A 51,332-nucleotide genomic window follows, 5' to 3' on the forward strand; every position below is an offset into this window, starting at 1 on the left:
AGCTGCAACAACAGCCACATATTTACCATCCATCTCGCTGAGTAATTGATTTCATCTTTGCCATTTCATGATCCATTTGTTTGTATAGTAGTGATTCATACTAACAACTGAAATAAGTTATGATTATGGTTATCATGAGGGTAATGCACATCTGACTCAAGATGTTCTTAGGTACAGCTGTTGATGGCTCTTACTTAGGATTTATTTAGGGGGGAAATCCATTAAGTGTCATTGGGCTCATTGGTGTAAACAAGCAAGACTTTGGATCATCTTAAAGATATATCTCATTCAAATATAGCTAATCTCTCAAAGAACTGACATCTGGATGCCTCAACCTTCCTGTTTGGAAGCGGTTTTCTTCCAAGGATAATGTCACTTCCTTTGTTTGAATATGACTTGTCACTTTCCCAATTGTTCATAGATACAACAAACGAAAGAAAACATTTGATTTTAAATAAGTAGCCCTTTATTGAGTGTTTTTAGCAGCAACATATTGCTTTCACAAAATGAAACATTTACAAATCTCATGTAATCCTTGACTAGCGTTATCTGGGATATCAAATAAAAGATTTAAGGCTTTTAGATTATTTTGAGATTGTCAGTAATGCCCTTTAAAGTGCAAATGCCCATATTTTCCTAGTTATTTTGAACCAAGACAGTCTCTCGAAATCAGATATCAGTTTTCTGAAGAAAACTAGTAAGATTTTATAACTAAAAGTATAGTTCACCCAAAAAGAAAATTATTTCATCTTATTCACCACTTCTTTGGAAAAAGCTAGTAGTATATTATTAAAAGTTTTAAAGTTTACATTTAATCATGTAATGGACAGACTCTGGACATAGACAACCAGCTAAATAGCTTTTGTAGAAAACAAAACATAAATCAATCCAAATAAACATAGTTCAGACATCTAGGAAACACCAGCTTACTGGTGACGTACAGTGATAATAATGCATCTCTTTCATGTGATAAATATTATGCTATATGTCATGTAGTTTTTTTTTTATTACAAGAGCATGGTACAGCTCTGCAAGAAGCAACATTGCGCACCAGATGCGTCTCAAAACCTAAGGACCTTCCTTTGACATGCTACTGCCAAAATTGTGAGTGTTGTGTCAGTCTGATGTGTGGTGCACTATTTGCATGACATGTAACTGCTACTGATGTTGTTGCCTATAAACTCCATCTTAAATCAGTTACAAGGTTAGGCTTAAGATGCTGTTTATGTGTCCATTAATATCAAACCTTGCTCCTGTAGGGTTCCTGAAGTTTAGTTCCAACCTGCTCCAGCACACCTGTCCAGAGGGTCTTAGTAATCCTGAAGAACTTTATTAACTGGTTCAGGTGTGTTTAATTAGGTTTACAGCTAGACTCTGCAGGAAGATGGCCCTTCATTACCAGAATCTGACACCCCTGAGTTGCCCCAGAATTGCAGTATACAGCAAGTCGACTCTCTAGGACAGAGATGTGCAATCCTGCTCCTGGAGGGCCATCTTCCAGCAGAGTTTAGCTCCAACCCAAATTAAACAAATTAAAATTAAATCTGAAAAAGCTTATCAAGGTCTTTACAAACTTCTTAGCAAATGTTTTGGAGCTAAACTCTGCAGGACAGTGTCCCCCATAGGAGCAAAGTTTGAGGCCCCAGAGTAGGCAGGAGACCAGTGTTTCCCAAGCCTGTTAGTGGAGACACAGTACATCAGATCATTAATAGATACTCCAAGACTTGAAATTCATTGGTCAGATAAGGGAGACATCCAAATTGCACACTGTTGGTGTTCCTCTAGAAACAGGGTAGGGAAACACTGCGGTAGACAGCAAGTCAACTCATTAGGTCAGGTGTGTTCAGTCCTGCTCCCGGAGGGCCAACTTCCAGTAAAGTTTAGCTCCAACCTGAATTAAACACATCTGAACAAGCTTATCAAGGTATTTAGTATCACTAGAACATTCCTGGCAGGTGTGTTGGAGCTAAACTCTGCAGAATAGTGATCCTCCAGGAGCAGAAGTTGCTCCAGAATTTCAGTCAACAGGAGAACAGTGTTTCCTAAACAAGTTCATGGAGACACAGTACACAGAACCGAAATAGACAGGTCAGATAAGGAAGACATCCAAAATGTGTACTGTTGGTGTGCCTCCAGGAACAAGGTAGGGAAACACTTTAGGAGACAGCGAGTGAACTCACTAGGTCAGGGGTGTCCAATCTTGCTCCCGGAGGACCACCTTCCATTAAAGTTTAGCTACAACCCAAATTAAAATACATCTGAACAAGCTAATCAAGGTCTTTAGGATCACTAGAAACTTCTGGGCAGGAGTGTTGGAGCTAAACTCTGCAGGTCAATGGTCCTTCAAGAGCAGGTTTGTTACCAATGACTTGTCCCAGAGTTTCCCAATCCAGTTCATGGAGACATAGTACTCATTTTCGAACTCTTCCTAATCAAACATACTTGATTCAACTCATCAGCTCATTAGTAGAGACTCCAAGACTTGAAATGAATGGTCAGATAAAGGAGACATCCAAAATGTGCACTGTTGGTGTGCCTCCAGAAACAGGGTTGGGAAACACTGCAGTAGAATTGATTCATTAGGTCAGAGGTGACATGTCTGCACCTGAAGGGCCACTGTCCTGCAGAGTTTAGCCCCAACCCAAAATAAATATCTAAACACAAGCTATTCAAGGTATTTGGGCTTACTAGAAACTTATAGGCAGGTGTGTTGGAGCTAAACTCTGCAGGACAGTGGTCCTCTGGGAGCAGTGAGTTGCTCCAGTATTTCAGTGGGCCAATGTATCCCATGCTTGTTTGTGGAGACACAGTACACATTTTCAAACTCTTCCTAATCAAAGATATCTGAATAAACTCATCAGCTTGTTAGCAGTGACTCCTAGACTTGAAATGGATGAGTCAGATAAAGGAGACATCCAAAATGTGTATTGTTTGCGTGCCTCCAGAAACAGGGTTGGGAAACACTGCAGTAGATGACAAGTTGACTCACTAGGTCAGGTGTGATCTATTCTGCACCTGAAGGGCCACTGTCCTGCAGAGTTTAGCTTCAACTTGAATTAAACACAAGCTAATCAAGGTCTTTAGGATTACTAGAAACTCCTGGACAGGTGTGTTGGGGCTAAACTCTGCACAACACTGATCCTTCAGGAGCAGGGTTTGACACCCTTGAGTTACTCCAGAATTTCAGTCGGCAGGAGACCAGTGCTTCCCAAACCTGTTTGTGAAGACACAGTACACATTTTCAAACTCTTCATAATTACACATCTAATTCAAACTCATCTGCTTGTTAGTAGAGACTCCTAGACTTGAATTGGATGGAACAGATAAGGGAGGCATCCCAAATGTATACTGTTGGTCTGCCTCCAGGAACAGGGTTAGAAAACACTGCAGTAGACCAGCGGTTCTCAATTCCAGTCCTCGCGCCCCCCTGCTCTGCATATTTTGCATGTTTCTCTTTGTTAACACACCTGATCATCAGCTCGTTAGAAGTGAGCCCGTGCATGAACTGTGTTCCGATTGACATGCTCCCTACACAGTGTCCATTGCTCCCTACTCCCTGAGCACGGGAAATCCGTTGAAGTTTACTTCACTTCGGGACATTCATTCACGGATTTGCGCTGCGTCTTCACAGAGGAAACTTACTAGAGAAGCGTGAAGTGTGACATAATATACCTCTGTAAATAAATACAATTTAAATTCACTTCTCCCACACTTCAATGCCCTTTGAATGGAACATATACGTTCGCTTTGAACTGGAATCATGGCGGAATATCCTGTGATGTCCACTTCGCAAGGGCACTTACAGTCGAATAGAACAAACATCTGAAGCGATAAGAGAAACAGAACATGTGCAGAGCGGGGGTACACGAGGACTGGAATTGAGAACCACTGCGGTAGACAGCGAATTGATTAACTAGGTAAAGAATGTCCAGTCCTGCTCTTGGAAGGCCTCTGTCCTGTAGAGCAGTGTTTCCCAAACCTGTCCTGGAGTACGCCTAGCCCTGCACATTTTGTATGTCTCCCTTATCAGACACACCCAATTCAAGTCTTGCAGTCTCTACTAACGAGCTGATGAGTTGAATCAGGTGTGTTAGATAAGGGAGACATACAAAATGTGCAGGGCTAGGGGTCCTCCAGGACAGGTTTGGGAAACACTGCTGTAGAGTTTAGCTCCAAACCAGTTTAAACACATCTGAACCTACCAATTACAGTCAGGATTACTAGATTACATTCGTTCAGGTGTGTTGGAGCTAAAATCTGCATGAGTGCCCTTCCAGGAGAAGGACTAAGCCAGGGGTCACCAGACTCGGCCCTGGACGGCCGGGGTGCTTCTCAATTCTTATTTGTGCATCCAGGTTTCCTTGATTCTTTTCCTTTTCCCCTGTCTTAGCTCCACCTCTTCAGGATGTGAGGGAAGGACGCAAGGAAAAGGAATTGAATTGAATCAAGTGAAATGATATATCCTCGCTCCCTTTAAACTCACTTCAAAGCGTCGTCAATTAATGATGACTCTAAACCGCTGGATTTAGCTTGCACGTCGGGATTCTTGAACATTAGAGATAATTATTTATATTGTAATAGTTTCAACCTCCACAAAATACCACATTTGTCCGTATTCTTTTTTTACATTACCAGTTATTATTAACAATGAATTATTCCCAGTTATTAACAGCATTTTATTTGTTGTATAGTATTTGTTTATTTTTATTTATTTATTTCATTTTCTTGTGCTTTGATTTAATTCTGCAACTGTCCTACTACAGTTGTTGTAATTTGACATACATTTGTGGCTTGTATATGTAAACAATAATGGAAATTATAATAATAATTAATAAACTGTGGCAAGAACACCATTTTTACCCACATTTACAATAACTTGCTTAATACTCACACTTATATGTGTTTGTATTTTCTGCCATGGTTAGTACTTGGTGCAGATGTGAAGGGGGAGGAGAATGTATACGTGTGTCACGTTTAGTCAATAAACCAATTCTGCAAAGGATACACCTGTGTATCCTCGCTCATGACCTCTCAGGATGCCTCCTCACTCCTCGAACCTCAGGTGCAATTAAGAGAATTGAGATGTCCTACAATATGGTTGAGCTCAATTGGTTTCCAAGTCATAGGATGGAGGACAGAGGAGCGAGGAAAAGAGGAGGGATATTGAGAAGCACCCCCAGTGTCCTGCAGAGTTTAGCTCCAACCTTAATTAAACACACCTCAACCAGCTAATCAAGGTCTTACTAGGTATACTTGAAACTTCCAGGCAGGTGTGTTACGGCAAGTTTGGATCAAGTTTGGTGACTCCTGGACTAAGCACCCCTGCACTAGGTTTTGAGACGCATCCACCTTGTTACGTCTCATCAGGCAGTCGTAGGAATGCAAAAAGTATAAACATCTGTTTTTCAGAGGTCGACACCTCTGGCGTCCCCAACCTGTCCCCTCAGTAGAAAGCAGGAATGGTGTGTTCGATTACACAGCGTCTGCAGTGCTGTCGGACCAGTCGAAGTGCCTCAGGTGGCACCTCACACTCTTGTACGTTTAGTAACTGCAACTCGGGACATCCGGCTGCTACCGCCATGAGCCCTCTCCCTGTCAAACTCTCACAGCCCCTCAGACTCAGCCTTCGTAGCCCTTCACAACAACGTGCTAACGCCTCCAGCCCGGCGTCCGACACCAGCGGGCAGCGTCCAACATCTACAGACCGCAATCGGGGGCAGTTGCGAGCTAAGTGGCTCAAACCTTGGTCCGTTAGCCCCTCGCATCCCCGCGCATTCAGGTAGCGGAGCCGCGGACAGTAGCGTGCTACATAACGCAGTCCAACGTCTGTTATGCGCATACAATGCGCCACGCTCAGATAGCGTAAGCGGCCCTCCAGGCGAGCGACCTCACGTAAGCCAAAGTCTCCAATCAGATGGCAGTCGCTGAGGCTAAGCTCGCGTAAAGCGGTGCAGTGCAGTGCTAGGTGTCGCAGGGCCTCGTCTGTTAGCCGGCTGCAGCGCCGCAGGTAGAGGTGTGTGAGACGCGGACAATGAAATGCAATGGTCCTCAAGCCTTCGTCCTCCAGTGATACGCAGTCTGTCATGTCCAGGTACTGCAGGCCGATCTGGTGTCCATGTAGAGGTGTGAGCTGTAGAGACGCCTCCTCCGTCAGGCTGATACAGGTCACTTTAGGGCAGCCTTAAGAAAAAAGAGATATTATCATAATTACAGTTTATGACTAGAAAAGTTAAGTTCTTTAGGACAAACTTTGAATATCTGGTTTTTAAGTATGATCCCACACATTACCGTTACCAGGTCCGAACAGAAAGGGTGCTAATATAAAATCTTTTCAACTGAAATGTACTAAGGTCTTGGACCTGGAAAAGGTGTTCGATATGTCAAGGCTTAACAAATGGATTGGCTTGAGAAAGCCTGGCTTGACAACTAAAAAATATTTAAATAAAGTTCAGAGTAGCTACAGATCTTTTCTTCCATATTGTGACACACTGTATTTCAAGTGAAACGGAATAGCGAAAAGGAATAAATGTTCTGTCTATCGATTGTTAATTGGATGACAGCAGAACTGAATGGAATTTTACAGTTGACTGTAAGAAAGGGGCGGAGTTTAGAAGTGCTAAACCTGGCAGTGCATATACTTATTTGCAGGCAACCCGCCAAAATAAAAGCTTGCTGATTTTATGCTTGAAAATGGTGAAAATTCATTAAAAAAAAAAGTAAATATTAGCATTTTCTTTTTAAGTCTACTATAAAATAATTGTATTTTATTTAATACTCCCTTTTTATTTTAAAATATAATAGTATTATCACTTTATTATTTAAAAAATAAATAAATAAAGTGAAATAATATTATTATCAATATTATTAATTAACTTTTATAGTTATATTGAATGGGTCACACAATGGCAATGTAAGGACCAAATCAAATCTCCAGGTGCTCCAGGCTGAAAAACTTATGTGCACCCCTGGTTATTATGCTAAATGAATTCAAATTATAATTATAAGCAACTATAAGTTTTGTCCACTGTACAGTTTAATCTATGTTCTGTCCACATAACTGTTCTGACCTTTTAATACAGGGGAACATTATTTACTCTTCCTGTCTTATATAAAAGCCATCAGACCATTTCTTGTTTTTTAAGATGTCCTTAAACATACGTATGAGCATCAGTTCCTGTTGTTTTGATCCTTTATCAAGCAATAAATCAAGATCCTGCATTGGAACTGCAAAGACCGCTGAGAAAAAGGAAATGTCACATGGGAAACAGGAAAACAGTCTAATAAAATTATTTTAAAATTCTGAAATTTAGAGTCTACATCAGGTTTTCAAATCGAGGTAAATGAATGAAATACAGTGAATATAGGCCAACTAAAATAGGAAAAACAGAGAAAAATAATAAAGAAATAAAACCCAGAAACCTCATATGGAACAAAAACCAGGCAGTATCTGTTTTTGCTCCTATTAAAGTTATACCACCTGCTTTTAAAAGTAAATGTAACCGCAAGAAATTCAGGAAACGTTTGCAACAAAGGGCGTATTACTTGTGGAAAGCAGAACGCATGCTGTGCCCTCTGCATGATGAATAACTGTACAGTGTGTGACTCGTACAATGAACTCAGCAGACGGACTCTTGCTCTTTGGTTGAGGTTAGCAGTCCATCTTTCAAAACCGAGCAGACCTCACCTTCCCCCAGAGAAAGACTGAAAGACTGGCAGCCATTCCTAGATCCCATAATGTTTTTCCCAGCCTTCTCAGAAAAACTTCACCACTTTGAATTACTCCCTGAATAAATCCACAACCAAACATGGCTTTCTGATGCTTAATGGCAGCTAATTCATCACAAGAGCTTTTAAAAATAATCAAGACATAACATGTTTTACTCGTTGACCAGGTAATGGATGTGCCATGCAAATGCATATGATAAATAAACATATGATAAATGCACCTGTGGTGCAATACTTAGAATTCTGAAAATCTTAAAAATCTCATGCAAATCTACAACAATGCATGGTATAGTGGTATTATTTCACATATAATATCTCACCTCAAGTATGAGATTTACTAAACATAAATAAATATGAATTGCAACTGGGTGAATCTCATGAAGAAATGTTTAGAGGTCATATTTCACCCCAAAGTAAAAAAAAATAAAAATAAAATAAAATAAAAAATATATATATATATATATATATTCGGGTGAAATTTGAAATGAAAAAATGGCAGTGCAAACAAACAAAGAAACAAAAAAGAAACCCATGAAACTTAATGCAAATTATATATTTTTCATTTCAAATTTCACCCGAATTCCCATTACCATAAAAAAAAAAATAATAATAATAATAAATAAATAAATAGCTTTTTTTCACTTCATTTCAATTTTCATTTTTTCCCCAATTCTCATTACCATAATGTAAATGCCCTGCTGAAAAGCCAAAATATCAGCTTGTGGAAAATGGGCATCTGATGACCCCTTTAAAATCCTAAAATAGGTCCTAAAATAGGCTTTAATTTCTTCTAATTGCCTTTTTTCAACTGGAGTGAATTATTTCCTTTTATCACATGTTCTTGACAGGTTTCATGAGATTCACCCAACTGGCTTCACCAACTGCAAAGTCTGTCAATATTACCTGATACGTCTAGATGTTCCAGATTGGGACACTGTGATACCACATCAAACACTGCTTCGTTGGACACATTATAGCAGCCTGCGACCTCCAAACGCCGCAGTTCTGGACAGCACTGAGCGACCACACGCAGCCCTCGATCAGACAGCCTCCGGCAGCCGCTGGCCACCAGCGTCTCCAGGGTCAGACAGACGTTAGGAGTGTCCTGACACAAGCGATGGGTGAGCACTTTGAGGGCCCTGTCAGCGCTCAGCAGCTCTCCGGTCAGACGGATGGTGCTCCAGAGCCGCGGGTCCCAGGCCAGGTTATACCAGCGGCGGCTCACTCGAGCGCAGCGGCACAGCTGAGGGGTGCACAGGTAAGACAGCACCTGTAATAACACGGGATCGGGCAGGGTATCGATGAGGGCGGTGGGAGGGACTTTGGAAGGCCGTGAGCGAGAGCCTGGAGGCGGGTGAACCAGCGCCACTGTTTCGCCAGTGACGGTAAAAGACGTGGAAGACGTCTCATGGCCGTTTGGGACTGTTTGAGGAGGGCTGGACTTCAGAATGAGAGCGGGACTGGGGGTGCTAAGCGTCCTCATGCTCAGGTCCGAATCTGAAAGAAAAAGAACAACACATCTGTTTATCTCAGTTAAGTTTTTGAACAGTAAGATTTTTAATGTTTTTTTGTTTTTTTTAAAGTCTCTTCTTCTCACCAAGCCTGCATTTATTTGATCCAAAATACAGCAAAAGCAGTAATATTGTGAAATGTTTTTACTATTTAAAAGAACTGCTTTATATTTGAAAATATTTTAAACTGTAATTTATTTCTGTGATGCGCAGCTGTATTTTCAGCATCATTACTGCAGTCTTCAGCGTCACATGATCTTCAGAAATCATTCTAATATGCTGATTTGCTGCTCAACAAACATGTATTATTATTATTATTATTGATATTTAAAACATTTGAGTATTTTTATTTTTTTTCGGGATTCTTTGATGAACAGAAAGATCCAAAGATCAGCATTTATCTGAAATAAAATATATAATAAATAATATATAATAAAAAATATATAATATATAATAAAATATACACTATACCATTCAAAAGCTTGAAATCAATATATATATATTTTTAGAAATGAATACTTGTATTTAGCAAGGATGCTTTAAATTGTTCAAAAGTAATGATAAAGACATTTATAATGTTACAAAAGATTTCTATTTCAGATAAATGCTGTTCTTCTGAACTTTCTATTCATCAAAGAAACCTGAAAAAAAATCTACTCGGCTGTTTTCAACATAATAATAATAATAATAATGATGACGATGTTTTTGAGTGATTAATGATTAAATTATTAATGATTAAAGATCAGAATGATTTCTGAAGGATCATGTGAAGTAATGATTTAAAAAATTCAGTATTGAAATCACACAAATAAAAGACATTTTAAAATATATTCAAATAGAAAACAGTTATTTTAAATAGTAAAAATATTTCACAATATTACTGCTTTTGCTGTACTTTGGATCAAATAAATGCAGGCTTGAGCAGAAGAGACTCCTTTAAAAAACATTAAAATTCTTACTGTTTAAACACTTTTGACTGTGTATTTCAACTACACATCAATGAGATTAATATCTAAAGCAAATGCATGTCAGACTTGAGAACGACCAAAGTATTCTCACATAAGAATTTCTATTAAATGCTGTCTTATACTCAAAGTAAACATTGAAATGAATGTAACGTTTTGTATAAAGGTAAAAGAGAACCTGATTCTTGTTAGATGAGAATCTAATGCATTAAATGTCTAGAAGCTCAAAGGATCTCAAATATGGAAGCCATCAGCTGGTTTGAGAAACACGTTTAGCACAAATGGTGTTAACTCAAGCGGCTCTTTGTTCTCAAAACTGTTTCTGATATCTCGTTATTGGACGCTGATAAAAGTGTCAAGTTTATCTCAAAAGCACTTGAAGTGCTTGCCACGCTTGAGTCTGCATTAATGGTGAAGCTTTCATTCTTCACAGATGTTTCACTGATTTGGAAGAGATCAAGAGGGAGTCTGGGTGGCACGGTAGATAGCTTTAGAGCTGGATCTCATCATAACCGTGGATTGCCGCTGCGCTCCTTTGCCTGTATTTTTGTTTTCTATTTGACACAAACTAGCTTGTAACTGGCTAAAAAGGTTTAGCTCAAAATGTTGAGCTATAAAACAACACTGTAAAACAATTTTTAAGGCAACCAGCTTCAGCAGATTTTTGAGTTTGCTCAACTTATTTTTATGGGAGATTCTCAAATTTTTGTTGTATAAAAGTTGAGAAAACTCAAAAATCTGCTGAAGCTGGTTGCCTTAAAAAATTTAAGTTGGCTCAACTTTTATTTTTTATTTTATTTTTTTCAGTGAAGGCACTACCACCCAAGTCCTGGGTTTGATTGCTTTGACTCGATGTGCTGTAATTGTTTTGTATAAAACTTCTGCAGAGATTTAATATATCCCAAATGCACTGCATCAGTGTTAATTTCGTCGACGAAGACGTAAAAATATTCGTCAACAAACCTTTTTTTCTGTGACTAAGACGAGACGTTGACGAGCTAAAATTAATGTCTGATGATAAAAACTATGACGAAATTTATGCCGCGTCTTCATTAACAAGACGAGACGGGACTAAAATGTTATTTGAGGACTACCGGTGGATGAAAACTGAATGTGTGTCAGTATTACATGCATGCCTTCCGTCTTAAAGGGACAGTATTCCTAATTATCCGTGTCATAAATGTTAACCAACAAAAGATGTTAAATAAATGTATACTTAAGTAAAGCTACTGTATCTGAAAATACAGTATGAAAATACAGTTTTTCCAAATTCAATCCTTGATTCAAATTTCTCATAAGCTTAATTGATTTGGTCTAAAGAGAGAAGAATTGATGCCTATTTTTGTTTGAATACTACATATAAAATAGCTACCAAAATAAATGTTGTTAACTGCACTTTGACTAAAAGTAAAGACTAAAAGTTGACAAAAAATACAATAGACTAAAACTATGAAATACTCAAATGACTAAAATGTGACTAAGACTATTAAGCATTTTCGTCTCAAGACTAAGACTAAGACTAAATCAAAAATGCCTGCCAAAATTAACACTGCACTCAATTCTTTAAATTTTTGACTTGGATTGACAAGATTTTAGGATGTTTTTAGACCAAATGAAATATCACACATCGTTATGCAAAATGACTGTTTTTACTTACAGTTGCTAAGTAGACGCCACTGACTAATTTAAGTTTATGCATACTGAGATGATAAACGTAATGAGGTCATGTGACAACAGTGTAATGCACAACTCTTTAGAATGTTTGCTGCATCACATTTAAAGGGACAGTTCACCCAGAATTCTCTCTTTCTTTAAACACAAAAGAAGGTTTTGGAGAATGTTGGTAATTAAAGGGTTGACGGTAGCCATTGACATCCATAATATTTCTCCCCATACTATGGAAGTCAATGGCTACCGTCAACTGTTCTTTTATCAAAATATCTTCTTTTATGTTCAACAGAAGAAAGAAATCGGTCAAAAGATGACAGAATTTGCATTTTTGGTCAAAATTTTTTTCTAGTAATTTCAATAGGAATTCATGCAATTGGGAAAGTGATTAATGCGTTTCTCTAATGTGACTGTACCATAATGCATACTATTTGGTTTTAAATTAATTGTTTACTGAATATTACGCTTGATTCATTCCACATAGTTTCAAAGTGAACACATATTATACTTAAATAAATAGCAATATAATATGTTATATAAGTTATAAATCACAAAGTAACAGTTAAATGCAGTTACGCAACTGATGTCTCGCCATTGACGCGATTAATTACAATCTTTTCTCCTTAGGTCAGTGTGGGGCTGAACAGTTTTACTGTGTAGATTTCCGTTTAGGAAACTGGTTCATAGGCCAGTCGTAAACTGAAAGATAATGAGGAGAAATATTAAGGGGAAAAAACTGTTTATATTAAGCTCTTGTCTTCCCTTGCTCTCTATTTCACGTCCGTGTCAAGCCTCCTCCACAAGAATGAGCACAAACGATGAGAGAATGGGAGCAAAACATTTCCAAAGGTTGTCTTCAGGATTCATGGATTCCCGTCCCTAAAATCTCGATTAATAGCTCTGTGCTAAGCTTCAGGATGGTCCTTCTGAGGAAGTCAGGGTTTATGTGAAATGATGCTTTCTCTACAGGAAATTTTCTTTAGGAAGGAACTGTGGTGGCTCAGATCCCTCTGACATGATGGATTAGTCGAAGCAGAATTTTCCTCTGCAAGCCATTTTTTGCATGCAAGATTGCATTTATAAACGCTACATTAACAGGCTTCGGTGTATATTTTTTATTCCAGATGAAGCGCTGCAAGAAGAATTTAATACACATTATATGGCCAAAAGTATGTGGACGCCCATTTCTAATTTACGGATTTGGCTGCTTCAGCTACATGCACCAACAGGTGCATAAAATCCAACATACAGCCACACAGACTCCTTCCACAAACATTTACAGTACAAGGATCAGAACAAAAAGCTCAATGATTATGAATGTGGCACTATCACAGGAAGCCACCAGCAATGTATCGAAAGAAACCAGGCAAGAAATGTAAGTACCACCATGAAAAACCATGAAACCAGTGCACAAATCTATAAATATAAATAAATATAAGATTATATATTTCTGTATATGTTGTGTGACAACTTGAACTAAGTTAACTGATATAAAAAAAAAATAGGGGTCAATTACATAATTTCCTGTTTTTTTGTTTTTTCCTGCAAGTTGGTCACACTACAAAATTAATTAGGATTCAAGCAGTTTTATAAGCAAAATATATATTATATTATTATAATAGTAAACGACTATGCCAAACTATTTAATTCGATTTTTATTTCAAGAATTGCATGCTTTTAATGAAGCTTAGATCTCCATTATGGTATTATATTGCATCACCTTGACCAACGTGCTAATACTGAAGTCTTTATACATTATAAAAGTATTTTATTGCTTTAATAATGCCTTGTAACTCACCTTGCATTGCATTTCATAATACTTTGCATACATTTTAATATTTTGCATTCATTGTTACACCTTTAGAAAGTATATTTCAACACAACAAATTTTATGAATGCAAAAATTACAATTGTGGTTACAATTGTTTATGAAATGACTGCATTATACATTACGATAGTATTTATACATAAGGTATAAATGATGAGTGTCATGGCATTGACCCATGCAGTACATAGGTTATTTTAGGGCATCTTATTGACTTTGGTTCTGCGAATCAGATGCCATCGGTTATAATAAAAGTCGAGTTCAGTGTACCGAGGGCTGGTCTTCAGATGAATTACATTATGACTTTAATTTGTTTTGAATGCTTTTGCTCCAGACAGTGGTCATCCACATGACTGTCATCCCACAGTGATTTACAGCATGTCCAGGGACAGACAGACTCCTTCCCTTCTTCTTCATGTGAGAACGAATGACATGCAAAGCCCTCTGCTGTGCAGATTTGTGTGTTACTGTAGTTTTTTGCGTGTGTGTGTATTTGCAAGTGCAGTAAGTCGAGGAGATTTGTATTCCAGACTTGACCTGAGATCAGTTTGACTCACGGCCGGGTCATGATGACATACACAGACTCTCACTCTCGAGGGAGCTAAATGTCTTCGGCCTGACAGAAGACAGCTACACGAAACCCCTCCAGACCCTCGCAGAGACACACGCTCAGCCGGGGCCACGTTCCACACCATTACGAGACTGATCCAAGACAAATACAAACAAACTGGGTTCAAATCACAGACTCAATCCATTATGCCTCGTCCAGTTTAAAGTGTTCCTCTCTGCCAGTCCAGGCCAGAAACATGCTTTCTATTGCTATTTTCTATTTAATGCCACGTCAAAAGCAAAAAGTACTATGCTTGCTCACTTTATGTCATGTGACTTTTCCTGGCCAAATAGGAGTTTTGTGGTCAGAATTAGGGATGCGACAACATCGCCTTTTCACTACACGATTATCATGGCCAAAATAATTCACATCATTGGGATATCTACAAAATTCTGTCAATAAATTAATACATTTTGAAATTAATAAATAAATTTACTGATGCTCAAGAAGGCAAAACAATGCATTAAGAGTGAAAACTTTTGAACAGGATGATGATGTTTTTCTTATTTTGTTTAAAGGTCCTATTTTTTTCATTTGGTACTGCACTTAAGAAGCTACATAAATACTTAAATGTTTCCCAGAAGACAAAATAAGTACAATTTACCCCGATCATCCGATTCAAAAAGTTTACAACAGGAAACAACGCAGATTATTAAGAGGTATGTAAACTTTTGAACGGGGTCATTTTTTATGAATTCAGTTATTATTTTGTCTTGTGGAGAATATGTAGCATGTGTTATGTGAAATAGCTTATTCAGGACAGTATCAAATAAACAATAACATGCAGTTTTCACGATCCCTATTATTTTATTTAAACTATTAACATTTTGCATATTCTGCAAGGGGCATGTCAATTTATGAGCACAACTGTATTAACATATAAGTAAAAGGTTTTTTTCAATATATGAAAAGTAGCAATTCTTTATATACATTATATGTTATATACATTGTAATACAATATATTATTCTGTAACATTTCAATACACATTAAACATTGTAGGTTAATGTTTAATGAATATGTATTTTCTTTGCGTAAGGGAATATACTTCACGCAAAACCAAAGAATGAATAGGTGTGATATAATTTCCAACAAATTTAGGCCAAAACAAAGTTTGTTTGGATAGTTCAAAACAGCTTGTTAAGCAAACTTTATGTAAAAGTGCGCTCCGGCCAGTAAACCTGTCTGTGGTGATTATGTAATAGGTGGGTGTGGCTCCGTGGCTCCGCCTTCCTCAGATCCATTTCTTCTTTTCAGTCCATCAAAGACAAGCTGACTACAGCGCCTCCTGTAACATATACTGAGAATGCAGCACACACTCAACCTTAAAAGCCATAATATAGTGTCTGATTTAACATGATGACTATCATAATCTGTTATAGTTCATATCAACATGTTTATTTTGGAAAGTCTGAATAAATGGAGACTGTAACAGCTGGCACAATGATGCTGATGCATTCGTTTCTTATGATTATTATTCCAGTACTGCGTCTGTGACAACTGTGGTATTTATGGAATGGCTCCCACCCTTTGCTCTATAAATACACTCAGGCCGAGCTGTTTGCATAATATCAATATATTAAATCAGGGTCTGTTTTGCACTAAAAATCCACTGCAGGACGAGTTGACAGACCGAGTAAACAGACTTTACAGAAGGGGCTCTGAATTACTCCTCCTGTGACCTTCAGCGCAGGCTTTCTGAGCGGCCACAAGCGGCAGCGGCTCACAGAGTCAATCAGCTTCAGGCTTAAAGAGGAAAACACCGTGAAAGATTAAGGATTCGAGAACGGCACCGAGGGAATTCGCTGCTAGATCCCCTGCTTTGCTCTGCAACCGATCCGGCGGTTCTGGGTGGTCAATTCGTATTGCGGTTCCCTAGGGACGCGTAGCGTGCAATACAGCCAGCATCTATGGATTTGGTGCACACAGCTGGAACGAGTCCCGGGAGGTTTGGTTCTCGCTGTGGTGTAACGGGTCATTACCAAGCTGCCCATCAAATATCCCAACCACTCGAAGCCCTGGCTCTATTCAGCTCACTGCAGAGCACTGGCTTTCATACTTGGGATTCCTGTACAAAAAAACATGATGATGATGACCATCGGTCCCACAAGCCCATGTGTTTATTCAAGCACTCCATAAATAATGGAGCAGACTTTGGCTAGAATCCAGTGTTTATGGATGTGTCCTTTGTTTAGGCAATGTATTGACCCCAAGCTAATTCGGACTGACCGTGGAGCGCTGATGCTAAACGAACCGCTCTCTTGAAAACCAGCGCAAGACATAATGCACAGCGTTCCAGTGCTGTTACGCCGCGGGTCATTTAGGCAAATCAACACTCGTCTGTCACAGAAACATTTAAATCACAGTTCTTTATATATGTCTGAAAGTTTACTTGATCTGTTTGATCTTTAAAGTTGCCTGTATTTAGAGGGAACTCCTTATGAAATGCATTCTTATCAAATAAAGGTACAAAGGGTACACTTTTGTACCTTATTTACTCATAAAGGGTGTATATTTAGTACCTTTTGACCAGATTTTGTACCTTTTTTCTGAGAGTGTATTAACAGTCTGTTGCAGTATTATTTTGGTATTATACACTATTGTAGAATTTGAAATAGCTTGATTTTTATATTTTCAGTATTCATTATAATTTTCACATTTGAGTAATTTTGCTTTTATCATTTTATCTTTTTTTAATATTTATATTCATCTTTGACTTATCAGTTATATATCAGATATCAGTTATAGTTTTAGTAACACACTTCAACATAAACCTTTTTTATTTCAGTTAGATTCAGAGGCATTTAATTTAACATTTATATTTTACTTAACATCAGCTTTATTTCAGTTAATAAAAAAAGATTACGTTAACAATAACACTAACTGGTCTGCTTAACATGCAAAATTTGCAATATAGAATATTGCAGCATTACAATTATTGATCAAATAATTACTATTTATTTTAATTTTATTAATAACCTAATAAAACATGGTATATATATATATACACAACCAAATTAATAATTTGGTAAATACAACTAATGCAAACTATAATAATTTATATAACTAACCCTTATTGTATATATTACTCCAGTATACTGAACATATTTGAATGGAAAACAGTAATAAACAGACCGTTTAACTAAATATTGTGACATAAAATGCAGCCCAGAGACTTCAAGACAATTCAGTGCATCCAAACTAATTCTTTCACTAGAATGAATCATTAATTCTAATGCTTCAGATGAGAGAAAGGAGCATTAAAGAGACAGAACAGTAATGCACTAAGCATTTAACTGAATATTTTGCCATAAAAATAAGATACAAATCAGAACTAAAGTGCAGTGCAGTGACTTTTGCATATAGATTAATCGTTTTTGAGTCTGTTCATTTACACGAATCATCTAAAAGAACTGATTTGCTAGAATGAATCAACATTACATACAGTATGAAGAAGAGAGAACTGCTTAGGTTAATAACATATTAGTGCATTTAACTCTCAAAACTGGTGGGAAACTCAAGCGACACTTTAACTAAGAAATGAACAGTTTTGCAACCTTTCTTAATGAATACAAGCCTCTGAAAACAAGATCCACTGCTAGCTGTTGATAGCAAATAAGCAGTTAATAAGCTATAATTACACGCGTCACCGATCAAAGGAATGTTTCATATAAAGCCAAGCAGGCAGAGTTAATAACGTCTATTTTTCCAAATGAATTTCAATTGAATTGTGGCTGGCCTCACATTCTTTCTCCTGATTGGTCCAAAGCCTAGAGGCCAGAAACTAAGATCAACTTTACTCGCAGTGTTGGAGTTGGAATCGCAATCAAAGCCTGACTATCTGTTCAATTCCAATTGCCAACCGTAGACTAAACTTAGAACTAAAACAAACACACACACGCTAGACAAAACACAGAGGAACAGCCAAAACCATTCAGACAAAACATCTTTCAGGCCTGGAAAAAGTGTTATATATTTAGCACAGTAAAACATTATGGGAAGTAACCTGGTACAATGCTATCTGACTATAAACTGCTCATCTGTAGTTTTCGGGAGCACGTATGATGTTTCATACTTGGCCAATTTCTCCACTTTTTCCAAGCTGTTTTTGAATGTATAATTAGACTCGTATCTCTTCCAGCTGACTGGCCTTGATGTGAACTGCCAAAGTCTGCATATGGTGGAGGAATCCACAGGCATGAGATATCAGAGAAACAGGTTAACCATCTGGTCTTCAACTTGGACAAAGCAAAGCTCGCGCATTTCAAGCGGGAAACCACAGCGAGGCCTTTTGGCTGAACATATTCCCCAGTGATGGACAAAACAGGACCGATCAAAAAGTTCAAAAGCAGTGATCATTGACGCATGGACTTTTTTCAAAGGATCTTCTTTTCCCCCAAAATGCTATTTAGTGTTATCACATTGGACTAAAACTTACTAACTTTGTTCACACAGAGTGTTTTTTTAAGGATTTCCCCCACCTTATGACACTTGTGGTGTTCCCAGTCAAAAATGACTGTTCTACAAAGAAATGCTTGCAAACCTCTCATTACGCTATTTTACTACCAAATCTTGGATTCAATCTTTTTATCAATTTGTTTTCTTTCAATTTGTACAGGTTTTGTCTTTCTTTTTGAAGCGGATCAATCACAGGCCTCGGTTTTTGGGTGAATATTGCCAAAATCATCCACAAATAATGGTTTTTTTTACTTAAAAACTGAAGTGCGTAAACTCAGATCAATGAGGGCTGTGATCAATCTGCTCCAGAAAGAAACCCAAAACCTATGCTTATTGAAAGAACACAAGTTGATAAAAAAAAAGACTGAATACGATATATGGTAATAATAGCATAACAAGAGATTTACAAGCAATTTTAAAAGGCCAGTTATTTTTGAGAATTCTCAGCACAGCACAAGTGTTAAAAAAATAAAAGGCAGATTTATATATATATATAAAAAGGTTATTTAAAAATAACAATTTAAAACACCAAAGCCTCTCATTGAAACAAATAATAGCAATAATAAATGAATAAATAAAGATTTTCTTAAGATTTTTTAAGACCTTATTAATTTTTCAAGATTGCAAACTTCTTAGAATTTATCTTAAGAAACAAATTTGCTTCTTTCCTGAGAAGATTTTTGTAAATCCAGCTCCTGATCTCTTGACAAGTCATCTATTAATTTTTTTTTAAGCCTTTTTACTGGTCTGAGTGCTTAGAAAAGCAACCGAAGACTTCTCCTGTCAATCATGTCAGTATCACAAACAGTGTGGGCAGATTAAGTTGAGGTTTAATACCTAAGATTAGGGTTCATAACAAACCTCTAACCTTAAATGTGACCAATAATAATAGTGATTCTAGCCTTCGCAAACAGCACTAAATACACTCTCTGTGAAGCTTATCACCTGCACCCGCTGTGAGGAAATACAGGACGGCAGAACTGAATGATAGAGCAGGGAACAGAGCAAGTCAGTGGTAATTATTAAAAAATGCAGATGATGAAGGAGAGAGAGTGGGGGAGGCTAAATTTGGCTCTACAAAACTAATTTCCCAAGGTCCAGGCAGCAGTAAAATATCTGTTAAGTTATTCTTCAGGGAATCTGGTGATGAGTTAAAGCTCTGGAGCCAAGATGACTCAAGTGTGTGAAGGGCAGCCGGTGTTTCACTGCCAGTAGCTTAATGCACACGATCCACATCAGCAGCGCCGTTCAAGTGCTTTTTTGATGAGTTCCTTTCCATCAGATCTTTCCACATGTGCAGTGCTGCCAAATGAAAGCTGTTCGTAGAGTGTGAGAAACACTCTACTATTCTGTACTCAATTGGCATTGGCAAAGACACGCCGCTTATTCAAAATGAGGGAAGTACATTGTCTGGGACATAAATGGTAGGTGTAGCAGTGATTTAAAATTGATTCAACAGTAAATTAACTCATTAAAGGAATATTCCCGGGTTCAGTACAAGTTAAACTTAATCAATAGCACTTCTGGCAAAATGTTGATTACCAAAATAAAACTAAAAATCTAGGTTACAATGAGGCACTTACAAGTGAAGTGAATGGGGTCCGTTTTAATAGTATAGCCAAAATACCTAAACAATGTGTTAAGATGATTTTAGTGTGAAAACATCACTTACTCTGCTTAAAGTTATATCTAGTTTTACATCTTTGTCGCCTAAAACTCTACAACTCAAAATGACTGTAAAAATACTGATTTAATACTGATTTTACTGGACAAGTATGTTTAATGTAAGTGCTATTACAACATGTCCTCCAAGTCATTTGTCCCTTCCCTGAAATTCAACCTATAGGAGCGTTTACTAAATTAGTGCACCTACCGACAGCAGGACATGCCAAAGAAACTTTCTTATTAATGTGCACTTTTATCAGCATTATAGCTGGGGATTCGTGTAGCTTGGTTGGTAGAGCATTGCATTATAGCAGCACAACAATCATGGGTTCGATACTAGGGAACCCACTGTAAATTGGTTTCCAAAGCGTCTGCCTAATGCATAAATGTAAATGTTGCGAATTTTCCACACATTGCATGAGAGAGGTGAATGCGCAGATCTACGCAGAAACCAATCAATAAAGATGCTCTGAAGACAACAAGATGCTGTGCAGTGACAAGTTGTGGAAAAACAGTCTTTGCGTTGCGTTCCTTCAGATCCCAACGTTAGGAAAGAGTGGATTAACTTTATTTTTAATGAAGTTCCAGATAACGTCAGTAAGAACCTAGGCCCTTTGTTCACTTCATTTTACCGTGGATTCATTCAAGGCACAATTCGACGCCGAATTTTCAGAACGATTGAAACTAAAAGACAATGCTGTGAGACTATATTGGATCCAACAGTAATGTCGCAATACGTTTTGCTGTAACTGTGAGTGTGAGTAACTGTTTTCATTACGGGATCGCAGTTGCTTTGTCTGTTAAACAGATCGTTTGATAAGTATTGACTTATTTTTGGGATTTTGATCAAAATCACAGCAGCATCCATCTATGAAGAATGTACGCTGTCAATCATACACAACTGTTAGCCAATCATATCAGTGGCCGTTTACTTCTGAGTCTACAATCCTTCACGCCTATTCAAACAGTTTTATTACTTCTAAATTATGATGTTTTTTGATGTAAAAATCTTGATAACATTATAAGTGGACCATTATAAGAGAACAGTACAAAAAAACAAAAAAAAACAACGGCAGTTCATGACCCACTTTAAGAGGTGTTCTGTTTCAAAGGTGTGTTTTGGTCCTCACTCAAGTCTATAGGATATCCAGGTCTTCAATGCAAGTCTATGGGATTTTTCTACCAATTATATTCTATAATTCTGCCAATTGCATGATTTGAGGACTTCCATAAGTATGAGCTAATAATTGGACGTCGAGACAAGAACATGGAAAAGCAGTTGCCCACCGCCCAGGTCCTCACTGAAACACAGTCAACGTCTCCCTTCACATCCTCAATAGAGGAGACTCTAGGGGAAATGGGTCTTTACTGAGCATGTGCGAGCAGGGCTTGTCCTCCTTCTAGAGAGTTCACCAAGAAAAACAAAAATACCCGAAGGACCTCCTCCAAGGCCTACAAAATCTGCTGCAAGGACATTCGATCCGTCCCATTCTCCTCTCCACAGCTCATAGATCTTTACATGCAGCAGAAATATAAGGGCAAAAGCAACACTACAGCCAGACTATTGTGTTTTACATCCCTCCCAAGCAGTATTTCACCAGTCAAGACCCAGTCCAGCGGATCTGGTCCGTTTTACACCTAATCATTGGCTTAACACCTCAAACTCCATCCGATTTCCATCATGGCACTGCAGTATCATTTAGCACCTTGAAATATAGGCTATCAAAAGCTCTTGAGCAACTTGCCTGGAATATTAAAGATTGAAACTTAATGACATCTACCCGACATGTGCACAGCAGACACCGTAAAACGCTCGCAGATCACACAAATCACAGACAAACAGTCATAATGGGTTGCAAGATGTTCTGGGAAGGCCCCCTGCACTATATAGTTATGACAAGAAGCAAATTGTGGCAACTGCTGTAATGTGGTCATGGACATCTGGATGGCTGACTGACTAAGCCCTCTGATTTGGAAAGAGAGGGATTGATGAGGTAATGCTATGTTGTCCAGATTCGTCCGTAGATTCGGGTTTAACCAGAGAGAAAGCCACGCTCCAACATTCCATGAACTATTATCCCCAAGCACATCGTAAAAGTTTGTTGTTTAGGAACCTCGCAGTTAAAATTGCGTTCCTCTACGGAGAGGTGTTGAATCATACGTTGTGAAAGGGTTAGGCCCCGTGAAGTTCTACCAAAACTTGGCTCCGTCAAAACCCAGCTCCTGCTCGTGTGGTGGTTCAGTCAGAGGGTAAGGAGTTACATATTTTCACAGTTGTGTTTTTAATGATTGAGAAGTTCATACCAACAGCGTGCCTCCTTTGAAGAGCCCAAACACTACTCTAACTCGACCGAGACAGGTCTAGGTGAAACAGTCGATTCTTGACTGAACCAGGTGCACGAGAGCCAAAACCATAATTTTGACTGAATGAAGCCTTTACTTTTCATTGCCCAGTGCATTCATAATACAAACTTGACAGCTGAAAGCTGTCTGGAGATTGGTTCACTTAAAAATGAACGTTCTGTCATCATTTACTCTTTCCAAACCTGTATGACTTTCTTACTTCTGTGGAACACGTCTCAGTGTTTTTATCCATACAATGGATGTTGTTTGAACTCAGATGTTCCTCAAAATACATTCTTTTGTATTTTGCAGAAGAAAGAAAGTCATACAGGTCTGGAACAACACAAGGGTGTGTATTCTTTTAAGTTTGAAATTGCTTGTTGCAATAAAGCAGGGAATTAGCACAAATTTCTTAAAAATTGTGGGTTGCACTTCCCAATAACATGTTATTAAGCAATTAGGTTTACCCTGTGCACATGTCAGCATTGCCCTGGGAAATGAAAACAACTTGGTCATGAGTCCAAGGCCTTGTCCACACCAATAAACACATCTTTTTCTCTCAGTTTTGGCCTTCCATCCACACAGAGACTGTGTTTTTGTCAAGGAAAATGGAGATTTTTGAAGTGGATAAATTTGAAAACGTCATTTTCGCATTGTAGTGTGGACTGTGAAAACGATAACGCATGTTTAGTCATGTGACACATATTGTACCAATAGATATCTATGTTCATATCAGTATTGTGCCTGTTATGTGCTATTCACTTTCACACTATTGCTAAAGATGTGCAAAGATGACAGAAAATTTACTCACGATTGCTGTTTACGGCAAAACATGATGAGGGCCGTTGCGATCAGACATACAATCGTGAGTGAGTGCAACCGGGATGCGTCAGCAAATGGTTATTTTCCTAAATAAAATGATCCTGTCAGAAGAATTGCATTAGAAAAGTTAATGTCTGTTCAGTTTGTGTCGTCTCAGTGAGCTTTTTTGAGGATTTATGCATGTGCAGTAAAGCAAATTTAACGTTTTCTGATGTTTCAGTGTGGATGAGAAACTTTTGGAAAACACCGTTTTCAAATGTATCCGGATTAATGTAGACATACATAGGTGGATAAATTGAATCAGCAACACCTGTAGTCCATCAGAAGCAAATTAAGAGGACTACAAAAAAGGTGCTTATACTGCGGTATGGTGAGCTAATATTTCTTTATAGAATAGTAGATGTTTTGCCAGTGACAGATATTATTTGGAGGACTCTCAAAGCTGAATTTTTTCCCCATCTACCTGCTCAGGATAGTTGCTGTGAACGGTTTTTCGTGCCAGATTAATCACCCGCATGGCAGGCTCATTCATCCATGCACATGAACACATTTAATCTAAAATACATACAGCTTCTACAAAAAAAAAAGCCATAATTGAGTGGTCTTTCACTGTCTTGTGTAAACGTGACTGAAACCTCAATATCTGTTTTCCATCAACTTCAGCGAACATGTTTGTAGAATTTGAGTTATGACGTTGAGTTTGTTGGGGTCAATTCGACAGAAACAGATCTTAAGAATGCACACATAGAAACTGCAGTACAAATATAGTAGCACACATTTATAGATAATATCAAAAAGAGTATAATTAAATATATGTTATAACTGTTGTTCTTCATACAAACAAATCAGATTTAAAAGTTAGGCTAGTAAGGCTACAGACTAAACATTACCTTCAAGTTTTACATTTGATGTATTAAGTATTAGCAGGGTATCTTGAATATGTGCAAGACGTTTTTAAGCATTACGCCAGTAGGTGGAGACAAGTGACTGTCGTCATTGACTCAACTGATTAATTCAAAACCACTGATTCGTTCAGGAACAAAATAAATGATTTGCTGAATTCGGACCCGCATACTCTTGCTATTTCTGCCATATAATGAAATGGCAAAACTGATTACACGTAGTATGCAAGTATGTGGTTCCAAATTCAGCAACTGTCTCTGTGAGTGAGTCGTTGAATAATTCACTTGATTTGATCATGCATTGAAACCCATTTTCGTTGATGGAGAAAGATGAATATTGTGTCCAAAATTGTAAGTTACTCAATATTAACTTTTTGTTTATTGAACTGCTATATTAAATCAATATCACATGTGCAATCATGCTGGTCCACTGCAAATCTACCAGAAGGTAGATTCCATAATTGTTTGCATCATAGAACGCTGTAGCCAGCTCCCAGTGATCTATGAAGGAAATGCCACAAAGAAATAGATATACCAAACTGCATCTGCATAAACCGCACACTCTTGCACGCCAGGTTTAAGTTACGACATTTGACTGTGGTGTTGTACCGTTTAGTCCACAGCAAAATAAATCTGCCGTACTCTCCCACGTCTCTCTTTATGCAATAGGCCGAAAGTCTTTGGCAATGCAGTCTGAATCGGGAGGAATTGATTAATAGGTTTTACTTGGGCTGAACTGTCCAATCTGTTGTTATTTAGTGCTAGCCATCACTAATCAGTACTGTCACTTGGCCTCACTTAAAACCCCATTACTCCTTAGTGCAGGTCTCTGAAGCCCAGTATAACAAATTTCCACTCATGCTTCTATTATCTGCACAAGAGAAGATTGACAATGACACTTCGCACATTGTGCAATTCTGTATGATGAGAAAAATACGAAGAGGGAATGTTAGTAATGTAGAAGTTTACAAACAACAGTTAATGACAGGAGCCCTTGAGGAGAGAGAAAGCTTGAATACAGCAGAGACCGACTGCACTGCAGACCTCGGACTGTTAAACTTGACCTCCGCTGACCTCACAGCGTGAACAGAGAGATGGAAACACGAGTCCACGTATCATTCCTGCAGAAGCAGCACAGGAGGAGGGTGCTGATGAGTCCTGCTGGGAATTCTTCCATGCTTTTGTGTAAGGAAGGGAAAGTCCATCTTTTTGAGATAAACTTGTTCTAAGGAAATTCCGATATATGGAAGGATTTACACTTTACTCTCTATTTGAATCTCTTAGAATGCCACACGATGATCACTACAGTAATAAATGGAAACAATCGGAACACTATAAATGTACTATGGATGTAATAATAAAAAAATAATAATTGAATAAAAGGTTTGCAAAAGGCCAACTCTATGTTGACTTGAGATAGCAGTTTAAGAAGTTTGAAGTAGTGAAAAATAAATATACTAAAATGTATTTGAAATACATTTATTTCATGCTAAGCTATACATTTAAATATTTATGTACTTAATAAAAATACCTTGCAGTTGTACTTTAGGTATACTAAAGTCTGCTAAATTGACTGTGTTTAATACACTTTAATTGTGTGAAAGTAGTGCAGAAGTCCAACTAAAGATATACTGAAGTATATTTGATTGTGCTAAAGTGGAACTACACTGTAAAAAAAAAAAAACTAAAAGTTGACCCAACTTAAAATTTTGAGGCAACCAGCTTCAGCAGATTTTTGGGTTTGCTCAACTTATTTTTGTGGGAGATTCTCAAATTTGTATTGTATAAACTTAAAACGACAAGTTGAGAAAACTTTAAAATTTTAAGTTGGCTCAACTTTTTTTTTTTACAGTGTATTGCAAGTATACTTCAGGTGCACTTTAAATATCTTGCAGTTAAAGACCGATATTATTCAAAGATCATTACAATCCTCATCAACAGGGACATTAAAACATGTTTCAGACTTAATATTAAGAAATGTGCATTGTGCACAAGTAGCACTCCAAATAAAGTTTAATTATAATTTTTACGACAGCAAGTCTCGAGCGATATTTCAATCAATATGTTAATAGATTTTAACTACTTGGTATGAAATAAATGCATTTTAAATATATTACTTTTTTCCTGGGGTCTGACCCTTGAAATTTAACCTTTTCATTTTTAGTACCTCATGGCATGTGAAATAAGAAAATTTGACGACATTTCAATATATCTTACTGCTATTGTTAGATAGGAAACACAGAATCTTCTTGTGTGTTTTAGGACTAGCAGTAGCCTATTTATCCATTAGTACTGTGGCTGAGCCAAATCTCAGATAAATGGTCCTGTTGGACTAGGGAGGAAACTTTCAATTCTGAAATTTACAGTATATTTACATAGCACATTAAAGTCTTTAAAAAGAAAACTTCAATACAACTCTTTGAAAGAGGTAGAAAAATACGTTTAATTCCTCACTGCAGAAAACTGACCAAGTGGCACCACAAAGTGGGTTAATAATCCTCCTGTGCTAACAGCTCTGGTCTCATAATTTGTTATTCGTCCTTGAACAATCTGTAGTGAAACCACACCTCAAACACACGGAGAGCCAAAGAAAACTATCCAGGGACAACCATTCCTAGGCCAGGCCTGAACTTATAGTGTATATTTTGAACCACATCCCAAATAAGGAATGTGGACTCACTGGACTTGTGAGCTGTGAGCATTTTAACTACTTTAGCTAAGCACCTCATGAAATTCTCTCTCATATTGACCATTTGTAAGGAGCTAAATTTAGCTATTCATAAGCTGAGAAATCTGTGTTGTATTTGTCTTGAAAAACAGAGACTCCTTTTAAGATGGCAAAGCAGTGTGCTCCACTAGAAAATCGTCCCGCTTTTAAATGTTTTCCATATAATGGGAAGATATTTGAGATGTTGAGCATTATCTTTTGTAGGCTCAAAGAGGTTTTATTAGCGTCATGGTTTTCTTTGAAATAAACTCTCAAATATCCGCTGTAGTTCAGATGAGCGAGGGTGGTCTATCTACTGTTCCTCTTTCCAGCTGAACAACCAGATGCCCCAGAGATTGTGGAAAACAGATGAAGGCTGCAGGTGTTCAAAATGTGTGTTCGCTACCAAACCTCGACAGCACTGGATCCGAGAAGCGCTCAGTCTTTCAAAATCAACCAATAAGGAACTTCATCCTTCTTACATTCAACAAGGTCCAAAAATGATGGACGCTGAGGCCAGAATTATATGAGTGATGGTATGGTTGGCACAAGACATTCTCAGCATTTTATGGTTTAGTTCGAGACTTTCCCACACTTTGGAAAGCCTGTCAGTGTTCAATGATAAATAGAGAAGAAAGTGATCCTGCTAAGAGCACAATATGTTCCCTGTTAAGCTCAGCTGGGCATTATTATCCATTTGCAGACATGAAATTGTATTTGGTATAATTGCATTAAAATATACATATTGAAAATGAATTATTTACTGTTTTTAGTAGTGTATAAAAGCACAGATCATAGCTGGCATACAAAAGTGCGTTGTTATTTTATTCCTCATACTTTAATTACGTGAAACGCGTCTCCAGTATAAATGAGGGAAAATTTACCAAGCGACAAGAAAACTTTTATCTCATTCTTTGATTTGATCGCTGAAGATTTGATATCATTTTTACATTGCGATTCCTTAAAATTTAGGGTTAGCTACTCCATTTTATTTACTTTACTACATTTATTTTAATTCACTTTTTTTGTGTGTGTTTTACTTTTGTGTTTGTTTTAGACCCTGCACTACCATGGGATCTTGTTTAAATATAATGCAATCATGGGATTTATATTTATTATTTATTTTAGTAGAATCCATAAAAGCAAGTTCTGTCTCAATTAATGAAGACGCATGTTTTACAAAAATTACCACACCCAAAAATATGGAAACATATATAACATACACATTTGTGGTTTCCCACTGTGCATAAGTTGGACATTCACAATGCCAAGCCTTTGTCATTCGTCCAGGCATTGTGTGTGTTTGTGGCCTCTCCGTTCTTGGAGAAAGCACACATCACTGTGACCAAACAGTCTCCTGACTGACAATATGAAATATCCTGACATTTCAGACACACTCACATGTGTTTGTTATTCTGTGGAAAGCACCGTCCCACACAAGTGGATTTCATCCTTCCCTGAAGGCATAAATATAGAGGGATTCAAGGTCTTCACATTGTGTGTGAGTGTTTGTGTATATAGATTCACCAAAGACAACAAAAGATACTTTACAATAAATGAGAACGATTATAGGCTCTAACTGAATCATTTTACTGCTAAATTAATTTATTTTGAACTAAATATGCAGGATATTCATTTTCAATATGCTAAATAATGATAAAATTTAATATTTTAAAAATATTTTTTATTATTTATTTATTTTTATTTTATATTATATATATATATATATATATATATATATATATATATATATATATATATATATATATATATATATATATATATATATATAAAGATTTAAAAGCAATTTTTCAAATATTTAATGAATGTTTATCTAAATAATCTTCAATCAAAATGCAATTGCTTGTACACTCTAAAATGCCTTTTCAAGTGACGTAACTTGTCGAAGGTTGTTTTAACACATATTGTCTAGCACTAACACCCATCTTTTTACAACCCAATCAAAGTTACACCCTTTTTTTGTTATCTCCTTGAATATTCCGTTTCACTTGTAAAAACTTCACGTTTCATGTTGACTTTAAACAGCGGCTAGTTCCTTAGCTCCCTCTCTGGCTCCCTATCATTTATAAAGGCCAGTGCCGTGTGCTTAACATTTCAACTTTTTATGTGATCACATTATTTCTTTGTTAAGTTTAGGGAACAAGAGTTTCCAAGTTTTTCACACAGCTTAAACATCTAATCATAGCTCTTAATATTGACTTTAACCTCGTTTTAATTTCCCTCATGTTTAAGCTACCCTCACTGAACCACATGAACTGGCAGCTTTACACGCACACTATGTCGCCCTCATTAATGTCGGCGTTGCTTAGTGAAATGTTTGTTGATATTCATTATTCCACCTGTCTGAGCCAAGAAACTATGAAATACTACAACTACAACCATAATCACGGGTCACACTCTATTAGCACCTGGCTCACGCTCTTTCACACACACCAGATGCCCCATTTGGGGACAATATGGAGTTGGACCCAACTTCCCTGGCATGAAGCCCGAGTAGGGTGGGTACAACAGCGAAACAAGAACAGTGCCAACCAGGAAAACAGCTTTCCAGGGAGCTGTGGTGCTGCCCAACCACATACTGACTTTAAAACTAAATGTCAGATTTAAGCACGCATCTCAACGCAGTATGAAAATAAGAACAGATTCATGTAAATTAGTCTAAATGCCTAGATGATGTATTGCAAGTACACTCTATAAAAAACCTGTAAGAAACCTCCTGTACTCAAGAGGGCGATAGAGTCACTTTCAAACGTGTGTGCTATTAAAACACAGTGCTACATGATATTGTTAAGGTAGGTATTTAAATTTAGCTTATTGAACCTTAACTAGCTATTAACATGTCAGTTTAACTAACAAAATTGTAACTAATAAAAGTTTTATTAACTTTAAGTAGTTATAAACATGTTGATAGTTTAACTAATAATAACTAGTTAAACATAGACTGTTTAACTAACTTTAACTAGCAACAAACATGAAGGCAGAGTAACTAACTTTAACTGTCATTTTGTTGACAGTTGAACTTTAATCTTAATAAATTGGCATTTGCATTAACAACAGTTTAACTAATTTCACTATCTATAAACATGTCAAAAGTTGAACTAAATTAATAGTTTAATTAACTTATAAATGTAAACTATAAACAAGAAAACAGTTAAACTAACTTTTACTTGCTTTATAGTCTTGTTGACAGTTTATTTTAACTAGCTACAAACATGTTGACAGTTTAACTACCTTAACTAGTAAAAAATGTTAACAGCTTAATTAACTTTAACTAACTATGAACTTCTCTAGACCGTTGAACTAACTTTAACTACATGTATCTATGAACTTGTTGACAGTTGAACAAACTTTAACTAGCTATAAACATGTCAAAAGTTTAACTTAACTAGTTATAAAAATATTGACAGTTTATTTAACTTTAGCTATAAACAAGAAGACAATTTAACTAGCTTTAAACAAAAAGAGTTGAACTAAATTTAACTAGCTATAAACTTGTCAAAAGTTTAACTGAAAGTTTATTTAACTTTAGCTACAGACAAAAAGGCAGTTTAACTATCTTTAACCAGCTATAAACTTGTTGACAGTTGAACTAACTTTAGCTATAAACAGGTAAAAAGTTCAATTAATGTAATTAGCTAAATATATCAACAGTTTAACTGATTTCACTAGCTATAAATATGTTAACAGTTTAACTACATTAACTAGTTACAAAAACATTGACAGCTTAATTAACTTTAACTAGCTTTAAACAAAAAGACAGTTAAACTAACTTTATAGCTGTAAACCTGTTGACATTTGAACTAACTATAAACGTCAAAGGTTTAGCCTGACTAGATATAAACATGTTGGCAGTTTAATTTTAGCTAATCAAGAACACAGTTTAACTATCTTTAACAAGCTATAAACTTAACAGTTGAACTAACTATAAACATGTAAACAGTTCAATTAGCTATAAAAATGTCAACAGTTTAACTAATTTCACTAGCTATAAATATGTTGACAGCTCAATTAACTTAAACTAGCTTTAAACAAAAAGGACTTTGTTGACAATTGAACTAACTTTAACTAGCTATAAACATGTTGATAGTAACTTGCTTCTTTTCTAATAGATATGTAAATGAAAACAGACCGTAGATGAAGACGATTTATGCACTGCATTATCAGTCGGTTTCTGACACATTTTGTAATGCTACGACGCGTGAAATCAAGCTTGAGCTGTAAGAAGCGTCTGCGTTCACACGCTTGTGTGGTGTAAAGCATTATATAGTCCAGAGACAAAAACAAACACGTTGTATAAACGTTTCGTCATCATACGTACGCGGTTGGCGACGAGGTGACGGTTGAGCTCAGTTCTCAGCCCTCAGCAGATGGAGATCCCACGCCAAATACACAGTAAAAATATTTACAAGCTTTTTGCAGGCAAGATTTACGCTAATGAAACTAAAAAGGCTGTGGAACCAATAAATGAACGAGTTTGTTTAAACATGCACTGATAAATATAACAACACGGGTCAAATCGTTAGCCGTAATGGAAAGGAACACAAAAGGAACGTCGTAATCGTTAGTCCTATCATGTTACAAAACAACAGTGAAGTAATCTAATATGTGGAATATATCTGTGGGGAGGTCCTGTAGTACATGAGAATCTATGATGCATAAGCCAAGCGAAACTCACACAGGGATTAACAGATTTACTGTCTTTTTTATTAGCTGTTTTTACAGTACAGCACAGGGATGCAAAGGGTGTAATCCACACCACCGTAATGTAAAAACATCTCGATGATGTTTTCCTAATTTCAAGAGAGCCTCTTAGAAAAACAGCCACACACGCTCTGCGGTCCTGCAGCTAATATCCAGATATTAACCTGCCCTGGGGATTTTTCCTCTCCGCTCGCTCACAAGACAAACGGCCCACAAGTTAGCTCTGATGGGAATGTCAAGTTTGTTTTCAATTTCCAGGTTATCCTACGAGCACATGAGTTCGCTCCAAAATGTTAAGCATTTCATAAAGAGAGAGAGAGAGAGGGCAGAAAGGAAGGACGAATGGGAGTTAAGCAGGCATTTTGGCTCATAATGAAGACCAGATGGTTTACCTTCACTGGTAGCCACATTCTTGGGAGCTTTGGTGGGTGTATGATCAGTGCTGGAGCTCACATCGGAGGAGATACTGGAGCTACCCTTGCCTGGGACAGAAGGGAAGAAGGAAATAACATTTTGTGAAAACAGCTTGTTTTCGAGCTCATACTTGACTGTGTGCATTCGCGATCTGTACGGTCAGCTCCAGCGGCCAGCTGGTGTGCAGTTTCACAGAAGGGTGGGGTGCAACGGTTCCCACTGTAAGTCAATATTATAACAGATGCAATAAAAGTACGATCGGACATTTTGGCCCCATCGCTCATTCACTTGCTGAACCATTACTGAGAGCAAGGAAACTCCTCTTGTTCCTAATCCAAAGCGAGGCCTGAGGTTTTCATGATTAAAGATTTCGAGAGGAACTCATTACTCAGTGCTCATCAGGAACGCACTGAAGCTGAGCAAAACCCTTCGGTTTACGTCTTCCTGCCAAGACAATATCCGTGACTGGAACAATAGATGGAAGAAATTACTTTAGTATCTCCAACACTGGCAGAGTCTGCAGTTTCGCAAAGATCCTCCAAGACTGATTTATCTATACATTAGGACATATTTGGCCACTGTGCAAGAGAAAGAGCGGAGACCATTCATGACGGCTTGAGGTTTTGAGGGCGGATAAGTTCGATACTTGTACATTAGTTCGCATTTGTGGATCTGAAAGTTGGATTGGTGTTGTAATAAAAGTGTGGTCATTCACAGCCTGGAACGGAGATCCAGACATAAATCAACAATACTACCACCACCCTTAAGATTATGGTTCCCTATTCGCAGGAACAAGCCAGTGTTAAGTGCCTGACTTGCATGAATTTCCATGTTGGCTGGCACGAGTAAGTGCTTGTTTGGTGCCGGCCTAGCTGGTAGACCATGTTATTCACCAGCAAAACTGTTGTATTCAAACTGATCGAAATATTGATGCATGCAAAGTTTTGACACATGGACGTTACAACTTTTGTGTTGGGGTCAAACCGACTGTCCCATAGGTTTACAGCAATTTGCCACTTTGAAAAACTCCAAAAAACCTTGTCAAACACATAAATATGAAATACATGAGAACTCAAATTTTACTTGAGCCTGAGACTTGTCTTCTGAATCATCCAAGGAAAATTCACCGCTTCTTCACCTAGTTGAGGTTCACAGTCAAACAAACCGTCAGATGTTGTTTTTGCTTGTTGGGTTTTTGGATCGTAATTACTAGACTGTTTGCAGCACTGAAAAGAATTGTGAGAAACCCATTTGACCCTCACAAGAGTTGGAGAACCAGACATAAAAACACAAAGTACAAATAGCAGTAAATACACCAAGCACAAATACTGTAAGATATACATGTAGTTATTTGCACCTTAGTGTGCAAATAATCACTCCAAGTACTCATTTTGAACACGTGTCAAACTGATCCCTGATGCAATAAAAATAATAAAATTAGAAGGGTATTATTAAATTTCTCATGTTTTATATATATTTTTAGTTTCTGACAAGCTACAGTAGTGGATTTCTGTTTTTACATGAATCTTTAATATTTTTCATATTGCCAATTTTTGGCAAATTGCATTGATTCCAACATAGTTCAATGATTCTGTGTTTCCTGAAATCATAATTCAAACATACATTTGCAAACAGCTTCACAATTTTTTTGTGGTTGAATTACAACTCTCGATCTGTGGTTAGAAGTATGGTTTCTTGTCAGTAAACGTGAACTTCACACTCTTGAGCAAACTAAGCAAGCCAACATGCAGTACATCTATATCTTTCATTATATATTGTCATTGTCAGGCAAAATTGTCTTTTTTTTTTTTTTTCATCAATCAATGCTGTTTCGTCAATCTTTTTATCTGTCTGTCAGTTTTACAAATATTTGTCCTATGAAAAGTATTAAAAAGATCTTGTGACTATCAGCAAACCTCATCCACCCTGCCTCCATCTTGAATGAAGTACCACACAGTTTGGAGACGGCTTGTGCTTGTTTGTGATGCATGGACATTACATAACTGGTTTAAATAAATACAGTGTTTTCTTTTCTCAAGAAACACTTTGTCTATAAAGGCTGTTTTATGTATTTGAGGAGAGGAGAAGAATGTCTTAGTCTAGAAATTGCTGTCTAACCTTTGCATAGCACGTCATCTTTTTAACATGAGACTTTGGCTAAATGTATTCAACGACAGGAAAAACTGAGCACTCACACAGCTACAAGACACTCTGTAACCTATAAACTGATGAAACCATAATGCAGTGCACTTACTGGCTTACTTAAATCACAGGGATTTTCTCAATTCCTCGAAAGTAGTGAGTCTGGACATACAAGGTTTCCATCCAAAAGTAACAATACATGCACATTTAAGAGTGCACATTTTCAAAATGAGCTTTAGTACTTCTAGTTTGTTATTTAGGTTTTAGGTGAATGTGTAGCTGTCAGTCACCGCGCCGGTGTGGATACTGTACTAGGAATCACAGATTCTAGACTACGATATTGTCATCTGAACAAGTCTGCCACGTTTGTTCTGACCAACTGAGGAAAAAAACGTTATAATAAATCACGCTACGATTAAATCTTAAAATGGTGATATGGTTAGCTCATATCACATCAAACCGTGCAAATGATTATTATTGTTATACTTTGTTCTCAAATTGTTAATGTTAACAACATCAGCATTGCGTGACTACATGTATGTAGTGTGTATTAGCGTTACATGTAGATTTCAATTTCTGCACCGTCTAATCTCTAATTGTCATACCATTCAAATTTCACATAAAGAAATTATTTTAACCCAAAAAGCTAATTATTCTTCCTTCGAACGGGTTTTCTTTAAAATACAAATCTTGCGTAATCTTGTGCGATCTGTAATCAGATGCACATTTAAAACTGGAATATAATTTAATTTCAGTCACATGTGTTTCATAAACACATAATTCTTCCTGGATTACAATCCGCCATCAAATTGAAAAATGTAATTATTCCAGCTGCTGTGAGAAAAGGCTATAAACGATCACCTGCAGGATCCTCACATGTGATAGCCTACTAGCCGGGACAACTTCTTTATGTTTACAGACGTGACGTAATGACGTGGCAGCATGCTCAAATTTCCTGCAAATTCCTACCAGTAACACTCAAATTAGAAAACTTTATTATTGATACCGTTGACAACTGATACCGTTGTGAATCAGGCTAAGGTAAGGAGATAGTTTTGAACACTGGCTGGTTATGTACTTGCTCAAAAATTGAATTTGGATCATTTTTAACCAAAAAAAGTTACAGACTGCAGCTTTAAGCAGTGAGTTTTGCACAGAAAGCACACCCCAGCTTAGCCTTTCTGGTAAAACCAATTTTAATTGCATAATGTGATGAATATCAGATTCATTTTTAGCCATATTTCATTTGACAGCATGAAACAAGCCATTAAGAAGTTGAAGTCATTGGATAAACTCTTGCTTTCTGTAGCAGAAGATGTGAGTGTGTGTGTTAATTTGGCAGGGTTGGTTTATGGCACGTCATCTTCTGTCAGGTCATAAACGTGAACCACAAGCAGCTCCATGTGAGCAGAGCACAGCCTTCATCCCACAAACACTGTTCCCTCTGTACACAACTTCCTCTTAACACACATCCACACAGGAATAAACACACAGAAACACTCTCTAACGCTCTCTTCACACATATAAAGAGGTCACGGAGTTGCTGTATTGTTGGTCGTTGCGAATCGCTATATTTGTGAACACCCCTTTACATGTTGCCAACATATGTCCACCCTGGAAAGCTGTTGTGTGAAGGTCTTTCAAACAAGCTGTCAGATTACCGCTGATGCATTGAATGACTCAATGAACTCTTATCACCTCGGTCACGATGGAAAAGCAGCAGAATAACGTAACCCGCACTGAACGCAGCGCGACGACGTGTTGCAGTGACATCAGTGAGCCAGAACATCTGCTTCATGTGACTCATCCGTCAAGTGGACCCCATGTGCTTTGCACGCCTTGAATTACGACCAGATACGGACGCTGTTATTATGATGTTGCTAGGCAAAGCTTTCACAAAGCTTAAAGTCTTCAGTTTAATCAAAATGGATGATGAAACTGTATTACTTTGCTGCTAAAAGAGACACAGCAGTGTTCTTACTCAGAATCAAGAGCTAAAACCACAGATATTTGCTGAAAGATCTGCTTTTGTACTGTTTTACAGGCGATTTTCTCCACTCAGTACCAAAGAAAATGATGTATTGCATACAAATGTGGCCTAAAATGTATACAGTATTATATGATATGATACCATACACTGACATATTTGCATGTTCAGCACAAGACTAAACACAGAGATCGGTCATTCTTAAAATGTTGACTTTAAGACTTAAAAAAAGTTTTGAATTAAGCTGTTTTTTCCTCCTGTAATACCTATCTACCTGTAATAGCTATATTTATATATATGGTAACACTTTATTTTAGGGTCTCTTAACTAGTTGCTTATTAGCTTGCATATTACTAGAATTTTAGCCATTTATTAGTAGTAATTACGCACATATTAATGCATATTAATTCTACATGACCTTATTCTACATTCCTAATCCTACCCAATACCTAAACTTAACAACTACCGCACTAACTATTAATAAGCAACAAATTAGGAATTTATTGAGGGAAAAGTCATAGTTAATAGTGAATAAGTGTCCTCTATTCTAAAGTGTTGCTATATATATATATATATATATATATATATATATATATATATATATATATATATATATATATATATATATATATATATATATATATATATATATATATATATATATATGCATCCTGTACACTATCAAAATTTATTCAACATTTATATACATTTCAGTTCAATTGCCTTCATCACGCATTTACAATTACTTTATTTTAAAATTAAAGATGTATTTATTTTTAAAGATGTAAAAGTAGTGACATTAATACTAGTTATAAATTCTCATAAAATTTTCAGTATCATCTCAACACATCAGTAAGCAAATTAAAATCAATAAATTATAACATGTTTTCAAAATTTTTTTTTTCATTTGAACATTAAACAATATAACACTGATTTAAATTAAGCTTTAAGCACACTTGTTAGATCTTGCAATAATGCTCACCCCTGTAAAACAAAAATAAATAAATTAATAAATAAATAAATAAACACAAACAAATAATGTAGAGACAAACCATTTATATATATATATATATATATATTTATTTATTTATTTTTTTTTTTAAGTTATGGAAAGATGCCATTAATATGAAGTTTTTTGATTATTTGAGATATTTTCATGACTAAAGTCATGCATGATTATCACCATATTTTGAGAATGATCCACCTAATTTGTGTGAACAAGTTATGAACATTCATCATTTACCAAAATTGTATCCGAGAGAAGACATTAAAGTTTACAAGATTCGTCACCTGATAGATACAGTGGGATTCAGCTGAAACGGCAACTAGCCGTAACAGTACAGCAATTTAATTATTCTCAGTGTAAACGTCCTGCCAGATCATTGATTTGAGATCCTTCTTTGCTTTTGGATGGGTGCTGAACTTTAACTGAACTCTGACCTGTAAAAATGACGGCTGGAAAATCCAAAAGTCTCCACTTTCTCCTACTAAACTAGGAAGAAAAGAGCTCTGCCTCACTCTGAAAATAAATCTGAATCATTAAGCTGTCAGTTGCTTGCCATCCCGAGCACAGCCATTTCCCATCACGTAAAGGGAGAAATGACAAAGGAGATTTTCTTCGTATTTTCACAAACGGTCCATCACTCATGGCCTGAGTGGCCATTCCTGCTTTTGATCCAATGACCCCAATCCATAAGTCATATTAGAGCTCTATTCCTCCATGATGGAAATTTCAAATCCTCCTAAGTATTCCAGATGGAGACTAAATGAGAAGGACTGTCCTAAGCACACATTCCCACATTTGCTTTGATTTATACCCATTCACAGACAATACAGGCTCTGCATTTATAAAAGACAATCTACCTAGCGGCCACAAAACATATTTGGACACTTAAGTGGATCTTAAAATTGCACGAATGCAAAGCAAAATATCAAAGTAGCATCTGCAAACAAACGATGGTAATAGTACAGGTGATTTTATCCAAATAATTTTTGGGTGCCACATAGTTTAGGGCCTTTAAAAGAATAATTCACCCAAAAATGCAGCTAACGCACAGCTTTTATCTTCTCAAGATAACTGATGTTTGAATCGGCTTTGCTTGACTGTATTCTCAAGCTTGCAGTCATTCCTGTTGCTTGTGCACCTTTTCCTACCCAATTTCTTCCTTCCAGTCAACTTTGCATTTAATATGCTTTGATACAGCACTCTGTGAACAGCCACACCTTTCAGTAATGACCCTCTGTGACTTGCAATGATTGTCTTCGGGACCATTGCCAAGTCAGCAGTCTTCCCCATTATTGCGGTTTCAAAGAACAAGAGTTACCCAGACTTTATAGTGTAGGGATGGTCATTTATTCAAACTCAAATGTAAGTTGGCGCCAATAGCCTCGTGGGCAGCGCATTGACATGTAGCGCTGTTGCGCTTCGGGCATCCCGTGTTCGAGTCCCAGCTCGCGGACCTTTCCCGATCCTGTCCCCCTCTCTCTCTCTCTCTCCAACTTCGTTTCCCATCTACCTACTGTCCTATCAAATAAAAGGCAAAAACGACAAAAAACAAATCTTTAAAAAAAAAAAAGAAACTCAAATGTAAATATTCAAATATTTTGAGATACTGGATTTTTTATTTTCATGAGCTGTAAGCTCTAATCATCAAATTTAAACAAAAAAACTTTTAAAATGTTTTACTTTACATGTAATGAATCTAGAATATATGAAAGTTTCACTTAATTTGTGTTCTGAAGATGAACAGAGATCTTACCCTCATGTTGTTCCAAACCCGTGAGTAATTAATGACATAATTTTAATTCTGGGGTGAAGTAACCCTTTAATGTTAATCAAACAACAAAAGGCAAAGACAAAATCACTCACTGCTCTTCACAGAAGGTCTTTTGTAGCTTTAATAAGAAACAAAGGAAGTTTAATTCTTACAGTGAAGGCTATGCTGTTTTATTTTACATTTGATTATTCAATTTCTATAGGCTGTTAACTGAATACTTTAGACTTGCATTAAAAATTATTTTGGTTATATGGCTCACTAATAATCGTGTTAAATAATCGTGATTACAATATTGACCAAAATAATTATGATTTTTGTCATAATCGAGCAGCCTTACCTTGACCTCAGGACTTCCAGCAAAAGTTGATTTGTTGACCTCAGAGCCCTATTTGACAATGTATGCTATTCTATGTCAGCTGTGTCACGCTGGACACGTTTTCATTCAGATCAAATCACAGCAATGTAGGAAACACATCCGGCGTGATGCAGCTGACACATAATAGCATACGTTGTTTACGTTCAGCGGATACTCTCCAAAATGGCAATATAGGGTGACGCAGAGGAGACGAATTGTTGAATAAAGTCGTTTTTTTTGTGCACAAAAAGTATTCTCGTAGCTTCGTAAAACTACGGTTGAACTCCTGATGTCACATGGATTATTTTAACGATCTCCTTGCTACGTTTCTTGACTTGGGAACATTTCTGTTGTATTGCTGTCTATGGGAGGGTCAGACAGCTCTCAGATTCCATCAAAAATATTTTAATTTGTGTTCTGAAGATGAACGAAGGTCTTACGGGTTTGAAACAACATGAGGGTGAGTAATTAATGACAGAATTTTCATTTTTGGGTGAACTAACCCTTTAAATGCACTACAATAATATATTCTTGAACTGATAAAAGCATGACTAGCTTTCTCAAGGCCAAAAGACATAACTGAAAAAACAAAAAAACAACAACAACAACAACAACTTGCTTTAACCACACTGTCAATTTGTTTATCAAATTCCAGACTACTATCAAATGGCACACCAAGATTTTTGACAGATGGTCTAAGCTTTGAAGTCAGCACACCAAAATCAGAAGTCACAGACTCTCCAAATAAAATGTATTCAGTATTTTCTTCATTTAAGTGAAGGAAGTTATACTCTAACAGTTTAATGTTATGAATGCAATCAATTAGCGACCCAACTGTGTCAGCTTTTTTTGGCCTCATAGGCAAATACATTTGCAGATCATCTGCATAGCAGTGAAAAGCTATATTGTGCCTAGCCATAACTGACCCAAGAGGCAGCATATAAAGTGAAAATAAAACGGGCCCGAGAATAGAGCCTTGTGGCACCCCACGAGAGAGAGGAGCAGTAGAGGAGCATGAGTCCCTGATCACTACAGAAAAACTTCTGTCCATCAAATATGACGAGAACCACTGAAGTGCGTTGCCCCAAATGCCAACAAAATGATTAACGCGGGACAGGAGGACTACTGTATCAAAGGCTGACATGAGATCAAGTAGCACTAACATAACAGGACACTTAGCATCAACGGACCGAGCAATATCGTTATGCACCTTTAACAGTGCAGACTGTAAAAAGGACTGTAATTGTAAAAAAAAAAAAAAAAAAACTTTCTAAAACTTTTGAAAGAAAGGGCAGGTGGGGAAACTGGTCTAAAACTAGATAAGACTGATAGTTGTCCCATGTCACTGTCCTTCTCCAGGTGTGTTTCAGTGGTCAAAGATCAGTGGAGCCTCACTACTTCAGGCCTTTCTTAAGGATATGTCCTTATCCTAAATGACAGGGATACATATTCATCTGTTGATTTCAGAGGGTGATGGTGAGGGAGTTTAATGAACATGTCGCTTAACTCTCCCACTGAGCTGAAATCACCATGAGCTGCAGTAGAAACTGAGTTATCAAAAGAGCCAAGGCTGAACGGAGACATAATTGTTTTCTGGTCTGGAAAACAACTTCTCAAAAGCTTTCATATGTTTCCTGTCCTGTGCTTATGCAAAACACAAGGAGAATTTTGCCAGGCCTGAAGAGAAATTCAAAATCGGGGTCAAACTTAAGAACAGATTGCAGAGTCCCAGATGCATAATACATATCTGTGCATTTCATATGCAGTAAAAAGTGTTACAGAGCCAGAATGATTCATTTGGCATTGTTTAGATGATTAAGCAATATCATCTTCACATTTGTGCTGTTGCACAAATACTTTATGATATTCTGTACAGTTGCAGGAAACAGAGTGTGATGTTGCATTTAAACAGTTCAGTGAGCAAGAAGTTCATTTTGAGTACAAATGTGGCCAGTTGTACTTACATAAAAATAATCTGTTTTCCAAAAATACTTTGCACCTGCTTAGATCATGGTGGTCCAAAGAAAAAAAAAAAACACTATGTATTTGAACTAATATTTCTGTAATTCATGGTAGCCTGTTTATGGCACTGATGGAATCAAAAGGGTTATTTTATTATCATTATTATTATTTTTTCCCCCCACAATTATAACTTTTTTTCTCACAATTGCAAGTTTATCTCTCATAATTCAAACTTTTTTCACAGAATTGTGAGTTTATATCTCGCAAGTATGAGAAAAGAATCTGAATCAGGAGATATAATTCTGACTTTTGAGTCGTTATGATTATGGTGAGGTTAAAGTAGTAAGTAATCAGACATCCTCCCCACTAAATCAAACCACAAGTGGTAACAGGAAGTGCATTTGAGACACATCACTATCAGGTACACAGTGATCTGTTTCGCCTGACCACTTATGATCAAATCACCCAAGACAAATATTAATGGCAGATGTAAACAAAGCCAGAGAGAGCTGACTTTGAGCAGTTTCACACACCCACAAGTGTTGAGTTTTACTCAGAACTACATAAAGTACACACATCTGCACGACACCATTATACAGGGGTGGAGGAGCTCAAGACTGTTTGTAAATTGTGCTCCTTGCAAAAAAATGATCTCTGTGAAGAATTTCAGTCGGGTTTCAGGCCCCATCACAGCACAGAAACTGCACTTGTTAAAATTACAAATGACTTGCTTCTTGCGTCAGACCAAGGCTGCATTTCATTACTAGTTTTACTTGATCTTAGTGCTGCGCTTGACACTATAGATCATGACATACTCATAGATCGATTACAAAACTATACGGGTATTCAAGGGCAGGCTTTAAGATGGTTTAGATTCTACCTGTCAGATCGCTACCACTTTGTTTATTTAAACGGGGAGTCATCTTAATTATCACCAGTAAAGTATGGAGTGCCACAAGGATCTGTCCTAGGTCCTCTGCTATTTTCAATATACATGTTGCCCCTTGGTAATATTATTAGAAAATACGGGATTAATTTCCATTGTTATGCTGATGATACTCAACTATATATCTCAACAAGACTAGATGAAACTTCTAAATTATCTAAGCTAACAGAGTGTGTTAAAAATGTAAAAGATTGGATGACCAATAATTTTCTCCTATTAAATTCAGATAAGACAGAGATATTACTTATTGGACCAAAAAAAACAGTACACAATCTCTTGGATTACAATTTGCAACTAGACGGATGTACTGTTACTTCCTCTACAGTCAAAAATCTGGGTGTTATATTAGACAGCAACTTGTCTTTAGAAAATCGTATTTCCAATGTTACAAAAACAGCATTCTTCCATCTTAGAAACACTGCCAAGCTTCAAAACATGCTACCTGTTTCAGATGCAGAAAAGCTAGTTCATGCATTCATGACCTCTAGACTGGACTATTGTAATGCACTGCTAGCAAAAGTACACTAGAGGAGGTAGAGCTTTTTCACATTTGGCACCCAAACTCTGGAATAGCCTTCCTGATAACGTTCGGGGTTCAGACACACACTCTCTGTTTAAATCTAGATTAAAGACACATCTCTTTAGCCAAGCATTCACATAATGCAGCATATATAATCTTGTACTGCAGTTATATCTGCTCAAATGCACATTATCATTCTTTAGCTTGGGTTGAACAAATCATTTTTGCTTGGATGGAACAGCAGCTACGCTAATTATGTCTCTATTTGGTTTCTCTGTTTTTGCCACGGGATTAACATCCCATGGTAACTAGGAATTACAGAAGCTTCAGTCTGGATCCAACCCTTAAATGATCTGAGATGACCAAACACCTGAGAAGAGATGATGCCAACCCCTCAGAGGATGCCAACCCTCGAACAATATACAGCATTACCACATTTTGCCATAAGTTTAATATATTAAGTTTCTACCATACAGTGGGTACGGAAAGTATTCAGACCCCCTTAAATTTTTCACTCTTTGTTATATTGCAGCCATTTGCTAAAATCATTTAAGTTCATTTTTTTTCCTCATTAATGTACACACAGCACCCCATATTGACAGAAAAACACAGAATTGTTGACATTTTTGCAGATTTATTAAAAAAGAAAAACTGAAATATCACATGGTCCTAAGTATTCAGACCCTTTGCTCAGTATTTAGTAGAAGCACCCTTTTGATCTAATACAGCCAAACAAGTTTTTCACACCTGGATTTGGGGATCCTCTGCCATTCCTCCTTGCAGATCCTCTCCAGTTCTGTCAGGTTGGATGGTAAACGTTGGTGGACAGCCATTTTTAGGTCTCTCCAGAGATGCTCAATTGGGTTTAAGTCAGGGCTCTGGCTGGGCCATTCAAGAACAGTCACGGAGTTGTTGTGAAGCCACTCCTTCATTATTTTAGCTGTGTGCTTAGGGTCATTGTCTTGTTGGAAGGTAAACCGTCGGCCCAGTCTGAGGTCCTGAGCACTCTGCAGAAGGTTTTCGTCCAGGATATCCCTGTACTTGGCCGCATTCATCTTTCCCTCGATTGCAACCAGTCGTCCTGTCCCTGCAGCTGAAAAACACCCCCACAGCATGATGCTGCCACCACCATGCTTCACTGTTGGGACTGTATTGGACAGGTGATGAGCAGTGCCTGGTTTTCCACACATACCGCTTAGAATTAAGGCCAAAAGTTCTATCTTGGTCTCATCAGACCAGAGAATCTTATTTCTCACCATCTTGGAGTCCTTCAGGTGTTTTTTAGCAAACTCCATGCGGGCTTTCTTCCGTCGGGCCACTCTGCCATAAAGCCCCGACTGGTGGAGGGCTGCAGTGATGGTTGACTTTCTACAACTTTCTCCCATCTCCCGACTGCATCTCTGGAGCTCAGCCACAGTGATCTTTGGGTTCTTCTTTACCTCTCTCACCAAGGCTCTTCTCCCCCGATAGCTCAGTTTGGCCGGACGGCCAGCTCTAGGAAGGGTTCTGGTCGTCCCAAACGTCTTCCATTTAAGGATTATGGAGGCCACTGTGCTCTTAGGAACCTTAAGTGCAGCTGAAATGTTTTTGTAACCTTGGCCAGATCTGTGCCTTGCCACAATTCTGTCTCTGAGCTCTTCAGGCAGTTCCTTTGACCTCATGATTCTCATTTGCTCTGACATGCACTGTGAGCTGTAAGGTCTTATATAGACAGGTGTGTGGCTTTCCTAATCAAGTCCAATCAGTATAATCAAACACAGCTGGACTCAAATGAAGGTGCAGAACAATCTCAAGGATGATCAGAAGAAATGGACAGCACCTGAGTTAAATATATGAGTGTCACAGCAAAGGGTCTGAATACTTAGGACCATGTGATATTTCAGTTTTTCTTTTTTAATAAATCTGCAAAAATGCCAACAATTCTGTGTTTTTATGTCAATATGGGGTGCTGTGTGTACATTAATGAGGAAAAAAAATGAACTTAAATGATTTTAGCAAATGGCTGCAATATAACAGAGTGAAAAATTTAAGGGGGTCTGAATACTTTCTGTACCCACTGTATATAAATATATTATATTTATTCTATTCTGTGCTGCTAGTGGTACCTTATGAAGTTACACAAATGATTACTGTTACCAAACAAGTTTCTCAATTATTCCCTTTATTTCCTATGGTTAGGAAGTGTACAATACCTGGAAAAAGTTATCTGTTTGCATTTCCATTCATCCCAGTAGCAGTTGCTTATTTGAAACAAACCCCCTGGATGCCATCTTTGCTTCATGGGCACTCAAAATATTTGTCATGTGACTGATCACTTGCCAAAAGCAGCAGATAGGGGGAAAAGTGCAAATCCAATGCTAACCCAGGCTTGTTGTAGTTAACTAAACCATAAAAAAAAAATTAAAAATAAATGTTATTTCAAATAAAGTAAACATTAACTGAAATAAAATATTTTTAAACAAAAATTATTTTAGCTAGTTGCCAAGGAAACATTTCTCATTTTCATTTAGCTTAACTTGATGTACTAAAATCTTAAAAACATACGTACAAAAATTATAGAAACTACATAGACATTAAAAAACTAGTAAAAAAGCAAAAACAACAAAATTACTAAAACTTTATCTAAAATGCAAGACGAAAGATCTTAGATGAAAACAGAATATATTAAATAAAAAAGGGTTCAAAATATTAAATAAAACTATCAGTGCTACTAACTGTCCTAAAATCCTAAGCAGACAGATGATAGCAATTTAAAATGAGGCTTGTTGGGAGGAACAAAGTTTTAGCTTCAAAAACTGTAAAAGTACTACAAAGTCTCATTATTAAATTGACTTAAATCCAAGACGATTGGCAAAGGAGGGAATGCCTTGTTAAAAGCCGTGTCGTGTATCTGTCGCGGTGGTATTATTACATGTATTAAGTAGTGGGTGTGGTCTGTATCTTTCCAGTTGCGGTGGGCGTGGTCGATAGTAGATATATCTTGTGGGCGTGGTTTACTATTGATGGACGCAGATAAATTTTCCAGGTAACCCCGCCCCCAAAAACACACAACTGGAAGAAAGCAGTATCTCCAGGCTTTTTTTTTTTTTGTTTGTTTGTTTTTTGTGGTATTACAGCGCCTCACAGAGACAAGTGCTCTCGGGATGACTTCTGTGCTTTAAGACAGGTAGTATTTTTTATTTATTTATTTTATTTAAATAGCCTACCACGTTTTATGAGTGTTACTAAAATCGCATACTTTATCTTCAACCAGCCACATCCCACGATTTCGCTGTCTTAGTGCACCTAGTGCAACACTTTTGACCATTACATTACCAATGTTTAAAATCAACAAAACTACACAAAACAAACATTTCGACATCATCAAACTCACAACTCATCCAGGGCAGCTCTGTTTCATAATTTCAACAACTAAAAATCCATGCCAGGCACTAAGAAACACCATTTGCAATACTTAGTTTTAGGTTTTGGAGACCACGTACCTTCACTTCCACACTGTTTGCCATTGTTCGCACCCATCCTGAAGAACACATAGTCTCTCCTCACAATAACAAATCTAAAGCAGTGAGATTACACGGGCAAAGTCCTCACGCACACAGAATATAGCTCCATTATGGTCTTCTTTATAACGCAGCATTCAGAAAGCAGAACGAGCAGAATCCTGGCAGAAGCTGAGAAAAATGAGCATTATTGGAGAGAAGTCGCGCGGATCTGGAGCGGGCGGCTCCGACAGATGCGTGAAGACAAACTGACCATGAACTCACTTCCACTGCGAGACTGCGATGGAGGGGCTGGACCATCTTTAAAGAGACCCTCCTGAGCATCCAGCGATGTCAAACTGTCTCATCTAAAGTATAGTGTTTCGGGTATAAGAAACATAATACAAAGAATATATAATATATATGATATGATAAAAGCCTGATACGTAAATAGCACTTTTAAGACTTCTTTTTAAGACCAAGTAAAGAAAAAGTAAGTAATAATAACACAATATGCCAATGTGATCTCTATGCATAAAAGTCCTGACAGTGTTTTAAAGCTTAAGAATGCAACTTCCAATAAATCTCCATTACTTTTTCATTAATTTTACCTTCTCGTGACACTGCAAAACAAAAAAACTAAAATGTTCTTCATTGAAGAATCTTTAGACATTTGCACTGATTTGCAATCAAGATATATTTTCTTGAGAAGCAAAAAGAGTTCTTTCACACTCCATTGAAAGGCATTTGTTCTTGTTTTAAGCATGAACTCACTTAATTGTGTTCATTTTTTCAGGACACAACTTTGCATGTTCTGTTTTTGTGTTTGCATTGGAAAACTAAATAAAAATACTAAGGAAGATTTTATTTTTATTTATTTTTTTGCAATGCATGCAACATTTAATGAATTTAAGACTTTGGCACAAATTTTAGACCTTTTTAGGCCTTAAGTTGCAGAAGGGTGAATTAATACTTAAGACAGAAAACCTGATGAATGCCGTTGCTTTATTATATGTGCGTTGCGGTCATCAAGGTTTAGATCATGATGTTCATAGTTCCTAGTAAACTGACTTCGTGTTACATTGAAGATACATTGCCAAAATTAGTGTTGTCACGGTACCAAAATTTCAGTATTCGGTACCGATACCAGTCAAAATCCACGGTTCTCGGTACCAATTTCGGTACCACATCCTAATTAAAAAAAACACACTATTTTTAATAATAAAGTCAAACAAAAATAAAAATGTAAAAAAATCAATGCCATTCTTTATACTTTATTTAAATTGTGTTTCAAGTTTTTTCCGCAAGTAATAAAAGTATGAAAAACAGCAAGCAAGTTTCACCCAAATTTAATTTGTCTTTTAATTAATTAAATTTAAACACATTGTATTGTTTTGGTAAATAAAGGGGATTTACTATTAAAATTAAAATATGGAAGAAATATTGTGTGATTTCTTTAAAAAAAAATATATATATATATATATATATATATATATATATATATATAAAATTATATTTCTGGCACAATGTCTTTAAGATAAACTTTTATTTTGACGGGTTGCCGTGAATACCTTTACATTTCTGTGTGTAGCTATATGATATGACGCTGGTTTTACTCAATGAAACGGTCAAATGCTCGCGAGGGGACTCTCAGAGCAGTTCTGTAGATGTTGTTTATGTATTTATGTCCTCATTGAGACGGCAGATGATGAATCACCGCGAGCGTCAGGCGCGCTTCAGTGTATGTAGTAAAAAAAAAGAAAAAAACGCGCGTCTCTGCCATTCATTCACTCACACAGAGACTCGCAGAACATGCGGGATTCATATTTGAATCGACTTTTGCAGCTTAATATTTACAGATAATAGTCCACGTCGCGATTTGATTTAAGTGCAATGACCTACTTTTGATTCATTCATCCAACTTTGACAAACTCCGTGACATTCCGTGCTAAACTGTAAATTCCGTTTTTATAACTGGATTCCGAGATTCCGTCCGCGTTTTCTGCATCGCGGAAATCATCGGGCCGTACGCGTCAAGAACCGGGTTGACCGGGTACTCGGTACCACCGGTACTTAAAAAAAACCTGGTACCGTGACGTTTTCACTTTTTTAGTACCGACTTGGTACCGAAGTACCGGGTCTTTTGACAACACTAGCCAAAATGATTTAGAAGAGTAAAATTAATAGTTCTGTGATAAGTTAAAAGACAATAATCCAATAGACAAACATGCAGATGCATCTTTATAAAAAAATTTGGATGAATAATTCTGAAATGCAGCAATACTCGATTCAGTTTGTGTCATACTGGAGGGGCCGTTAATAAAATAACATATTAATATCAGTGGCGCAACATGTTTCCTTTTGAACCAAACTAGTCTGCATCCTTACTGTGTGTTCTATTGTTAGTTAGGCTTCCTGTGCAGAATAAAGCCATTTGGGACTATTAACGGAAGCCTTTTACTCTAAAATACCCTTGTGTATGATTCCTGTTTTGTTCAGTGTAGGAATTACTTCCATGAAACTCCCATCAATTAGTAAATGCCTGTGACCTTTATGTTTTAGTGACAATACAGAGTTCCTTATTGTTTGCAAGTGCTGACATTATGTGTTTGTGCTGTGGCCCTGAATGGGTGGACTCGCATTGTTTTAAACATCAACATCTCTCTCTTTATCAAGGTGAATAGCCATTTTATTCTGGGACTAATGACATGTTCGGACCACACATTTTTTTATAAAGATCTTTCTAAATACCAAATGGCTGTTGTTAATTATGTATTCATTTATTTTCCATCTATCAAGCACAGATCTGAGCAGAATCTGTAAAACATGCCGAGTTGCACAAAAGTTATTTTTCTTGGAACAGAGTTTGAGAAAACTTTTAGCGTCTACTTTTGACTGGTCTGTTTGGCTTGCATGGTACCAATCAGCGGTCTGTTGGCTGTCTGGACTGAGGTCAAATGCCAAGCCAGAGAAAGCCTTTACAGCCAAACGCTCTGCAACCCAAGAACGCTATCTACTTCCTGTCTCTGGGGCTCTACTGATGCAGGCTGGCACACACGGACACACATGTGCAGATGTGATAGCAAAGCAACAGGAAGAAAACCTTGAGCCAGCTGCTCAAAATGTGGTTTTGAAAATGGCTGTGAAACCTGAGATTTTGAGAGAACTTTAAAGGTCAGATATTGAAGTAGCAAAATCTGAGGTTGTAGTCATATTAAATGTTTCTTCCTTTTGGAGGATGGGGTGCAAATCATTAAAGTCAACAAAAAACATACAGTTTTGAAGAGGCTTTTGACCAGAAGCAGAAAGCCAGGTTTACGCTCCAGGTTCCCTAAAGTTAGCATTTATAGTAATGTATCAGTTATTATTGCTGCAACTTTTACTAATAGCTATATCCCTTTGTAACAGTGGCACAATGTCTCAGTCATCACATTACATGTTGGGGGTAATGCATTACAAATAATGCGAGTTACGTAATCAGATTACTTTTTCAAGTAACTAGTAATGTAATGCATTACTTTTTTAACTTAGGAGAAAATATCCGAGTTACTTTTTCAAATAAATAAATGACAGCTCTCGTGTTGCCATGTTGAGAGAGTTCAGGAGTAAGTGCAGAGGTGTTGTGTGCGCTGTGTTAACATGATCTTACTAAACGTGAGCATGCATTTACTCATCTAACTCGCACAAAAACAGAGTATTCCTCAAAATGAATAAATAGTGAAATGCAAACTCAGAATATGACGAAAACCTGTAATAATTAAATGTTAAATAACGCAAATTAGAAAGATGAGGATAAAGTAACAATTAGTTACTTTAAGTAACAATATTGTAATGCATTACTTTTAAAAGTAGCTTTCCTCAACACAGTTGCCTACTAAATAGTACACACACAAAAAAAAAAAAAAATTGGTATGAACAAAAAGTAGGCAAAAAATACCGGATGTCATACTTCCAGCGAGATTCTGAGGGTCACATACAACGGACACTTTACTCTCCCATGAGGCCACGGGAGAAGATTTGTGAACGGCAGTGAAGCAACACAACTGATGCTTATAGGTCACATTTATAACAGTTTTGATGTAATGTATAACAACCAAACCAGATGTATTGACATTACAGTAATATACAGTATTGTTCAAAATAATAGCAGTACAATGTGACTAACCAGAATAATCAAGGTTTTTAGTATATTTTTTATTGCTACGTGGCAAACAAGTTACCAGTAGGTGCAGTAGATTCTCAGAAAACAAACAAGACCCAGCATTCATGATATGCACGCTCTTAAGGCTGTGCAATTGGGCAATTAGTTGAATGGGGTGTGTTAAAAAAAAATAGCAGTGTCTGCCTTTGACTGTACAAACTCAAAACTATTTTGTACAAACGTTTTTGTTTCTAGGATTTAGCAATCCTGTGAATCACTAAACTAATATTTAGTTGTATGACCACAGTTTTTTAAAACTGCTTCACATCTGTGTGGCATGGAGTCAACCAACTTGTGGCAGCTCTCAGCTGTTATTCCACTCCATGATTCTTTAACAACATTCCACAATTCATTCACATTTCTTGGTTTTGCTTCAGAAACAGCATTTTTGATATCACCCCACAAGTTCTCGATTGGATTAAGGTCCGGAGATTGGGCTGGCCACTCCATAACATTAATTTTGTTGGTTTGGAACCAAGACTTTGCTCGTTTACTAGTGTGTTTGGGGTCATTGTCTTGTTGAAACAACCATTTCAAGGGCATGTCCTCTTCAGCATAGGGCAACATGACCTCTTCAAGTACTTTAACATATGCAAACTGATCCATGATCCCTGGTATGCGATAAATA

General features: G+C 37.1%; 1 protein-coding gene across 2 annotated transcripts; it reads right to left on the reverse strand.

Annotated features, from left to right (window-relative positions):
- Positions 1-4,104: 4,104 nt before the first annotated feature.
- Positions 4,105-46,650, reverse strand: si:dkey-192l18.9 (F-box/LRR-repeat protein 7). 2 transcript variants are annotated; one of them, XM_058764663.1, is made up of 4 exons: positions 46,507-46,650; positions 32,314-32,403; positions 8,629-9,222; positions 4,105-6,180 (listed from the first exon to the last, which is right to left on the reverse strand). In XM_058764663.1, exons 1-4 carry the CDS (start codon positions 46,541-46,543, stop codon positions 5,444-5,446), a joined length of 1,458 nt encoding a protein of 485 aa, XP_058620646.1. In that variant the 5' UTR covers positions 46,544-46,650; the 3' UTR covers positions 4,105-5,443. The 2 variants fall into 2 exon arrangements, with proteins under 2 accessions (XP_058620646.1, XP_058620647.1); XM_058764664.1 differs by lacking the exon at positions 32,314-32,403.
- Positions 46,651-51,332: the final 4,682 nt, after the last annotated feature.

Source organism: Onychostoma macrolepis, chromosome 24, assembly GCF_012432095.1.
Source record: "Onychostoma macrolepis isolate SWU-2019 chromosome 24, ASM1243209v1, whole genome shotgun sequence".
NCBI classification, from domain to species: Eukaryota; Metazoa; Chordata; class Actinopteri; order Cypriniformes; family Cyprinidae; genus Onychostoma; species Onychostoma macrolepis.

Coding starts and splice junctions, on each gene's coding strand:
- si:dkey-192l18.9 (XM_058764663.1), bottom strand. CDS start 46,543: ATGGGTGCGAACAATGGCAAACAGTGTGGAAGTGAAG. Junction 32,404..46,506: donor CAAACAGTGTGGAAGTGAAG/GTACGTGGTCTC, acceptor CTTCTGTCCCAG/GCAAGGGTAGCTCCAGTATC. Junction 9,223..32,313: donor GAATGTGGCTACCAGTGAAG/GTAAACCATCTG, acceptor TTTTTCTTTCAG/ATTCGGACCTGAGCATGAGG.